Source organism: Erythrolamprus reginae, chromosome 3, assembly GCF_031021105.1.
Source record: "Erythrolamprus reginae isolate rEryReg1 chromosome 3, rEryReg1.hap1, whole genome shotgun sequence".
Classification (NCBI taxonomy): domain Eukaryota; kingdom Metazoa; phylum Chordata; class Lepidosauria; order Squamata; family Dipsadidae; genus Erythrolamprus; species Erythrolamprus reginae.
The window spans coordinates 63,177,006-63,240,653 of record NC_091952.1 but is presented as its reverse complement, the minus strand read 5'-3'; the positions used below and the strand labels follow the sequence as shown (position 1 = coordinate 63,240,653).

The 63,648-nt window shown below is 38.7% G+C and overlaps 1 protein-coding gene across 1 annotated transcript; it reads right to left on the bottom strand.

The window, feature by feature from the left end:
* Positions 1-6,360: 6,360 nt before the first annotated feature.
* C3H6orf132 (chromosome 3 C6orf132 homolog) lies at positions 6,361-58,986 on the bottom strand. The gene is made up of 5 exons (XM_070745604.1): positions 58,494-58,986; positions 39,373-39,488; positions 21,341-21,416; positions 11,357-14,204; positions 6,361-9,328 (listed from the first exon to the last, which is right to left on the bottom strand). The coding sequence occupies exons 1-5, from the start codon at positions 58,639-58,641 to the stop codon at positions 9,229-9,231; spliced, it is 3,288 nt and encodes a 1,095-aa protein (XP_070601705.1). The 5' UTR covers positions 58,642-58,986; the 3' UTR covers positions 6,361-9,228.
* Between the last annotated feature and the right edge of the window lie 4,662 nt (positions 58,987-63,648).

Genomic DNA, 63,648 nt, shown 5'->3' with positions numbered 1-63,648 from the left:
GTTTAGAAACCTTCAGGAGGCTTTCCTGAAGGCTATGGATGGCGAAAAACAGCTCAATAGGCCTACCAGAAGTTCATTCTGGCAGTCCTTTGTGGTCCAATTTTCACCATACACAGGTTCTGGAGGCCTTCCCCAAATCCAGGGAGGGCAAAAACAGCCTCCCCAGCTTTCCTGAAGGTCCAAAATCAGCTACCCAGCACACTGAAACTGACATAGAATAACACCTTGCGTGCCCTCAAGTGGCACAGGTGGCATAGGTTCGCCATCACAGCGCTATGGCAAGCAGAAGACTAACCTCGTCAAGGGTTAAATGAAAACAATTTAAATATATGGCATCTAACAAAGATTAATGTGCAGGGACACAGAACGAAGCCTGAAGAATTCTCATAGTAATTGCTCCAGTAGAATTGATTTTATTCTGCCTTCTTTTTACTATTTGCCTTGTATTTCTAATGCCTTTGCCACTATTTTAAAAGAAGTGCTGTAAAAGTGTAAAGCTGTGTGCATAACATTACTGTTTTTATGGGATCAAGAATATCTGTGGCTTGTTTCAAGCTTCTCAAAGTTTTGCTTTGATTGCAGAGGAGGATTAATGTATTTGCTATTTCAAAAGGCACTCTGGTTAGGGCTTGCTGAAAGGAGTTGCACAGGTTGCTTATAAAGTATGTATTCTACCTATGGTATGACTCAGTAAAAGTAGTAAAGCAAGATTCCCTGCCCTTATTGCTCCATCAGCTGTGCCTCTCTATTTCAGATGATTCCCTTGGTATTGATAGGAAAGACAACAAGGGAGGTAAAACTAATTAAAAATGGAGCATTTCCTTGAAAAATCTAAAACTTGGTCTCTTGTCTGTGGTGTGAATAAAAGTTAAGACCAATGTGTTAAAAACTGCTCCAAAAAATAAAGGGAACACTTAAACAACACAATATAACTCCAAGTAAATCAAACTTCTGTGAAATCAAACTCTCCACTTAGGAAGCAACACTGATTGACAATAACTTTCACATGTTGTCAGCACATTCAACTTTATACAGAACAAAGTATTCAATGAGAATATTTCATTCATTGAGATCTAAGATATGTTCTTTAAGTGTTCCCTTTATTTTTTTGATCAGTGTATATAAGCAGTATAAGTTTGCTGCATTAAATGGATTTGTATTTCTTTTGAAATTAGCATATATTTTCTGCTACTTTGCTAGAACCAAGCTCAAATGCCCACTTTCTCCATTGCTTTTTGTTGTTTGTGTGGAATGCTTGGCCTATGCTATTAGACAACATAAGATGATTTACAAACTGTCATCAGCACTTGAATGTTGAGTCTGTCATCGGCAACTTTTAAACTATCTGGTTCGGTTCTGCAACCCAACAGGACAGAAACATAGTTCAGAGGATAATTAGAACTGCAGGAAAAAAACCTATTGCTACCAACCTGCCTTCCTTTGAGGATCTGAATACTGCATGAGTCAAAAAGAGGGCTGTGAAAATATTTACAGACACCTCACATCCTGGACATAAATTGTTTCAACTCCTACCCTCAAAATGATGCTATAGAGCACTGCACACCAGAATAACTAGACATAAGAACAGTTTTTTCTTGAATGCCATCACTCTGCTAAACAAATAATTCCCTCAACAGTGTCAAACTATTTACTAATGCACTACTATTAATTGTCTCATTGTTCCCATCATCCATCTCCTCCCACTAATGATTGTATGACTGTAACTTAGTTGCTTGTATCCTTACAATTTATATTGAATGGTTCCTAATAAGATTTGATTGCTTATTTGTACCTGAACTATCATTGTTGTACCTTTTGAATCTTGATGAACATATCTTTTCTTTTATGTATACTGAGAGCGTATGCACCAAGACAAGTTCCTTGTGTGTCCAATCGCGCTTGGCCAATTAAAAATTTTGTTCTGTTCTGTTCTATAGAGTAGTGCACAACTTTGGTTTTATCTGCAGATCGTATTCTTTATTTCTAAACTTCATGCTACTATTCCACTGTTGATGCAAATAATAGATAGCTTTAATAAAATAGCAAGTTGTTGTTAATAGAGAAGTTGTGTCCGATCCATTGTGCCCCCCCCCAAGATGCTGATATGGAAAAAGTGAATAAAAGCATGAATAATGACTTTTGATCAATTTATAGATGATGTGGATAAAAAATACACAGTACAAAGCATATGGCAAAACAAGGAATTCCATTACCTTCCTACTGAAATGGTATCTATTTATCTACTTGCATTTATATGTTTTCAAACTGCTATGTTGGCAGGAGCTGGGGCTAGTGCTGGGAGTTCATTCCATTGTGCAATGGTGAGACTCGAACTGCAGGAGCATAGACCTTCTTTGGCATCTTTTAAGCCACTGAGCCACCGTGCCTCTTTTGTATGGATAAATGCAAGGGAAAAGGGGAACAATTTATACAAATTACAATGGGCTGAAAAACATGATAATCATACAGACAGGTGCACACACTTTCATGTCTGAATTTGATAATACTATATAGCATTGTAACTTAATTGCTCTAAGAACATATGCTCTGTACATTATTTTTTTCAATTGCATTTTTAAAATTTATTTTACAAGCACTTGTGCATTTTTTGATAATGTATTTTTTGTGCTTTGCTTTTTTCTTTTGCTCTTATTATTTTATAAGCAATAAAATGTATTTAAAAATTATAGCAATATTTTATATTAGAATTTGAACTTGCCTTCAAACCACCTCATAGGATACTTTAAATTACTTAAAATAAAGCAAAACAAAACCAGACAAAAACAAGCAGACAATTGTATACAAATTCATGAGGACAAATACGCAGACTGCCTTTATTGGGGGTGAGAAAAATTAGAAACTTCTGGTTCTTCTAGAAAGGAAAGGGGAAAGTCAGTTTGTTAGTTAACTAAATATTGGAAGCCCTGAATTAGTACACTTAGCAGAAAACCAGTTTGTGATAGAAGGATCCCCTCATTGACTGACATTCTATGCAGTCAGATATTGAACAGTTTAGAATAAGCAATTATTAGCTGAATGATCACACTGAACTTCAAACTAACCAGGTTACAAAAGATTATGCAGAAATCCCAAAGATGTTTTTCCAAGAGGCAAATGGACTTTCTGGTTTAATCTTTGAAGACGTTTCTGAAGAAGCTTTTTGGATGAGAAGTGAAATGTCTTTAAAGAAAAACCAGTTACCCCTGAAAAAGTGCCTTTGAGATAACCATGACCTGGATGACTGAGAATCTCTATAGACATCATACAGAAATCATTTGAGAATGCCAGGTTTTTAAAAACTGCGGAAATGAAGATTGGCTTTAAAATTACACAAATGCCTGACCGGCGGCTTAAACCGCCAGCCGAAATTGCCCCCGGAGCAGGGGGATGCTGCGAGTGGCTCTATGGAGCCCAGAACTTCCGAGTTCCGAGAAACCCGGAAGTTTGGCTTTTGGCAGTGCGCCAGGTCGGTGCGCTGCCTGCTGGGAGTCAGGAGAGGTCCTGGATCGCTCTATTTAAGGGCGATCCAAACAGGACCTCCTCCTTCTTTGCTGCTGTGGGAAGCGAACACCCGCCCACCCTCCGCTATTAACAGTGTGTCCTAAGGAGGTCGCCTCGGTGCCGAATAGGAATTTTTTGCGGCCTCCCCTTTAGAGGCGGCCGTTTTTTTGCCTATTCCACACTGACGGTGCGGACTGGATTGGTTAAGGGGTGCGGCGCACTTAGATGTCAGTATAGGCCTCCCTTTGGTCACTGGGGTTTGGCAGGTTAGGGGCGGAAATGGGCAATTAGAAGCGACTGCGCATCCTTTAAAGGGTGATGGACCACCTCTCTCCAGGAACTAGAGGTTGGAGCAACGTCGGGGATTGGAGAGAGGATGTCCATGGGAATCACCAGATCCAATTTCCCACGGCGATTGGAGGGTGAACTCCTCCCACACGACGAAGGGGCGTGGCTTGGATCCAGGTGAAGGTGGCTACCTTCACCTGGTTCAGCAAGGAGTTTTTGCCCAATGTTGCCAAGGAAGTTTCTGGTAGGAATTTCCACCCCGTTAGTTTTGGCCTCTGCAGGTCCTTAGTTAGGTTGAATTTAAATATTTAAATTTACGTATTTAAAGTTACGTTATTTAAATTTATGTTAATTTAATAAAATGACCCTTACTTAATTCACAATATGTCTCAGCGTCTTTACTCTGCTTCCGGGGCAATGAATGTTTAGCCAGTTGGCTGATGTTGTGGCATATCTCAATGATTGTTTACAAACATGCAGTCCGAAATGAGTTTCAGAACTTTGAAAACATGCTGAGGATACAAAACTGTTGTTTATTGTTTTTCTAAATGGCTTTTATGTCTTCTACCAAAATACGCTTTGGTCAAGCAAAATTATTATTTTTTTAAACCAGAGTTTGGTCAAAACTAATCATAAGAATGATCAATATAGGTAAAATCTAAGACAATTTCATGTAACATTTATGCTGAATTACTGAAAATACTTCATTAATTGCAAACTGCGAAATATCCAATGTCTCCATTTTAAATCATAATGCGTGTATGGGGAGTTTCCTGAACAGAATCTCTCACTATGGGACATGCAGGCAGACTCCTGCTTCTGAGCTTTGGTGGTGCAATGGTTAGAGTGCAGTACTGCAAGCTACTTCTGTTGATCACTGGCTGCCAGCAGTGGCAGATTGAAGTAGGCTCAAGGTTGACTCATCCTTCCAAGGTTGATAAAATGAGGACCCAGATTGTTGGAGGCTATAGGCTTACTCTCTGTAAACCGCTTAGAGAGGGTGGTAAAGCAATGTGAAAGGGGTATATAAGTTTAAATGCTATTGCTATTGCTTCTACTGAAGGTCAGAAGCCTCTTAGATCTTATAGAAAAGAGTGTTAGGACATTTCTCATGCCCTCATCACCTCGAGGTTCGATTAGTGCAACGCTCTCTACATGGGGCTACCTTTGAAAAGTGTTCCGAAACTTCAGATCGTGCAGAATGCGGCCGCGAGAGCCATCGTGGGGCTTCCTAGATTCGCCCATGTTTCTGCAACACTCCACGGCCTGCACTGGCTGCCGATCGGTTTCCGGTCACAATTCAAAGTGTTGGCAATGACCTTTAAAGCCCTACATGGCATTGGGCCAGAATACATCCAGAACTGCCTTCTACCGCACGAATCCCAGCGGCCGATAAGGTCCCACAGAGTTGGCCTTCTCCGGGTCCCATCGACCAAACAATGTCATTTGGCGGGCCCCAGGGGAAGAGCCTTCTCTGTGGTGGCCCCGGCCCTCTGGAACCAACTCCCCCCAGAGATTAGAACGGCCCCCACCCTCCTTGTCTTTCGCAAATTACTTAAGACCCACCTTTGTCGCCAGGCACGGGGGAGTTAAGTTATCCTTTCCCCCTAGGCTATTACAAGTTATGCATGGTATGTTTGTGGGTATGTTTGGTTTTTTATAATAAGGGTTTTTTAGTTGTTTTTATTAATTGGATTGTTCATGTTGTTTTACCACTGTTGTTAGCCACCCCAAGTCTGCAGAGAGGGGCGGCATACAAATCCAATAAATAATAAAAATAATAATAATAATTTCCCTCCTCCCAATCAGTTTATCTTAGTATCAAAGGTTATAATCAGGGCTAGTCCAAATTGTTCCCTTGCCTGAAGCAGAGCAACTAATAAATACTTAATCATGACAGGGTAGTTCCCCTTACACATGAGGCAGAAAAATCACGGAAGTATGTCTTGCTATCCTGGCAGTAAAAATACAGGGGGGGGGGAGGAAAAACCCCCCAAATGAAATAACTAACAATTTACTTCCTTTCCTTTTACTTACTTTCATCCCAGCCATATTCTGTTCAAAATAGATTCATATTATACATATATATATACACATTTACACATACATACACTGCTCAAAAAAATAACGGGAACACTTAAAAAACAGAATATAATTTCAAGTAAATCAAACCTCTGTAAAATCAAACTGTCCACATAGGAAGCAACACTGATTGACCGTCAACTTCACATGCTGTTGTGCAAATGGAATAGTTGTGCAAATGAAATATTCAGTGAGAATATTTCATTCATTCGGATCTAGGATGTGTTTCTTGAGTGTTCCCTTTTCGCCTTAGCACAAGGACATAAGCACCAGCCTGAAGATGACGAGTGTGACCTCGTTGAAACATCGCCAGAAATCTCTGAAACTTTCACAGGAAGAAACCCGAATATGCCAAGACCTCACATATGTGTGTGTGTGTGTGTGTGTTTGTGTAACATATTTTTGCTGATAATGAATATATATAAAATTGTCATAAAAATGTGAATTCCAGATATATTTATAAATGAAGAGGCAACAGCCATCGCGATCTTCAGAATGTTTAAAATTTATTTAAAACTACTAAAATTGCCTAGCTTAGAATCCCCATTGAATACATAGTTGATCTTATATAATGCTGCTCAATTTGCTCATTGCCCACATTATAGGTGTGGGCCTATATATACACACTTACATACATACATACATACATACATACATACATACATACATACATACATACATACAAGCAAGAAATAAAGTAATATGTAAATAGAATGAATAAATACAATATAGAAGATGGTTTGCAAACTATACCTATTTAAGCCATTTTTGACCTAAATGTTTGGAAACATTTGATTGTTTTAAATGGGAAACATCCCTCCTTAGATTTAACCTGAAGTCAAATTACACCATGCCAAAATAATATTTTTTCTAATAATGAATGTGCTGCAAGGCAAACTCAGCATGATTGTACAGTACATGCTTTATAATATCATCATCATCATCATCATCATCATCATCATCATCATCATCATTTATAGCTATTGTCTATCCACTGCATGACGAAGGCCTCTTCTGCCTGTTTCCAACCAATACTGTCCTCAGCTTTATTTTGCCAACTGGGTCCGCAATGTTACTTTGCTGACGTTCTTGATCCATCTTGTGTTAGGTCTCTTTTGTGGACGCTCTATAACTTGAAGTTATCTATTAAATATATCAAAATAATGACTATACTCTTCTTCCTTTGTAATATTTACAGAAATACATTGAGAAGGCCATTTTCCCACTCAGTTCTAAAAATTAGCACTAAATTCATAGACAATTGGACTACAGGTAACTCATTAAGTACAATCACAACTGGAAGCAGAATTTGTATTGTTAAATAAGGCAGCTGTTAAATGAGCTGTGTCCAATTTTATGATCTTCTTGCCCATGTTGTTGAAGTTGAAGTTGTTGTTGAATCACGTGACCATTAAGCCAATCAGCTTTTCCCATTGATTTGCTTGTCATCTGGAGAAATCCCAGATGTCAATAACATGAGCCCGAGATGCTGCAACCAACATAAACACATGCCACGGTCAAGCAGGTGAATTTTGACCACATGACCACAGGGATGCTGCAACAGTCAAAACATGAGGACCATTTGTAATTCACTTTTCCAGTGCTGTAATTTTTAACAATTGCTCAACAAATGGTTGTAATTCAAAGACTACCTGTAACTCTCATGTATAACTAGTACAAGGTAAAATGGATTACAGCTGTTTTCCTCTACGTAGGCAGTAAATCCCATTGAATAAGATTTACCTCCAAACATATTTGACATTTTCAAGGTGACCTTTAAGCATGCGTTGCTTTCCCCTTCAATTACAGAGATATAATTGGGTTTAATTTGTATAGATGCTGGCACCTGTTCTACTAAATACCTCTCATATTCATTAAATATTTTTAAGTTCTAAACCAAAATAAGAAACCACAGAAAAACAAGGTTGCAGGCAGAAGGATTGCATTTTTAAAAACTAAAACAATGCAGCAACAAATAGTCAGGTTATCAATATGTTGTTTGGTTCATTGAAATCTTGTAGTTTTTAATTACAAATGGCTCCCAAATTAATTCAGCTGTGTGTTTTTAAAGGGGACTGTAATAATTACATTTGTGTCTTTAGAATGGCTATCATTTTTATTACTACATGTAGAAAATGCAAAACTTAAATGACTGTCTAAAAATGATTTTGAAGAAGTTCAGCATCATATACTTTGCAAGATCTAAGACTATTTGATAAGGGCCCCTGGGTTTCTCATTTTTTTTTCCTATTTAGGATTCTAACAATGATGTGATAAAAAGAATTAGTAGATACAATTTAGAGTTGCATTGCTCAGAAAAGCTCCTGTCACCCCAAAAGTAATTTTTCTAGGATGAGAAACATTTTTTTAAAAAAACAAAAACAAAACCCAGACAGTCCAGTTGCTTCTTGGGATAACCGTAGCCTGGATGAATGAGAATCTCCATAGACAAAAGCTCCTATCAATATTCTTTGGTGCCTGCACTATTGAAACTGCAAGTATCACAAAATCCTTCTCCCTTGCTCATCCTTTATTCCTCTGAACTCTTTCTTTCTTTGCCCACAGCTGTGCCATTTTCTCCTAGCTAACAGCTGGCTTTCTAAGCCATGCATGGCTGATCTAGAGTAGCCACGAGTGAGTTGTTGAACTACATTCTTCATCATGGATCTTGGATTCTCTGCTTCACCTTTCTGTTACATTCTTCCTCTTTTGCTTGCTTTTCCTGAATGGCCAATGCATGTTTGTAAAGCTGGTGGCAGTAAGGTAAAATTTACTCCATGCCCATCCTTTCAAAGCAAACACTTATTAGTCAAATGTGCCCTAGAACAGTGTTTTTCAACCAGTGTGCCATGAGACATGGTCAGGTGTGCCGTGGGAAAATTAAACATGGGTCCCCAAACTACCATTCCTGCCAGAATATCCCTTTTGTGTTCATTGACACAGGCCCAGGTTTCACACTAAGTGAGTATAAATACATTTAGAAACTATATTATTAACTATATGTATAATATGTACTGCATTAGGGTGTCATTTTGTGTCATTTTAGTTGGCGGTGTGCCCCAGGATTTTGTAAATGTAAAAAATGTGTCGCGGCCCAAAAAAGGTTGAAAATGATGACACTTACATACTCTAGCTATTTTTACATTATGCAAAGAAGCTTGTTACAAAGATAGCTTCATTAATCTTCATAACATTGTCTGAATAACTTAAAACTAATATGTTTACAAAAAAATACAGGCCTTGTATAGAGCTATACAAAGGCAATTTATAATACACAACGAAGAATGAGGTCCAGGTTGAGTAGTAACAAGCTTGGCCCAAATTATGAGCAGATGCAGAACTTCTGACAGAAAGGTCTTAATGAAGGCCTTGGTAGGAATAAGAAATGGGTTGTCTTGTTCCAGGCCTGACAGTAAATGTGTTTAGAGTTCCAAATTGTGGATTAACATGGAAAGGCCTAAACAGAAGAAATATAAAAAATATCATTAGTTCAATAGAAAAAATATCATTAGTTCAATAGAAATTCTTAGCAATAAATAAAAGCCTGTGATTAAATTAAAAGGTATATTTCATTCTAAGTACAAAGTAAAAATGTTGAAGTTTTCAAATCAATGTTACCATATTTGAGATTTTGTTAGTGAGATAGCCTTTGATTACCAGAAGCACGAACAGTGAATATACAGATTTTTTGGGGGGATATAATGGCTTTCTCAGCTAAATTCTAATACAGTTATTTTGCCAATTTAAATAATAATCTGGATGTTTTGAATATTTTTGCTTCTCTTTCAAAAATTCAAAGTGTTGGTCATCACCTATAAAGCCCTTCATGGCACCGGACCAGGGTATCTACGAGACTGCCTTCTGCCGCACGAATCCCAGCGACCGGTTCGGTCCCACAGAGTGGGCCTTCTCCGGGTCCCGTCGACTAAACAATGTCGTCTGGCGGGACCCAGGGGAAGAGCCTTCTCTGTGGCGGCTCTGATCCTCTGGAACCAGCTCCCCCCTGAGATTAGGATTGCCCCCATCCTCCTTGCCTTTCGCAAACTCCTTAAAACCCACCTCTGCCGTCAGGCATGGGGGAACTGAAACATCTCCCCCTTACCCATGTTGTTCTGGTGTTAGATTGATTGTGTGCTTGTTTTTTAATATTCTGGGGTTGTTTTTTATGAATTTTTTAGCTTAACATTGTAATTGGATTGGTGGGTATTGAATTTGTTATTATGTATTGTTTTTACCTTGTTGTGAGCCACCCCGAGTTTGCGGAGAGGGCATATAAATCCAATAAATCTAATCTAATCTAATCTAATTCTGTTGAATTACATAAGTTTATTGTTACCCATGTCTTCTCTATGAATATTATTATTACTACTACTACTACTACTACTACTACTACTACTACTACTACTACTATTTAGACTTGTATGCCGCCCTGTGCAGCTGAAATGAACAGCTGCACAGATCAAACAGCCACCTACTAGCAATATAGTATTTTCCTCTCAGCTGAACTCTTGGTGATTTTGACAGTGATCTTAGATGTAGGAACAAATGTGGAGGAAGCAGGCGTTTGGCTGAAGCGGTAATCATTGGGTCACCTGACTGAATAATAATTTGATTTTTAATGGAAAATACTCTACCTAGAGCAGTGATGGTGAACCTTTTTTTCCTCGGGTGCCAAAAGTGTGTGTATCGTGCATGCATGAGTGCCCACACCCATAATTCAATGCCTAGGGATGGCGAAAATGGGCTCTCCTGTCCCCCTCCCCCGGAGACCCTCTGGAGGCCTGAAACAGCCCATTTGTCAAACGCTGGTGGGCCTGGTAGGCTCATTCTTCACCCTCCCCAGGCTCCAGAAGCAAAAATGCCCTCCCCCAGGAGACTCCCCGGAAGCTGAAAATGCCTCCCAGAGCCTTCAGGCAAGCCGAAAATCAGCTGGCCAGCACACACATGCACATTGGAGCTGAGCTAGGGCAACAGCTCACGTGCCAGCAGATATGGCTCTGCATGCCACTTATGGCACCCGTGCCATAGGTTCGCCATTACTGACATAGAGCATTGTAACTCTAAAAAGGAGTGGGGGAACAGAAGAGAAGCCGGGGTGGCGCAGCAGGTAGAATGCTGTACTGCAGGCCACTGAAGCTGACTGTAGATCTGAAGGTCAGCGGTTCAAATCTCATCACCGGCTCAAGGTTGACTCAGCCTTCCATCCTTCGGAGGTGGGTAAAATGAGGACCCGGATTGTGGGGACAATATGCTGGTTCTGTTCACAAGTGCTATTGCTAACATGTTGTAAGCCGCCCTGAGTCTAAGGAGAAGGGCGGCATAAAAGTTGAATAAATAAATAAATAAATAAATAAATAAATAAATAAATTATAGTGGACAAAAGTAACTGTATAATGTCAACCTGCATGCTGATATCTGGCCATAATATTTCCATGTAGCCTCTACTTACATTACAACTCTTCTATTTATGACAAATGAAACATACCTGCCAGACGCATTGTTGGAATAGTTTCCATTTTGGCTTTTATACTGGACATCATTGACAGAAGTATTGTAAGTTATAATTTTTCCAGGTAGTTCCAAGGATACCCGTCGACTCTGTGTACCATTGGAGACATTTCTGTGAGAAAAATTTGCTCGATGAATCCCTTCCACAGCTGAAGAGTTGTAGCCATAGGAGCTAGGTGTGCTCATACTGCGAGCAGACATAGCTGCCCTACTATATAAGTCATCCGTCTCTGATACATAAAGGCGTTTTTTAATCAGGGGGCGGCTATTGGAATAGCTACTAAGGTAATTGGAGGTAGAGCTGCCACCTGGATAATGGTGACTATAGTCACTTGGCCTTTGGACTGCTGATGTCAGAGAGTAACTGTTGCCATTGTTATAGCTTGGGTTGTTGAAGTTAAGTTGCATATCTGAGATCTGAGTATCTGTAGGAAACCTTTGGATTTCAGAGGTATCATTGCTGAATTGTGGCGGTGGAGGAATTATTTCATAATTGAATCCTTCTTCCACCTGATCATTCTTAACTGTATGGTTTTGAGGTGGAGGGAAAAAATGAAAAGGACTTTCGGATGTGCTCAGTGGACCTTGCTGCCTCGAGTGACTGAAATTTGAGTTTTGAGGCAAAACAGAAGAACCATTTGATGAAGGACTCTGAGACTCATTTATCTCCCTGAATTTTACTGTACTCCTGCATTGTTCAGTAGCACTGGAGAACATTTGTGGCATATATTCACTTTGTCCTGACAAACGCCTAATATTGTTGTTGGATGCACTTGATCCATTACACGGCTTACTTTCAGAGTCCTTGTGTGGGGACTTTGGGATAACTTTGATAGTGTTAGGTTTTGAATTGCTGTAATAAATGCTGGATAACCCATTCTCTGATTGGCTGCTATTGCTCAACTTGAGTTGAGGCTTCTCCAATAAAGAACTATTACTTGGAGAGACAGGAGTGGAACTCTTGACTCTACTGGCCCGCAGTTGTGCAGCCAGGAGAAGAGCCATTGGAGAGCCTTTCTCTACTTTTTCTCCTGTAACAGGATGAAACAGAATATCACTGCTCAATTGCTCTGCGTTCCTAGATAATCTGGATGTTGTTGAGGGCATGTTTCCAGTAGAATCTCTTTGATTTTCATTATTAGTTGGGCTGTCAGGTCCATCATGTGTAGCTTGGGAAGAAATTGCAGAGACAAGACTGTCAAGAGGGACTAATCTCGACCTAGGAGTGTTATATTGTACAGAGGGATCCTTGATAGGAGAAGCGGTTTGTGTGACTAAGGTAGTCTCAGAATTAAAAGGGGAAGATGCAACTGGAGCAAAATGTTCACTTTTAGGTTTTAAAGATGAAACTGGTGACTTGCATGCGTGGACGGAAGCACTATGCATTGTTGGTTCTTTCTCTGTATCTTCCAGTTTTGCTGATGAAAGTTTTAACTCACCATTATTGACCTTATTGCTGGGAAACTGAAGAGTAACTTGTTTTCTTGTTTCTGGATTATGTTTCAGGTTTGCAACTGCCAAAGGTGGGCCTCCTTCCTTGACTGGAGACAATAAAGCTTCCAACTCCTCTTTCAGTTTCATAGCACAATTTGCTTGAGTGGTGGAAAATTTGTCTGTAGTTGAGAAAGCATCTTTGGTGAAAGGTTTGGCTGGAGAATTATTGGCACATTTCTTTTCTTTCTTCTCATTCTCCGCTCCTTGTGATAAGCGTGTTTTTTTCACATCATGCTTAACTAGTTTTAATTCATCTGTAGTAACATTATTGCTATTAATATCTGTGCCTTTAGCTTTAGAAACTGTAATTCTTTCAGTTGGTCGGTCTTCCTTTCTGCAAGTTGAGGACAGTAGGGTTGACAGTTCATTCTTCAACTTATCTAAATTGCAATGTTCTTTCCAAACATCCTCATCAGATGATGCATGATCTGGAGAGGAAAATTCTGTTCTTTCTTCAGTGGACCAAGATAAGCTCTGTTTTTTCTTCTGTGCGCAACATTTGGATTCTGATGTTTCAGATTCTGTGATTAAAGTAGAATGCTTTTCCATAGTAGTTTTGGCTCTAGCTTCTGCCTCTGAATAAACTATGGTACCAGATTGTACAGTAGGTAACAGAGGATTTTGACTGCCAGGTGCCACTCTAGGAAAATATTCTTTGGGACTGGAGTCTTTTTCTCCTGAAGAAATAGATGATGTTCTCATGGGAGTTGGAGGGGGTACTTTTAATGATTTAGGGAAAGTAAGATGAGGCTCTGGACTGGATTGCGGTAACTGTGTCTCCTTGTAAATAGGTATTGCTGGAGAATTGAGAGAAGTCTCTGATTTCCATTTGGACCTACCATTTGAGAAGAGTTGTGTATGAACTGGTAATAAAACTGGAGGAATAGAACATACTGCAGTATCCATAAATTCTGGAGGAGGAAGAGGAGGAGGAGGGGGAGGAATGAAGTCCGGTGGAGATGGAGTACTGGGAGAAGACACATCGGAATATGAGAATGAAGGTGGAACCATAGCTGAAAGACATGGAGCTGGCAATGCTGGTGGAGGTGGAGGTGGAGGAGTCATTGGTGGTGGAGGTGGAGGAGTCATTGGTGGTGGAGGTGGAGGAGTCATTGGTGGTGGAGGTGGAGCTACCATGGAAGATGGAGGTGGAACTACTACAGAAGGTGAAACTGGTGTTAAATCAACTGAAAGTGGTGGTGGTGGTAAAGGAGGAGGAATTGAAGGTGGTGGCGGAATGTAGTTATCATCCAAATAATCATCACCAAATGGTTTTGTCCTCAAATCAATTACTGAATTGTACTTTCTATAACTGCCATTGATTTGTGAACCTAGGAAGAAAACACATGCATATATAAATATATTGAATTGCTCTCATTTTACGTTGGAAAAAGTACATTTATCTAAATGAATATTTTCTGTTGGACCATATCGAGAAATACATTCAAAAGGTTTTTGAAGGGAATAAGAGAAAATAGTTCCCTACCTCAGTCACAAAAACTCCAGAAAAACAACAAGTACAAATCCATTTATAATGCTTTCAATTTTTGGTTTTCAATTTATTTTCTTTAAGATGCTGCAGTAAGTTAACTGATGGAAATGGAAATTTCAGTCAACAATGCTTTTTTAAAAATTTAACAAGTGGGAAGTTGTTTAGAGGAAGTTCATTTGGTCTCCAAGATGCAAATTATGAAAGGACATAATCACTACTGCAGCAACCACATCAAATATTTCTATCATACTTAAGAGAGCAGTGTGTGCTCCCATGGTGACTGGAATCTCTATTAAACAATAAAAAATGTCTATTCCTGTAATAGGAGACATCTATAATTTGCAATTGAATCTGTTCCTTTTGATAACCCAGCTGCTGTGGCCTAGAGGTGTAGCTCTTGCCTCACAGTCAGGAAGTTGTGAGTTCGATCCTAGGTATAGGCAGATGTAGGATCACCTCAGTGAAGAGCTACCAAAATTTTACTACCACACTGTGGGCGTGGCTTATGCATTTTCTTTCAACATCTTTTAGTGCAAATTGGGTGCTCTGCAGTGGGACTCCATTTTTGCTACCTCACTGCGTCCCCATCCCCCCCCCCGTCCGGGCAGCAGACCACCCCTGGGTCTCCTGCTTGGGTGGGAGGTTCCAACTCTGTTAATCTGTTGATGCAGGAGAGTAGATTTCTGTAACCTGTCTTCCCACAAATGAATGAAGATTGCAAAATGTAGAAGGCAAAATGCCAACATGACCAGAGGACATTCTGGGTAGTGAACTTTGAGCTGCATCCCTAAACTTCTGTAGAAACTTATGCTGGGGAAGCTGCCATTACATAAGAGCCAAGCTAAAAGCAAAGATGTTCTGCTCCAGGGGAAGCAATACTTTGTGATTACAGATAAGAAGCCCATCAGATGACACAATTTATTTTGGATAGCAGCAAGAAGGAAAGTTTAAGTTTCTCCCCTGCTTCTGATGGCTTAGTAATTATGTTTTTTCCTACTAGATTATTTTTATTAAATACCCCAAAATATCTATACAGTGTTCCCTCGATTTCAGCAGGGGATGTGTTCCGAGACTGCCCGCGGAAGTCGAATTTCCGCAAAGTAGAGATGCGGAAGTAAATACACCATTTTTGGCTATGGACAGTATCACAAGCCATCCCTTAACACTTTAAACCCCTAAATTACCATTTCCCATTCCCTTAATAACCATTTATTCACCATTATTACTGGTACTCACCATTGAATAAGACACTTAGTGATATTTATAAACATAATTATTTATTAACAATTATTTTTGTTGTTATTTATTTGCAAAAATTATTAGTTTTGCGATGACATATGACGTCATTGGGTGGGAAAAACCGTGGTATAGGAAAAAAACCGTGAAGTATTTTTTAATTAATATTTTTTGAAAAACCGTGGTATAGGCTATTCGCGAAGTTCAAACCCACGAAAATCAAGGGAACACTGTATATTATTTATATACTGTACATATACATGAAATTTAACACCATGTTCAACTTTGCTCCAAAGCAGTGATGGTGAACCTTTTTTTCCTCAGGTACCAAAAGAGCATGGATGCTCACTATTGCACATGCATAAGTGTCCACACCATAATGCAATGCCTGGGGAGGGAAAAAACAGCTTCCCCCACCCCCTAGGGGCTCTCTGGAGGTCGGAAATGGCCTGTTTCCCAACTTCTGGTGGGCCCAGTAGGCTCGTGTTTCACTCTCCCCAGGCTCCAAAGGTTTCCTAGGAGCCGGGGGAGGGTAAAAACGCCTCCTGGAGGATCTCTGGAAGCCAAAAATGCACTTCCAGAGCCTCTATGTGAGCCAAAAATCAGCTGTCCCCCACACACATGCATCTTGGAGCTGAGCTAGGGCAACGGCTCCTGTGCCAGCAGATATGACTCTGTGTGCCACCTCTGGCACCTGTGCCATAGGTTTGTCATCACTGCTTTAAAGGATACACCACAGACATTAATGCAACTCAATATAGTTATATAAAGCAGAGAGATGATATGGAAATGCATCTTTCCCTCTCAAAAATACTTCTCAGTTATTTTTCTATGGGAAAGGAATATAATTTTATTGGTAGAATTTCATAATGACAGGGACAATAGTATGGGCCAGAGAAATGTTCAGTTTCCCCATCTGCTGAACTGTGTTTTAATAGCCTATAATGATTAAGTATTAGAAGACTCACTCAAAGCGTGGTAATAGAAGACATCTACCCGCTTTATATTCTGCTAGGAAAAAGTACTAAAAGGGGAGACATTGAGGCCTGGAGTTAGAAGGCTGGGTCTGAGGAGAGCTTGGAATCTCCATATCTAGATCATTGCAATGTGTTCTACATGCAGCTGACCTTAAAACCATCTCAAAGAATAGAATAGAATAGAATAGAATAACAGAGTTGGAAGGGACCTTTTAGGTCTTCTAGTCTAACCCCCTGCTTAGGCAGGAAATCATACACCTATCGTTGTGGTTGACTTTGGGCTCAACTCCTGCTGTGGGGGTTGATGTGGGAGAATCCTCACATTATCAGAGGCCAGTTTTACTGCCAACAGCTTCCGACAGCTTGGACTCTTGAAGGGGTGGTGGTGACTGTGATGTCTTGACAGCTGCTTTTTATCTGTTTTGCTTTTGTTTTATGTTTTTCACAGCATTCATGGCTTGTTGTGTGTGGGAGAGCACTTTGGCTGATTAAAAGTGCATTTTGGACAGTATTTTCCTTTTCATAAACCAACTTTGTTTACTTTACAAACGTGTGTGTTTGAATTTCTCCTTTGGACTTAATTGGGGGCTTGTAACGTGAAGCCCGGCATAACACCTATTAGTACAAGCTATTCGTACAAACTGCAACAGTGAAAGCAATAATATCAGCCTTTCAGCATGTTGTTTGCTGCCAGGTGGCTTCTGGGTGCAATTCAAAATATTGGTTATTACTTTTAAAGTCATTTATGACATAGGATATGGATAAAAGATCCCTCTATCTCCAATTATTTCTGCCTACCTGATATGTTCCAGCAGCGTGAGTATGTTCCTGGTCCCTTTTGTTAAATATTGTCCTCTTATGGAGCTGAGGATGTTTCTCTGAACTGGTCCCTATCCTCTGGAACAGCATCCCACCAGAGAGACAAGCAGCACTCTCTTTATGGGATTGTATGTTTTTTATTACTAATATCTGAATCTGTCAGAGTGTGTGAGTCTGTATCCATAGTGCCAAAGATTAACAGCCTACAAAAGTTATGCTATTAAGAGAACCTTGTTTAATTAAAATTAGTTCAATTTCTTGCTGTAATATTAAATTCCAAATAAAAATAAGTGTTAACAATGTGCAATCTTCTATATCTTCTGTACCTTTCAAGTCAAAGGGAGGAGGGAAAGAGAGAGGGAGAGGGAGGGAGGAAAAGGGAGGGAGGGATGGAGGGAGAGAGAGAGACAGAGAGAGTCAGAGAGACAGCACAAAATAATGTACTAATGATGAAAAGATTTGGTCCCATCTAGAGATCTTACGGGCTAATATCATTAGTTTTGAGGAGAGAAAAAAATAAGAAAAGGATCCCCCCCCACACACACACAACAGAAAAGGTATACAACACAACCCCAAATCAATTCAGATCAGTTCAATTCAATGGCAAACCAAGTCAGATATATTAGTCTACCAACGTAAACGGGACAGATAATGCTGCTTGAATTATCTACAAAAAATATTTAAAAGGCACGGCATAATTAATTTTAGTAGCTGTTCTATGAAACTACATACAGCACTCCACTTATTTGGTATCCAGGAAATGTTCCTTCTAGAGATGGTACAGATAATAGAACTTTAGAGGCTGGAAAGCCTATAAGGAGTTGCTACAAAGAAGAACAAACAAAATACATTTTTTTTCTGATTCTCAGCAAACAGAAACTATGGCAAAGTAGATCTGCTCATTAACAAGGAAGTAACTGTATATGTTTTTAAAAGTTTGCTAATTGCCATGGCTACCTGACTGCAGAAACTAGCTGAACTTGCTTTTAAGAGGCTCATTTAAGTTAATGATAGCTCCCCTCAACTCTGTGCCAAGTCTTCCTGCTAGCAATGCTAAATATTTTCCATTTGTAGTAAATGTTTTGAAAGGTATCAGAATAGGAAAGCCAGAAAAATAAAACTGAGTTCATAATCTTAAAGATAAATAGTAAGTGTTTATTTAAAAGTAAAATGAAAGAATGCGGGGGTATTGAAACGTTATCAGGTAGCACATTAAAACTCTTGGTTGTCTTTAAAGTGATCTTCCTTAGTGATGTGTTGAGCAAAACTCAGGTCCCAAATGCATGGATAATGGCTCTGCACTAAAGACCCTAGTTAAAAAAACATGTGACCAAAGAATTTTATGTTAATTAAGAGTTGACACTGATTTTATGACATGTAATCAATCAATCAGACAAACATTACATGTGACCAGGGGTGGGCTACTGCCCAGATGTGGGGGAACACAGTGGGGTAGTGAAAATGGAGCTCCGACCCAGAACACCCAATTTGCACTGAAAGATGTTGAAAGAAAATGCAGGGCGTCCTGCATAAGCCACGCCCACAGTGTGGTAGTAAAAAATTTGGTAGCCCGTCACTGTATATGACAGAGAAGCAGTTTTGTAAGTTTGATGCAATTCTAAATTCTGGCTAGAGGAAGATTGTACTTAGCTTTAAAGGGGATGGTGATGGTTAAAGACATTTCTTTAAATTACTGGGATCCTGTGCAATAGGTATGCCAAACGTAACTGAGCATTGTTATGCTGCATATTGGTCACTAAATTTAAATTCAGATTTTTAAAAATAAGAAATCTAGTAAGATATTAGCTATTATCAGTTACGGAATATAGGTAGTAATAGGATTCTTCTTGACTGATTATCCTAGCCAAAAGCTAGGATATAAATTGAAATACTGATATTCGGATCCTTCTTGGCTCAAACCCAATCAGTTCTTTTTTAAAGCAGATAATGTCACGTAGTAATTAAATATACAGATTATTTATTTATGTAGGGGAATTGCTATACCACATGGAGACTGTTACAGTAAGAACAATCCCAACGATCCCACAAGCATATCTTCAAAAAAATATAAGGGTCTAACATCTGATAATTTGGGACAGCACCTCCGAAGGGCAAGAAATTCCCAAAATGATAACTACTTTCCCTCTTCCCCTGCCTGGTGCTATAACCTGAACCCAGCTGAACATTTCAGAAAGGGGAACTCCCCCCTTAAGGCCTCAGGCAGGTTTTGGTAACACTTGCCAGGTTGTCCTGATAAGATCACAACTAAGGAAGCTTTATTATTACTCAATCTGGTATTAAGCAGCAACAGTAAAAAAATCTGTAGGTGTGCTGACCAGGCCTCGGCTGGAACTCAGATAGCTAGAACCCATCATCAGTACTAAACACGAGGAGGGCCTTCCCAACAAGTGGACCTCCCTCTGTCTCCCATCAAAAAATTCCACGCTGTCACTATCAATAAACTAATGAATTGACCTTCTCTACACTTCCCTCCCAGCTCCAGACTCCCGGCTCTCCTAGCTGAAAATCCTTCCATCTGCTCCTCCACGTAAGACATCCCACTTCCATCCATGGTCCCACCCTAGGGCAAAGGGAGCAATGGAGCCACTTCTTCAACATACTACAGCATACTACTATATAGACCAGCAATGGCTATCCTTTTCTGAACTAAGTGCCCAAAGCGCATGCACACACCTGCACCCCAAAAATGCAATGCACGTGTGGCCTCGTGCATGCACCCTGCCCCCACATATGCATGATTTCCATGCATGTACCCCCACCCTCATGCATGCATGCATGGGCCCCTGCACATCTCCTGCTCATGCCTGGCATAGACACAAAGACCAGCTGGCCGACAGAGATGTACTGGGGTGACACTGGCATGCCCATAGAGAGGCATTGGATGCCTCCTCTGGCACACGTGCCATAGGTTCACCATCATGGATATAGACTATAAAAGAACAATTTGAAATATCCATGTAAGATCTAGTGGCAAACTTCTGCAAAGCTTCAGATATCACTCTCATTTTGGTGGCTTGCAGATTCAGTAGTGTGCTGGAGCCAGCTTGCAAACCTCTTAAAATTTTTGGAATTTTGCAATCCAAATGAGAGTGCAGATAAGCCACATGTCCAGCACACTGTTCTGTGGGTACCTGGACAGAGGTGGCAATGGAGCCAGGTCTTCAATGTTCTCCTGCATAAGCTATAAAATATTGATGTAAAACATCCATGGTAGCATCTAAAACTACAACAAGACAGCATAAATTACAGCAATATAATTACAGCAATATGCATGGAACTCACTACCAGCCTCTGTAATATCATCACCTGACCCCCAAAATTTTACCCTGACTATGCACTGTTGAGCTCTCCCGATTCCTAAGAGGTCAATAAGGGGTGTGCATACGTGCACCAGAGTGTCTTCCGTCCCATTTCCTAATGTTTCTCTTTTACTAGTATCAACAAACAAATAAAAGCAGTAACAAATCAAAAATAACAGTAAGCTGAAAACAATTACTTTTAAAAAAAATGCTTTTTCAAGGTCATACTTAAACGTAATCAGAGTTGCCATAATGTCTATAGCCACCACATGGCTGACTTACCTTCAGAGAAATAATAGACCCTGAAATAAGAAATGATCTTTCTGTTCTCCTGATAGATGGTTTCCCTACTTATGCCACCTAAAGACTATTTCCATAAAATATGGTCAACATATAAATACATGTTGCCTTTTGTTTCAGTCCTAAATGTGAATGATACAGTTATACAGTTTGACAAAAGTTCAGGAACCCCACAAAAACAGCAACATTGTGCTAATGTTGCAAGATTATATACTGATGCCAAAGCAAAATTTATGATTTCACTGTGAAATAAGATAATGAACGATAGCTAATAATATGCAGATAACAGATACGGTGAGCATCCATCTCAATTATAATTTTACCTGCAGTTAGCTTGTCCTCAAAGCTGTCTGGAACAGAAGGTGTTGGTACAGCTACCCCATGTGCTTCTTGAGCATCCTGAAAAGATTTAGAGATGGACTTTAACATTATATAAAAAGTGATAAACATTAGACAAATCTAATAAATACACACATGTGTAAATGCGAACATGCACCCCCATATATACAAACACACACACAAACTATTATTTATTCTGTTTTTAAAATATTTTTCCAAATATTCCAAAATATTTTCCCTGCAATATTGATAAATTGCTTATATCATTGTTCAAGAACCAGATAAATATTATTTAAAATGAAAATGCAAAATTCAGTTGATAAATCTACTCTGCTTCATTTCTAACTCACATTAATGGAATCCACCAAGTACAATGTTTTAACTCTCCTCAACTTTTATAACTAGGTAGACTTCAGGAAGCTTCCACACAAATAATTATTGAACCAATATAGAAAATGCAGAAAAAATATGTTTGCATTTCATCTTGACTTGAAATCCTCAAATACAAAGTCTGCCTGGTAATGCTGTCTCATAGCCATTCAAATATGATGGTTAAGGATATTTATTCATCCATTCATTAATCCAATTATCACCCATCTCATAGAAAGTGAAACTGGATACTGTACAACAATATTTTGGACAGAATTCAAGAAATAATGCAATTATTTCTATTGATTCAACAGACTCTAGACTAGCATTTTCAGTTACCATTCCCTGGTGTCACATATTAAACAGTTTTTGAAATCTGAACATTTCAACAATGTATGTCATGGTTTGGATATACAAATCAAGGGAAAGAGATCATTCAGTTTAAGGATATCCAAGCCTTTGAATCCATTTGAAGTTTGCCCTTCTTTTGTCCTGGTCCATCATATTCTTAAGCAAATGGTATTCAAAGGAACAATGGTGTGGACTGTGTCGTTGACAGCCTGGCTTTCAATATAATAATACTGTATAACATTTTGCATTATGCAAAACGTTATACAGTATTATTGTATTGAAAGCCAGATTGAAAGACAAGCACCACTGACAACATTTTTCTTTAAAGTATTGCAAAATTCAAGCACACCTTGCAAATAGTTGGGATTTAAACTTTCCCATCTTTTAAAGCCAGCAAACTATAATTTTTATTTATTATCACAGCAATAATGAGAAGCATCTGGCACATAACACTCCATGCTTAACATATTAACAATTGTTGAGAAGAAAGACATAAAGTCTGGATAGTACTACCACGAATAGAAGCTTTGCATACAATTCCAAAATATCTAGAATACCATTACACTAACAAAAATTGCCATCAGTCAATTGCAAAAGGCAGCTTTGTTTGGAACACCTTACATCCTGTGATGATATTTTTAGCACCATTAAACCACAATCTGCCTATCCTAGGTCCTTGGAGAGGAGTGCCAGTCTAAACATTTGTCTGACTGTGTAGCCAACTATAATAATACTAATATGAAGGAAGGTTGAAATGAGTTTAGGGTATTTTGCCAGGATAAGAATTAACAAAGAGGAAATAGGTGAGGCAGACAGATTACAGAGATAATGGGCAAATGGGCTTGAGGCTGAATTATCATTTTTAAGTTTACACTGTACTTCTAGTTATAGTTAACATTAGTAGCAGGTTTACAGTTCATACTGTGACTCTAAGCCTGAAGATATAGATTCAATGGCTATGAAATGGCAGCTTGGGAGCATTTTAGATGCTCACTGCTGCATGTTTTAAACTTCAGCTAATATTACTGACAGTTGAAATGTCTCTTAATAACTTAGAATGGTGAAACAGGCTTCTGCCACAACCTAGCCTCAGAACAAAAGTCTATTTGTCCCTCCCCAACGTGGAACTTACTCTTGAAATTATCCCACAAAATATCAGTTGGTGCTTCTGCTGTTCTTTCAACATCTAAATTAGAGCTGAGTCAACCTTACATTTTTAATGTCCCTAAGTAAACTCAGAGTTATTTACAGTAGCACCACTATATTTCAGCTTCACCCAAATCCAACTGACCTACATCAGAGACCAACCCTCTCTGACTCTAATGCTTATATTATGTCTCAATTCCCACCTAACCATGAAACAAAATGGCCCATATATTTTGGTAAATCCAAATGATCAACATGAGTATTCACTTAGCTATTTACAAAATTATACCCAGGGGTGGGCTACGAGCCGGAAGGCTAAACTGTGCTCGCTGCCGCGGCTTGTAAGTTCTTGAGGGACCAGTGCGATTTTGCAGCTGCACCCATGGAGGTGAGGGTTTTTTTTTGCTTCCGTGCATGCCGAAACAAGGGTGCCTCTGTGACTCCATGCGCAATTTTGCTACCTTCACAGGTGCAGCAGCAAAATCGCGCTGGCCCCACAAGCACTTACGAGCCGCGGCAGCGAGCGCAATTTAGTGTTCCAGCTCATAGCCCACCGCTGATTATATCAAATGGCAGCATCAATTCAACATTGGTTGATTCCCAAAAGTTATGTTTGATTTGGAACAGTAAAAACTAAAGTAAGAGAGTCCATAAGAAAATCCTAGAACTACAGGCTTTCTTCCAAAGTTGTGGGGTTTTTTAAAGGAAGAGAAGGAGACAGTGAAATTCACTTGCATGTATTTATTAGGAGTCAAAACTGATTTAAGAGAGTCTTCACTTTTTCCTATTTCTTTTTAAAGTTATCTAGGAAAATAAAGAATATGATCCTCCACCATACAGGAACAGAAGTCTAAAAATGGAGCACTCACACTCATTTATAATTAGTTTTATTCTGCCTCATTAACCTGCCATCTATTAACTATTGTGGCTAGATGTTGTCTATTGCTAAGCTCTACTAGAAGTGAAAACGTCTTCTCATAACTGTATTTAAGGTTTTATTGAGTGGTAAGAAAAGGTTTCATTTTGTTTTTTTATAATGGTTGTATTCAACCTTAGAGTTAACATATTAAAATCTAATGCAAATTATTAAAAAATTGAAAGTGCTAAAGAGGAGGAAATCAGTAATATAGAAAGAAAAATAGAAAATAAAATAAAACTATAGCAAAGAAAAAGAAAGGAAATGTAAAGAAATAATGCTTTATCCACCCCCTCCCCCTTGTAGAAATAGATATAGAAAAGCCTTTAATATGACAGACACAAATTATAAAATAAGGCTCACATTCACTATTATGATAATACTGATGATGACGTTTAGATTTTTATCCCATCTTTTTAATATATATCCAACTCAGTGCAGCAAACCTACTGAATATTCCTGCCTCCTATTTTCCTTATAAGAACAGAGAGGCTCAAAGTCACCCAGCCTTCTTTCATGTATAAGGAAAGGCAAACATTCGCAGTCTCCTGCTTTCTAGGTAAGCATTCAAAAACTACTATTATACATATTACTACTGTACTACTACACCAAATGGGATCGCTGCTAAATTGGTATTGTTATCCTAGTGTTATTCTAGTACTAGATTCCTTAGAACTCTAGATTCCTACTTTTGGAGTGAAACAATGTAATTCGCTAGGAACCTTCAACTTTAGCCATAGTTCATAAGAAAGGATTAAAGCGATGTGATCTACTCCTTTGTTCATATCTTGACTATTGTTAATCTGAATTGATTCAGAAAATCCATGAAGTGCATTAACAACATCGTGGGCTTCCCAGATTTGCCCACATCTTGGCAACACTCCATGACCTGCACTGGTTGCCGATCAGTTTCTGGTCACAATTCAAAGTGTTGGTAATGACCTATAAAGCCCTACATTGCACAGGGCCAGAATACCTTCGGGACCATCTTCTGCCGCACGAATCCCAGCATCCGATAAGGTCCCACAGAGTCGGCCTTCTCTGGGTCTTGTCGATTAAGCAATGTCATCTGGTGGGACCCAGGGGAAGAGCCTTCTCTGTGGCAGCCCCAGCCCTCTGGAGTCAACTCCCCCCAGAGATTAGAACCACCCCCACTGACCTTGCCTTTCATAAGCTACTCAAAACCCACCTATGTTGCCAGGCATGGGATAACTGAGTTGCCCCTAGGCTATGCTAAGGCTATGGTAGAATTGTGTATGGTTTGTCTGAGTTGTATGGTTTTAATAATGGGTTTTTAATGTGTTTTTTAAATATATTGGATTTGTGACATTGTATTCTGTTGTGAGCTGCTCCGAGTCCTTGGAGAGGGGCTGCATACAAATCTAATAAATAATAATAATAACAATAATTTTAAAACATTCTACTGTCACCTACAGGTGCCGGAAAGGGACCAATAAGCTGCAGATATGCTGCGACGAAAAAGGTTGACAATTGCTTTAAGGAGTAACTAGGAAATGAAACATCTTACTGGAATTTGGTGGTTTTTTCTGGCTGAACATTTACTACACTGTTCTGAATACAAGGTTGGATAATGATTAAACAAAACCTGGGCTTTTTAATGAGTATTTGCTATCTAAAACGAAAGGCCAAAGTCTTCTGAACTTAGCACAACATGAAAACACTCAACTCAAAATGATGAAGGGCAAATAGTTAAAAATGTGGAGGGGGAAATCAATAAATTGATTACAATAAACATCTAGGGGAAGTGTGAAGAACCTTTTACGGTAGTTATATTACAAAAAAAAAATTCCACCTTTCCCAAAATTCCATTATATTGTTTTCATTGTTGATTTGTATTCATTTTGTTGTTTGGATTTTTTAGGGAAGGCATGTAAGTTAAGATTACACTAAAAGGAGCAATGGCAAAACATTTAGGACTCTTCTGCTCTAGTCTATATCAGAATTAAGTGCAAAAATAAAAGAGGCTTTGAGCTTGAGGCACAAAAAGTTTGTGAATGCTCCAAAAGACTTGATAAATTTCACAGGTTGTTACCAAATTATATTTTTAACAAGACACAAGTATTAGCCTTCAGTGGAGGGTGAGGCGGTTTAAACATTTAAGATGGTAACATCAGTTCCACAGTCACGGTTGCTATTTTGATGTTTTTTATACCTACCACCTCTAGGTGAGAAAAGAGAAAAGTACTCTATTTAAGAGTGGAGAGTACTAACCATATTGTAGAGAGTTTGACAGACAGAGGGAAGATCCATTGCAAAGGCAATGATCAGATGAATGTGGTCTAAGCCCACACAAAGAAACAATTTTAGAGAAAATCTCAAACAGGCACTTTCTCCCAGTTAACATGAAAATAAAAGAAGGAGGAAGGGAAGCATATTTGGATTTGCAAGATTGTGTTAATACAACCACTATAATAAAAGTAGCATTTAGGCCTATGCGGTGTCTACTCTGTGATGTGTAGGGCAGATACATATTTTATTTTAATTACCATGTTTTTCACTCTATAAGATGCACTCCCCCCCCAACCCCACCCCCCCAGATGTGGCTGGAAATGTCTGTGCATCTTATAGAATGGGGAGGAAGGAGGTTGATGCAACGGGAGTGTTTGCTGCAGCTGCCTGGCAAAAAATATCCAACATTTATTGATAATGCTACCTCCCTTGCCAGCACCATCCCATTCAGCCACTGAACAGCTGATTGGTGCACCAATCTTGATGCTTCAGTTCAGCTCGTAAATTTTCAGAAAATGTAATAATCAACTCTTGTGAGTGACTAGGAGATCGCTCCAGCTTTTAACAGCTTCTAACTTATACACAGTAGTTGCAGCAGGTACAGCCCAATATGGCATCCTGGTAGGAAAAAATGAAATTGCGTATACAATTCCACACCCCCGATGCATGCGTGCCTGCGCCCGCATGAGATTTGGCTTCTGCACATGCACAGGAAACCAAATCTTGTGCGAGGATGCTCAGATGAGATTTTGCCAATTTTCGTCATTTTTTGCTTCCTCGAAACAACCCCCCCCCAAAAAAATAGGTGAAATCTCTTATGAGAGAACATCCTCACATGAGAGTTAGTTTCTTGCACATGCACAGAAGCCAAATCTCAATGTTCATGCACACACGCATATGTCAAGGACATGGAGCTGCACATGGAACTGTTCCAGTAGTGGTAGTGACAGGGAACCTTTGCCTGCCTATATAGTATTTATCCATTGAAGAATTTCTATGCTCATTTGTGGGTTTAGAAAGCTGGATAATAATCTTGTCATACAGATGCAGCCTTGGAAAACAGCAAACCATAGCTCTCATAACTCACACTTTTCTTCTATGCTAATTGTACTTGGTAAGTTCAGCCCCACTTTTTGCAAATTGCAGATAGTTTTTAATAAATTATCTCAGGGACCGCCTTCTGCTGCACAAATCCCAGTGACCAGTTAGGTCCCACAGAGTGGGCCTTCTCTGGGTCCCGTCAACTAAACAATGTCATTTGGCGGGACCCAGGGGAAGAGCCTTCTCTGTGGCGGCCCCGGCCCTTTGGAACCAACTCCCCCCAGAAATTAGAATTGCCCCCACCCTCCTTGCCTTTCGTAAACTTCTTAAAACCCACCTCTGCCATCAGGCCTGGGGGAACTGAGATATTCTTTCCCCCTAGGCCTTTACAATTTATGCATGGTATGTCTGTCTGTATGTTTGGTTTTTATAATTAGGTTTTTTTAAGTTATTTTAGTATTGGATTGGATTGTTACATGCTGTTTTTTATTGTTGTTGTTAGCCGCCCCGAGACTGCGGAGAGGGGCGGCATACAAATCTAATAAATAAATAAATAAATAGATAGATAGATAGATAGATAGATAGATAGATAGATAGATAAATAAATAAATAAATAAACAAACACATAAACACATAAATAAATAAATAAATAAATAAATGTTCCTATTTTCAGCACAAATCTGATACAACTATTACATAGTGATTAGGGTACCTTTGTTAAGAGCAGCAGTGGGTTTTAAAACCCTTTATTACTGGTTTGCAGACATGCTTGCACGCTTGTGTGACATTTCTGCATATATTCTGGTACATGGGTCTAATAAACTTGGGTTCATTTCTGCTGTCTTTGTCTCTATACAGTATCGTATATTTGTACAAAGTAGACTATATATGGTCCTTTTCAGAGGTGGGTTGCTTCTGGTTTGGACTGATAGCAGGAATTTTCCCCAGTCACCAAACTGGGAGAGATTGCTGGTTGGCCATGCTCCCAAATTGGTTCTAATGGTGATGCCATAGGTGCCGCAGTCTTGATTTGACTTCTGCACACATGCAGCAGCTCTTTTTTACTTTTGCGATGTGCAAAAACTTGGTTTTCAGCACCGCGCATGTGTGGGAGGAAGTGAATTGGCAGTGAGGTAAGTTAGAATCCATCCCTGGTAGTCTTTGGGTCATATGCCAAGATACAGATTGTTTAATTTTGAAAGTATTACAAGCTACTGTCCAATTGCCTCTCCCAGAGGATGATTTAGGGCAGTGTTTCCCAACCTTGGCAACTTGAAGATATTTGGACTTCAACTCCCAGAATTCCCAATTCTGGGAATTGAAGTCCAAATATCTTCAAGTTGCCAAGGTTGGGAAACACTGATTTAGGGGGGCGGCGAAATTCTCTACCATTCCTTGATTTAATCCAACCTACTTTGGAACTCTATCTTTCTTTAGCTGGCCTCTCCTGCTGCATTATATTTCATCCTTCTTTGTTCTATCATCCTACTGATGACAAAAGATGGGCAGGCAGACAGATCATAATTTATTTCCAACACTCTGTCAGGTTGGAAAAAATAAAAAAGGTCAGCAAAACCAGTATTTCAGGTTTGTGGAATCTAAATCAGCCATTTGAATGTATCAGTCATCTTTTCATAATGCTAGTGTTGGAGGTTGGATTTGTATCCCTGATAATATAGGACATTCATCATTGCATTTGATGAGGCTCTGAAAGGATATGAGGGAAAGGGCCTTTTTTGGCAAGCTCCAACATCATGATTTCATCCTGTTTATCCTAAAGGAGATCACTCTGGCTACATTGATGCTCATGTAATAATTGATAGTTATGACATTTGATTTGTACTAATGGTTTTGAAGCTATGGCTTTAGCTGCTAGATTGTTAACTGGGGCGGGGGCTGTAAGTAATAGCACACATGAAAAAACTTATTATATAAATAATACATTTTTTTCATAATTACTTTGAACTTTTCTCTTTTTTTAGAGAAAAAAGAAAGAAGCCCACAGCTAGAAGTAAAAATACTTTTTTTTTTGGTAAAGCACAAAGCCATGTCTTTAAACCAGGGTTTAATCAATTATAATGGTCTAATTTGAACACAAAGCTAAACAATAATAAATGCTTCCAAATTTATAATAGGTTTCTTAGATTATAAACTGTGAGCCAGTAAGGCAGATGCCAAGTTTGGCCCAGGGTGGGGCCAGAAAGCTTCATTCTTATTGGGTATTATCAGAGTACTGTACAATCATATAAATGGGCTTTAGTCCAATGTTGGGTGTACACAAGTCCTTTGAAATTTCAAATATTGACTCACTCCTACATTCAAGGTCAAACCTTCATTCCTTTCTGGGGTAGAACTGTACATGGGTTAAGGCCTGCATAAGGAAAAAGTCTCAAGACCAGTCATTTCCAAGAAAAACATGGGCTGAGACTTATGTTCTTCATAGTAATGGAGTAAATTAAATTTACTCATCATTTAAGAGCTTATCTTTGTGTTGGGTAAGAATATATATTATGAAGCCATACTGATCTCTTCTCCTTGGATTTTTCTTTTGGGGGGAGTAGTTGGGAGGGACCAGATTCTGATGAATTGGGGGGCACAAAAGTGCATTGTACAGGATAGAGGAAGTGTCAATCTCTTTTCTTATCAGCTCTTTTCCTGTTCTTGGTGTACTTCTAATGAAAAAGTAATTGCGCAGGAAAGCCCAAAGAAAATAGATCAAGCACATTAACCTTCAGGGAGTTTTGCTTTAAACACACACACACACACACACACACACACACAGAGAGAGAGAGAGAGAGAGAGAGAGAGAGAGAGAGAGAGAGAGAGAGAGAGAGAGAGAGAGAGACTAAACTTTTTAAATTACAAAACAATTGTTGGAGATATGTCAGTCTATTTACATGTAGCATTTAATAAGTCTGAAAATCTAAATCTGAATATGATCATGAATTGTATTTTGCAAATTGTATTTGCAAGGCCCTAAAACTCACCTTTGCCGGCAGGCATGGTGAGCTGTGAGTGTTAAGAACTAACTTTGGTCACCAATGGTTAAATTGAGTTGGATGATTGTGTTTTTAAGAAAATGGGGTTTTAGAATTTTTTAGATTTTTAATAGATTGATCTGAGAGAAAATGACTGGGCCAAAGTCATCCAACCAGCTTTAATACCTAGGGGAGGATTAGATCTCTGTGTCCTAGTTTCCTGTAAGGGGCGAGTACAAGTGCACTAGAGTGCCTTCCGTCCCCTGTCCTATTGCTCTCCTATATCTCCTATTCCTTTCTTCTATTTCTATATCTCTTCTTCTATTCTTTCATTGATATGTTCTATTACTATATCTTCTTTTCTATTCTTTCATAGATATATTTTACTATGAGTATCTCCTCTATAACCTTCATCATGTATTTTACTGTGTGTGTGTGTGTGTGTGTGTGTGTGTATACCCACTAAAACTCTCATTGTGTATTGGACAAAATAAATAAATAAATAAAAATTATTAAATAAATGGAAAATAGAAGTGAAAGTCTTAACACATGTAAACATGCCAACTAAACACATAAATTACAGTTCTACCCAATGTGACCTCTTTTCTCTGTGATGATGTCAAGTTGGGTAGAGCTGTGATTTTTGGGTTTTCTTACCAAAGAACATTTCAAAGGCATCTCCTGTCTGCTGAGACATACTAATTTCCCCTAGATAATTCCTTGTTTTAGTAAGCAAATTCCTGTCATAGCTTCCTTTGCAGTTTCTTTGCTTAGTTAAGTGATGTATATTTGGGTATAAAATTAAAAATATACAAAAAAAACACCTGGTTGGAGAATTCTGGGAATTGAAATCCACACGTCTTAAAGCTGCCAAGATTGAAAAACATTTTTGCAGAGAAAAAAAATTGGAAACCAACAAACATATTTTAAGAAGAGACTTTACATATGGAACCACAATGCATGAAACTTTGCTCCTTTGCATATATAAAGCCCAGGAAAAACCTTCAATAGCCAATAATAACTTTGAATAAAATAATAACTTTGAATAAAACTATTCAAAGTTTTAAAAGGCAAGTTATGACTCTGAACTATGACTAGAAAATAATTGGCAGCTGGTGCAAGTTTGTTTATTTATTTTTAATAGTTTAATATTATTCCTGCTGTGTTCTAAACAAAATCTTGGAACAGACTTCAAAGGATACCCCATGTATAGCAAACTGAATTAATATAAGCTTTATGTAAAGAAGAAATAGACACTGAGAAGAGAAAATAACTAATTTGTTGTTGACTCATTCAAATCTGTATTTTTTAATTTCCATTGACTAATAATAAAGGTAAAGCCAAAACTAACGCCCAGTCAGACCTGTTTAAAATAAGAGGGTAGTCCCAGATACATCCACACCTCAGTCTAGAAAGCTGCTCATGTGCTATGCATACGACATACAAAGCAAATGCATAAGGAAAGAGATAAGAATATTTTCATATTTTCTAAGCAACATCACAAAGAAAACACTGTACACTTCCTCTTGTAGAATTACATGAATCAAGAGGTAAATATGTGTAGTGCCAATTTTTTAAACATAAAAGTAAGCAAATATTTTTGAGTAGAAGAAACAGCAGAGAAGAATGCAAAAATACAAAGAGCCTTCTCTGTGGTGGCCCCGGCCCTCTGGAACGAACGCCCTCCGGAAATATGTACTGCCCCCTCCCTCCTGGTCTTTTGTAAAGCTTTAAAAACCTACCTTTCCTGGCAGGAATGGGGGCCGTGAGAGATGAGACTGTCTCTGGCCGATACGAGAAATGATTGGATTGCATGAATGTGTGTGAGTGTACATGGAGTCTTTTAAAATGTTTTAGTAAATTTTCATATTTTTATAGTTCTTAGATTTATTATATATTGTTATATTTAATGTTGTATGCTGCTCTGAGTCGCCTCGAGAAGGGAGGCAGGGAAATCTAATTAATAAATTAATTAATTAATAAAAAGTATTTATTATGAGCCATTTCCTCTTCATAATCCTGCTCTTAGTTGCATTTATTGCAAGACACCAATTCAGGGAGCATCTGTTGTGTATATGTTGTGTAATCTGAAGTTAGTTGGGGGAAAGATCAAAGGCAACATGAGAAAATATTATTTTACTGAAAGAGTAGTAGATCCTTGGAACAAACTTCCAGCAGACGTGGTTGGTAAATCCACAGTAACTGAATCTAAACATGCCTGGGATAAACATATATCCATTGTAAGATAAAATACAGGAAATAATATAAGGGCAGACTAGATGGACCATGAGGTCTTTTTCTGCCGTCAGTCTTCTATGTTTCTATGTTTCTATATGTATATGTGTAAAAGCAGTCAAAATAATAGCTATGACCCCATAGCTGAAAGCTTGCAACAACAATAAAAAGTAGGCAGGACTTTGATCATGTATTTACAGCTATCATTTTGACTTTTTTGATTCACTCTACACATATCCATGGGTAGTTCTGAAGCATGCACACATTTTCAGATGGAAAAGCAATTCTCTGAAAAATTAGTAATTAAAAAAGGGGAAAAAATTTTTCCTGCTATTCCTGAACCCCAAGAAAGAAGCTCCTGCAAATATTCCAAATGCTGTTTCTCTGTTAGTAACATTTGATTGTAAATTTCACTGGATAAGGGGCACAGAAATTAGAGCAGAAAAGAATAGACACCATGAACCAGAAGCTACAAGTAAGGCAAGCAAGTATCTCCTCTCTTATTTAATGCCTAATTGTCCAGTAAACATTTGAGAAGAAAGGAAAGAAGCTGTGTGACTAAAGTTCAGAGCCTGTAAAATCTGAGAGTAGGTAAATTCAGGAGTTTATTGGTGTCAACAATTAGAGCAAGGTGTCAATTCCTAGACAACATATAGATAAATATTTTATAGGAGAATCTGTCCCCAGCATTGTCCTTCAGGTCTTTTATGTTGCTTTCATTATGCTCCCTTAACTAATTGAGCCCATCTATTCCACCCACTTGTTGGCCTGCACAGCCCTTTTTATAGGGCTGGCAGGCTCCGCCCCCGACGATGTCATCGGCTATGGCCGATGCTCCCAAAATGGCTGAGATCTCGCGAAATCTCACGAGATCTCGGCCCCCAAGACGGCGGCTACGCCGAAGGGCCGTGTCTCCCTGACCCTGCGGCAAATCCGGGCCAGGCATTCTTTTTTCCTTGCACATTTCTCAGCATTATGGAATTCTGCAGACAGCTAAGACTTTGTATAATGTGTGTGAAGTATGATAATTGGAGCCTGATCATTTGTAGAATATAAAGTCACACAGATATTGTAACTTCATCATTCAAATGCAAATTCTATAATTTGCCTCACTAACATAATTTGCATCATTTGTGCACATACCTCGCATTCCCTTAAGTACCTCCATCCTTATGGTTAATGAGGACCAGTCACTTCCAATCTGCATATCTGTATTTTGCAAACCAGACCACCATGCTAAGCAATAATATACGGTAATTGATTTGTTTGGACACAATGTGTTATGTGAACATTGCAAAATTTTCAAGCTGTTCTGGACATAGGGTTAGGCACAAAAGTATAGTCTGTGTATGAAAGTCCGTAAAGTCTGAAACCTGCAATTAAGCTTTTTCTCTGTTGCTGGCAATATTTATCCTTGAGTTGGCAGAAAATGATATTGACATGTAATCCATTGTTCATATTGCTGATTCCTCTCTTCCTGATCAACAACTGTCATCTCATTTTCTCCCACATAATAATTGACAAAGCCCAACAGATTTATAGTGTCTTGAGGCTTCTCTTGGATGATGAATAAAGAAGAACACATTGCTTTAGGTAGAGCAAAGGATGGTTCAAGTCTATAATTTACAAGCAATGCAAAAAGGGGGTGGTGGTAATATCATGCAGTCATAGTAGAAAAATTGATATTGCCAGAACAAGTTTTTAGTGTGGTTATGTACAAACCAGGAAATGTTGTTGATTAAATTAATTATGTATGTGAACCAGGTCATTTCTTTTAACTCAATGTACAGGTGATCTGTATCACTACCTTCCACTAGATTTTCTTTCTAGATAGCGTTGTTCCTAGAATACCCAGGGGTGAGCTGCTGCCTGGATGGGGGCGGACACAATGGGGTAGCAAAAATGGAGCTGCACTCCAGAGTACCCAATTTGCACTGAAAGATGAAAAAAATGCAGGGTATCCTGCATAAGCCACACCCAAAGTGTGGTAGTAAAAATTTTGGTAGCCCTTCACTGAGAATAACGATATTCTGATAGTTATATCTATCATTATTAGTATTATACAACAGTATAAAATACAAACAATAAAAAGAAGTCAAATATGAAAATAAATTATAAAACCATTAGTTAAAAACCTTAATGAACATGATAAACAAACCCAACATGCATACTAAACATTCATACAATTTGGCCATAGTGTTGTTGGTTCATGGCCCCCAGATCTGTCAGCAAAGCCAGGTTTTCGTGGCCTTACGGAAAGCCAATAGGGTGGGAACAGTACGGACATCAAGGGGGAATTGATTCCATATAGCTGGGGCGGCAACAGAGAAGGCCCTCCCCCATGGTCCCACCAGCCTGCATTGCTTGGCTGACAGGACCTGGAGGAGGCCAACTCTGTGTGCTATTATAGGTCTCTGGGAGGTATATGGCAAGAGATGGTCCTGAAAATAATCTGGTCCTGAGCCATATAGGGTATTATAGTTAATAACCAACACCTTGAATTATGTCCAGAGACTAATAGGAAGCCAGTGCAGCTCGCAGAGCGTAGGTATTATATGGGGGTACCGAGGTACACCCATGACAGCTTGTGCATCTGCATTCTGGACAATTTGGAGTCTCCAAACACTTTAAGGATAGCCCCATGTAGAGCGTATTGCAATAATCAAGACGGGAAGTGATGAGGGCCTGAGCGACTGTGCATAGAGCCTCCTGGTCCAAGTAGGGCCGCAACTGGTAAACCAGATGAACCTGGGTAAAGGTGCCCCTGCCCACAGCTGAGAGGTGGTGATCAAAGCTCAGCTGTGGATCCAGGAGAACACCCAAATTGCGGACCCTATCTGAGGGGGGTCAATGTTTCTCCCTCCAGCACAATGGACGGACAGATCAAATAGTCCTTAGGAGGAAATGCCCACAGCCACTTGATCTTGTCTGGGTTGAACTTGAGCCTGTCGGCTCGCATCCAGACCCTTACAGCTTCCAGGCACCGGCACATCACATCCACTGCTTCACTAAATTGGCATGGGGTGGAGATGTATAACTGGGTATCATCAGCGTACTGATGATTCCCCACCCCCTGCCAGCGGATGATTTCACCCAGGGGCTTCATGTAGATTTTAAATAGCAAGAGGGAGAGGACAGATCCCTGCGGCACCCACAAAGGAGAGGCTGAGGGGTAGACCTCTGCCCCCCCACTAACACCAACTGCGAACGACAGGAGGAATAGGAGGAGAACCACTCCCAATCCCTCCAGTCGTTGCAGAAGGATACCATGGGTGATGGTCAAGGAGCACCAGGATAGAGGAATGTCCCCTATCCAGGGCCCGCCAGAGATCATCCATCATCCAATAATGATGTTACATCTGTCATGCCTTGAATCCTTCAGCTGGGAATAAAGTATGGTTGCAAACTTTGCACTACTTTCAATTTTGACTCATATTTTGCTTCAGTAATGAATCAAGGGAGGATGCAGTCCTTATAGTTTTAATATGGAAAAAAATTAAAGAAAGCAACTAGTGGATTCTCCTGCTCCTGTTTAGTTTTCCAACAAATCTCATCAGCTGGAGGTGAGGGTGGGCATTCACCAATCATTTTCTTTGACATGGATTGTATCTAGTGTTGGGTGAACCGAACCCACACAATTTGGGTCCGTACTGAATTTTGTGGTGTTTGGCATGCTGGACCCGAACGCGAATTTTTTAAAAAATTCATGCTTCGGTTCGGCATTCATAGCAAACACCTTGAAAGCCACCGCCCGGCTGTCATCTGCTGAAAAGAGGAGAAGAAGCCAGGCGCCGGTGGCAGCAGAGGAAGGCGAACACCGGGGAGCTATCGGCCGGTCGGGAGGCTGGGAGGGAGGCACAAAAGGAGCTGGGGAATCCCACGAAGAAATTCTGGGGACGGAGCTTTGACATCACATATACAGGCAGGTTGCTAAGGATGCCAAGGTGATCACTTCCTGGATTCCATAGAATCCAGGAAGTGATCTCCTTGGCGTCCTTAGCAACCTGCTGGTATACGTGATGTCAAAGCTCCGTCCACGGAATCTCTTCATGGGAGGGATTCCCCAGCTCCTTCAAAGGGAGGTCTTTTCACATAAAAATATTATTTTTTATTTTTACGTGAAAGGACCTCCCTTTGCTTGCGGCGCCACTGCGGTGTCCTTTTTCATAAAATAAATAAATAAAAATAAAAAATCAGTTAAAAGAAAAAACGATGGGATTCTGGGGGTTGAGCTTTGGTGCCACAGACCGTTCGGGTTTGGGTTCAGGTTCAGCCAAACTTTGTGTGAAATTTGTCCGAACTTGCCGAACCAGAACACCATTGGGTTCGCTCATCACTAATTGTATCTGAACAGAAAATGAGCTTTGACAGGTGTTTAGACTTGTTAAGGCTTGCTCTGGTTTTACTTAAGTGTTTTGTACAGGTGTGCAGCTGATACTCAGGCTCCTTTTAGACAAAGATCAAATTGACTTGTGAATAGCTTTATTTTGAAATAGCACTACATCTTTCTCCAAAAGGATAAGCCTAAATGTTATAGGGAGAGAGGTGGAAGTTATGAGGGCAAGTGGAACTCTTCCCCTCACCCTTTGCAACTCTCCCTTGTCAACTGCTTTACCAGGGTGCCCAACCCATCCTGCAGATCTGGGGTTGTAGCTATAGTGGGAAGGGGCTTTCCCACTTCAGGGAGAGAGACTGCATAACTTGGGTCTAAAACAGTCTGATGGGTGCAATGCAAACCATGTAATGAAACAGGATCTTCCATTTCATGGTAGCCCAACAGTGCTATTCAGCTGCATGCAGCAAACTCTTTCACCACCAGACTGCCATGCCATCAGATGTCTATTGATGGAAAATATCAGTTCCCCTTCTCTCCTGCTTCCCACTCTATATGCTACTCTATCTGCAGGACTGCCTGGAGGAGTGAGGAGAGATAGCTTTTGAGTCCAGAGAAAATGGAGCAGACCCTCTTGCTACCAAAATCAAAATGGTCCTGCAAAAAATTGTCCAAGGAATGGACAGCAGGCATAGAGTACATCCAATAGCCTAAATTAGCCAATGAAAGGTAGACAAATTTGATTATAACATTGAGCAATATTGTCAATGAAGGAACCAGAAGGATCAACCTCTATCATGTGCAGGAATATCAAATAAACCAGCCATGGAAGAAAACTGTCCAGCCTTTTCTTAAAAACCAACAACCTTCACAGATACATTTTTCTTAGTAAGTTTTTCTTTACATTTAAATAATATCTTGAAGTTTCCCTTTATGGTTCTGAACATGGCTATCTTGTCTTTCCTTATCTTTTTTGTCTCCATATTGAACATCCCAAGTTCCCTTAGACAATCCACCAAGGCCAAATTCGCTCATACTACAAGGCTTATTATCAGGAAAAGAAGAACACTACCTTAACATCCAAAGAACTATGATGAAGATAAGTCACTTCAATGGTTAGTAGGAAGTGAAATGAAGGACAGATACTGTATGTTCTTTAAGAATAGTAACTGAGGGATATTTGTGACAAGGTTAATAGGGTGTTTATTACATAGATACATAGATCTGTCACAAAATGGAGATCAGATACTGTGCCAGTCTAATTTGAAAAGGGAAATCTGTCAAAAATCTCTCTTGGGGAAAAATATATTTTTTTAAAAACTCTATAAATATATGCACCCTTAACATTCACAGTATCAGAACATGTCTGCTTCATCTCTGCTTGTTTCCAAATTTAAATGTGTTGGTCCAAGTTGTTTCGAGGCTTATCTACCTAATAGTAATTGTTTTCCAGCAAAACTAAATATGCTGAAAGCAATGCAACTCAAAATCACTTGATTATCTCCCTAGAGTCAGAGTTTTTTTCTTTCCATAGCTTTCATCATTTATCTGATTTATTTTGAAAACTAGATTATCAAGTAGTGATGTATCTAATAACGATCCCTTCAACATTCCTATGAACCATATGTTCTGCAATAATTTTCATGATATTTGCAAAAAAGATGCTAGTCCAGTCATGCAAACTCATAGCTATATAATTGATGCTCAAAATAGTTGTTTTCATGCATTCCGGTTTGAAAAATCTTCTTGCAATCCAAAGAGGTTGCAACATCTACTAAAGTCATACCCAAAGATCTTTCTAATACTTTAAAGGCAAGCCAAACTGAGAAATTAATTGCATGAATACATAGAATAAGCACAATACTACCCTGAGCAGAATAAAAACCTCAGGAAATAGGCTGTGTCCCCTTTAGTCTTGATGAAAAGTGTCTCACCCCAACTACTGTTGGAAAAAGAAATAATTTTCCAACTCTCTTTATTAATGATATACCTGTTCTGGTTCTAAATCAATATATTTCCATGCTGTATGCAAAAAATATTTCCATTTGAAGTTGCGATTTTCAGCATGTATGTAATATGAGACCTGAAGCCTTTTTCAGTTTTCATAACATCAACTTACATTTAATGATGATTGTGATTATTCCCTTCATTCACATAAATCAGTATATACAATCTCACTTATAAACATCTGTTTGATATATGAAAGCTTTGGAATTTTCTCACTTCCTTCTTCTCCTCCTATAAAATCCTCATTTTATTTTCAAAGCAGCTATATTAAGCTGAAAGTTTTAAACTGAAACAAATAAATTTGAACTCTATCTTCCTTTGCAAGAACAATAAGATTGTAAAAATGGATGGATACCATCCAACAGCATGTAATGTGTAGCAAATACTCACCAGAGGCAAGAAAGTGAGCAGAGGGCGGACTCTTGGACGTGGTTTAAGCGTGGCTGTTCCGGAATCTGTCACTGACCCAAAGCGATTACCACCAAAATAAATGCCATCCACTTCACCTAAAACAATACAAAGGAGATAATAAATAAGCAAAGGAATGAAGACCAAATGTTGTTTCTGAGATGTTGTGGTTAGCTCTGGCCCAGCTCCTGCCCCAAGGAATGTGCAGGTAGATGTGGGGGAGATATCCACATGCCGCAGGCCTGTTTTTCTCCCAGTGGAATCTGCCGACAAAGTCTCCTCTGACCAAGGAAGCGTGAGTGACAGGGAAGAGGGGAGTTTGGCAGACAGCCCAGGAGGAGATCTGTATCATCCCTGGATTCTGAACAAGAATTAATGACACATCCACGCATACGTAGAGTGATGCATAGGAGACAACAACTGAAGGATTATTACAAGAGAAAATGAGGCCACCTGTGGTTGGGTGGGGCTGCTGTAATTAGTGCTACAGATAAAAGTGCAGCCTGGTGTTTTAGCCTCATGGCAGTTTATCTGATTCATTGTTTCGTCAAGATCCTGGTTTTTGCTGTTCAGGATTGCCTGTGTGGACTCTCTGGACTTTAGAATTGGACTCAATTTCCCAGTTATTGGGTGAGCAATTGGACTGCATTTAACCTGTGCCTTGTGTGTACCAGAAAATCCCTTTGACATTTAAAAAGGGAGCTGTTTCTGTTTTTCTGTTTATAAAAACTTTTGAGTTTTCCTTTTATCGTGTGGTGTGTGTCTTCCTGGACTAATTGCCCTGTAATTACGGGCAGTTGAGACATGCCGGCAGAACATGAGATGAACTTTATAAACTTCATAAATTATTGTACTCTGTATTTTTTCATCTAGCAAACCAAACCTACCACCTCTGTTAGTTTGTAATAATATTTATCCATGAGATATATCAGATTCATTTGACAGCAGCCTTAACTAACAGGTATTAAAAATAGAAGCACATTAGAGGTCAACTTGGTTTCACAAACACTTGGAAACCACTCAGATTATTTTATGCATAGAATCTAAAAACCATTAGAATCCTTCTAAAGATGCAACCTAAGCTTGCCATCAAATATAACCTCAACATGTACTCGGAAGCTTCTCCATGATTATAACAATATGATAAAAGATGAACCAGCAAATATGTCAATCTTTTTACTCTCAGCCTTGCTTCCTTCCGTGGGAATTAAAAGATGACTTGGTTAACTATGAGCTCAACTCCTGATCCAAAGAAAAGACTGTAAAGACTTACTCTTGGACTATGGTGTGGAACAATGCACAAAGCATTTTGTGCATGCGCAGAGGGTAAAATAACCCAAATGGTGGTGTCCAGGTGGGTGGGCAGAGCCTCACTCTCCTTTCACGACTGGCTCTCCCATGACTGATAGACATAAGTGAACCAAGAGCATTTCATCCCTGCTTATTCTGATACTCAGCCCTTTCTTAAAGATCAAACCATATTATTTACAAACTAATCCTTGTGAGAGAAAATATAATCAAAGTTGGTTACTTCCTTAAAAGCACCAATAAAGATTTGTGAGTTAAAAAAGATGCAAATCAATATATCCCTATCAAAATAACACACCCTTATTTACAATTTTACCTAGCTAGCTGGCTGGCTGAGAATATGAGCATTTGCAATTGTATCCCAATCAGAAGCATCAGACACTGCATTACAATTTCAAAGTATCCAATGTTTCGGGAAAACCATTGTAAGTCTTGTTGGTTTATGAGAAAAAAGCCCAAATGTTGCTGGAGGATATATCGAATATGATTAATAGAAATAGCAAGAACATATGCAAATTTGAGTTTTTCAGAGTGTCCTAGCAGGAAAGAGGATATAAAAACAGAGGTACAGAATAAGCAAAAAGGTTGAAAAAATGAAAATAGATGTTTTTAGCTATAAGACTTTCAGTTTAAGGCCATTTGCAGTACAGAGTGCAAATGAATCCCTAGTGGCAACAGAAAAAAGAATGAAATCAAGAAAGCTTTTTCAAGTGTGGTGAAAACATGCTTTTCTATTCTTATCAGATTTCCATCTAAAGTGGATACTTTGATAACTCAGACTCTTTTTACCCATGACCTTATCTGACAAATTTTGACAGATCAACCAATCAAACTGGGGTGTCAAAGAAAAAATAACAACATGCTATTGACTACATTCCTCAAACCCAAGCTTCAGCGTTTTCTTTATGTCCTTCCATTGGTAGTGCAGAATCCCAAAGACAAGGACTCTGTTCTCATACCCAAGTGCTTTAGCTGCTTTTATCACCTCAATAGAACTTTAATTATGCTCAGAGCACTAAGGGACAAAGCATTGATGTTCAGTTTTGCAAGTTTACAACCTGCATCCACCATAGTGCTTTTTGTCTAGTGTCTTTGAAAGAAACATCAAGCAAGATCATAGATATGGATTCAGTGCATTCAAAGGATGAGATTTCACTGAAAGAGACCTGGTCTTTATCTTGATGTTTCATTTTTTACTAAGTAAGGCATTGGGGAACAATAAAAATTAGAAGGCAATCTTTCATAGTCACAGCAACAATACATATACATTTCTGGAAATGCTCACTCTTTAGTTGGATAAAATAAATGCATTATCCCAATAATAATAATATCCCATGAAGACCAATTTGAACATGAACTGGGCAAATAGATGAAATGGTTTCTATTTCTTGGGAATAAGAAGCAACTTGTTGGGAAGCACCCAGCCTGTGGAGAGGAGGGATCAAGCAAGGAATTAGCCTGGAATCCCTGCATAACCAGAAAAGGGCTAGGACCAGTCAGCCTATCCCCCTTAGGTTCCATCAAATTCCTCCACTGAGGAGATTCTTGTATAATAGGCAGAATTTAATAAATACTTAGCTGAATTCTGCATGTACGGGTCTAGTTGTTCATGCCTAACACAACTAGACAACCTGTGACCCCTTGGATCATTATTTCAGACATATTTCCTGACCAAATTTCTCAATGCCTTCAACAATGGCACAGCTTCTAATGGACCTAAAAGGTTCTTAAAATATAAGAGAGATATTCCGAGATGCATCTGCCTTGAAAGTAGCCCAAGTTGAACTGGATAGCACAGTCAACTAACAGGGGTTAACCAGCGGAAATGTTTTATGACACTTATATTATGTCACAAAATGCTTTACGATATTTTTATGTCATTATATGCTTTACAAAAAATTGCCAAATTTCAATTACCGAAGAGTTATGGATCCTAGATTTTGGATGTATTGTATAAGTTAGTTCATTTAGGTACCTTAATTGAAAAGGTTTTGCCATATGAAGCACTATTTCACCCAACTAAAGGTTAGATATACAAAACATTTAGCAGTATAGCAAGCAACTCAGTGGGTGCAGACCAGAGATAGTCATGTTTTGGTACTAGGACGGAGACTATTCACAATCATAAAAACATAACAGCATATCAAAGAATAGACTTGTCTTTAATATTCTGCCGAAACATTTAGCCATTAGTTCCTTGGTTTTCATTTTAAAGGGTCTTCTCCTCCTGAATTATTGATTTAAAAAACAATAATTACATCTATTGTAGTATCTCATCTTAAAGTTCTCAACTGGAGTTCAGAATTGGCTGGCTATTTGACAGAATAAATAGAGATTTAAATTTCTTAAATTACTCAAGGAACTTTAACTAGAGGAACTATAATTTTATGTAAGTCTACAAGTAGGCATCAGGCTTTATTCCCAAGAAAATCTATAAAGATTTATAGCCTTAATATATGTGATTTAGCCTTTTAATAGATTAATTCAGTTACATGTTTCTATATTTGCAAACGAGTAAATCAAGCCTATTTCTGAATAGTTAAGGTTCTGTGTACTTTAATATATGCATTTTTTTTCAAATGATCCTAACACATAAATAGTAGTAGGTACTACTTTAGAAGACAAATTCATTTGTCTGCAAAACCAACAAGGAAATGAATTTTTTAAAGTTAGGTTTGCCACCTACTATTTTACTAGAAGTTCTATTAATGCATTTTTAAAATTGGGATACCTTAATTAATTATTTGGCTACAATTTTACATGTGCGTAATTAGGACTTTCATTGAAGTAAATAATACTTTCAAATTAATATGTATTAAATTGCATAGCTTATAATGAATTAACATAATCTGTTTTTCCAATAGCCCCATAAAAAGACACTGAAATCATATACATGTTTAATTAGAAACATAATTATCATTTAAATTAAATTATATATTAAATGCTGATTGAAATAAAACTTTTACAATCTGGTACCTCTGAAGACGAAGTGGGTTGGAATTATGGCTTCTAGAATGCCACATAAGCATAGTCTTTGATCATATTGGGTTGGATTTCTAGATCAAAGTTTTTAAACTTCAGCAATTTTAAGACAGACACTTCGACTGCCCAGAATTCCCTAGCCATCATCTTAAACTTGCTGAGGTTAAGAAAATTAGGCTAGATGATGGAGGTTTAGTATATCTGGATAGCAACTACTTGATCCAGTTTGTTTAGCCTATCAAATATCATCAACCAAAATTTTAGTATCTCTCCTTTTGTTTTACACTTTGTTCCATATCCAAACTAATAGTGCTAATTGGATAATATAAATATATTGAAGATTTGGAGAAGCCATCCTTATTCATTATCTTTCTGCATACCTTCCTAGAACAATCATTGGAAAATATAAATGAATTTAAATCTGACCTCAGGAAAGATATAAGCAAGCCATTAAAAAGGATCTTGGAAAGACCAGAGAGAGACAGAAGTGTGAAACTCAAAATAACCCCGTCTTACTCTTGTTTAGAATAAGATGAGACAGAGAGAATCTTGGACAAGATTCTGTTATTTATACACAGCAACAATAAAATAACATTCCTGGAAACTTTGTTGTGTCTGTGTTTTGACCCAGCCCACTTTGAAGACATGATATGAATCTGAGATTTGTAGAAATCTCTATCACCTGATAAATATTCAGAAAAACTGCCCTTGGGGTGGCATCCCAAAATAGCTCAGTAGGGAATGACATGCCCCTGGAATGGGGCACGCTCATGATTCTTGAGGGAGAAGGGAAGGAAATCACAAGGGAGAGCTTAGCAGAATGGAAGAAAGATTGTAGAAACCAGAATATTCCATTATTCTTTCCTTTTTTAAAACTCTCAAATTTATCTATTTTTCTCTAGCCAAAATATCCATGGAGGAAAATAAAATTACATAGAGCAACAAAGAATGGGGATCGGTGAAATGGGAATTAAGAAAATGTGATGGATTATAGTAAGTTGGACTCCCAGGAGAGGTGCAGTGTATTTCAGAAGAGTAGGGGAGGAGTAAGGGATAACTCAGTTCAGATATCATGTGAGAAAGAGGATGAAGCCTTCCTAACAATTCACAAAGTATATTGTAGATAAGAACATAAGAGCATAAGAAGGGCCATGATGAATCGGGCCAAAGCCCATCAAGTCCAGCATTCTGTGTCACATAGTGGCCCACCAATTGTACATGGGGATCTTGAGCAGAACAAGAAGGCAAAACCCTCCCTTGACCCCCAACAAATGGTACTCAAGGGAATCCTGTCTGCCTCAACCAACATAGACATTGGACATCTGTTTCAATAACCAACAGGGGAAGATAGCAGAGTCCTTTATCTGGCAAGGTTTTGTCTGCAGTGTTAAACAAGAAAGAACTAAGCTTTGAAGAATGGCCATGTTATTCCTGGGTTTGGGCCTAACAGATAAGGACGAATGGCGTAGACTGTCCTGAACCAACGTAACGCCAAAGACAAACTTCTTGTATTTTACCAGTTTCCTGAAAGACAGGCCCTTTTGCTCTTTCTCTTTTACTACCTGTCCGCAGACTTATAGTTTATTGAAGCATACTTCAATTTAGTATACACAGCTGTGTGATATGAATTATTGTTTCATAGAAAGGGAATGTTTGGGGAACATTATCACCTTGTTGCTAGCATCATCATGAACATTGAAAATTACTGAAAAAACCATATTCAGAAAGACAACAATAGAGATTAGACCAGGGGTCTCCAACCTTGGCAACTTTTAAGCTTTGCTGACTGAGGAATTCTGGGAGTTGATATCCACAAGTCTTAAAGTTGCCAAGGCTGGAGACCACTGGATTAGACCATATTTATTCCCCAGACCTCACATTTTTTTCAGATGTTTTTTGCAATGACAATTAGGATCTAAACACAACTAAAGGCCTATTGAAACAGCAGGAAAGAAATTTTGGCCATGTTGAAAATTCTCGAATCAGAACCCCTGGACATCTTAGCTTCCAGCCTCACATTCTTGCCACATAATCTCTGAGCTGTATTTTCTAATAGTTAATATAGCCCATAATTTAATTTAACAACCTTCTCAGGTGAACAGCATGAATTAACAAGTATGATCAGCAGACACACTCAAAATCTATAAGCCCCACCTCAGTTGGAAAGCTCTGCAGGAAGTTGCTGCAAAGAAAGTAAATATTAAAGCACATTAAAAGAAGGGAGACATATAGATTATGCATGATCAGCAGTAAAAGAAAACCATTGCCCACTGCCATTCCATTACTGATTCAAAGTCAAAAATAGACAAGGAATTAAATATAATTTCATTACATAAAGGGCTTCTGCATAGGTGTGCTTTCTCTTCTTCTCCACCCACCAGCAAATCTGTTTGCTCTTATTTTTGCCAGAGAAAATTAAATCACTACTGCACCATTTTAAGCTCTGCCCATTTTAGGCATCTGGGTCATGTTATAAATTGGAAAAGTTATGATTTGGACACACTTTTACACACATACAAAAGAGGCTGAAACAAATAGTTGTCTCTACCATATGTGGTGGGGGGGTTGTTTAGCAGATGTAGTTCATTAATTCCCTTTCTAATTAGGAAAGAGCTGAAAGAAATGTATTGCTTATTGGAATACATATCTGAGTATTTCTTTTATAACATACCTGCTGGTGGTCTTCATCCCCTGGCGCGTTTTGCAGGAGGGCCGGGGGACATGGCTACCGGCGTAGCCGCCATCTTGGAAAGGGGCCGAGATCTCACGAGGCTTCGCGAGATCTCGGCCGAAATTTCGGGTGGCTTTGGCCTACCCGATGACGAGTCCAGGGAGGAGCCTGCCAGCCCTATAAAAGGGCTGGCAGGCTCGAAATCTGTCTTTCACTCCGGACTCGTCAGAAAGCAAACACCCACCCGCCCTCCCTATCTTGCCATGTGCCACTGAGGGTCGCCCTATGGGTCCGAATAGGAATTTTTGGCGGTCTTGGCATTTGCTAAGATCATTTTTTCGCCTATTCCACACTGTGGAGACGGATAAGCGGTTAGGGGATGCTTTGCCCCTGTTTAGGTTAATTGGCTTACCTTTGGTCATTTGGGTAGGCAGTTAGGGGCGGAAAACTGGGTGGTGGTTTAGCAACTGCGTGTTCTCCGTTGGGCATCTTTGGGGATGATTGACAGGTTCTCTCCAAAGGCTTGTGGTGTGAGCGACCTGAGCAATTGGGGGGAACCTGTCTTTGGGTCCCGCCCATTTAATTCCCCTTGTAGGGGTTAGCCGGCGGGACCTCCCACATGCAAGTGCATGGCAATGTCTCAGGTGAGGGAGTGGTCCCTCACCTGGATTAGCATGGAGCTACACCCATAAGTTGCCCTGGAAGTTTTTCTGACGTCATTTTCCTCCCCTGAAGCAATTGTTCGACCCTGCGGGTCCTTGTTAGGGTTATAGTTAATTGTGCTAATTATGCTAATTTATTTAAATAAATTAAGCAAATTTAATTAATAAAAATGACCCAGTTTTAAATCCAGCTCTTGTGTCCGTGTCGTTACTCCGCCTCTCCTGCAAATGAGTATACATCTGAATTCTTCAAACACCTGTTCTTCTGGATTGTCTTGTCAATAAAGATCATACACACTAGATTCATCTCTCCTTTTAACTTATGAATTCTTGAACCAATTTTCCATCTAGAAAGCCAAAATAAGATTTGAAAACCAGCAAGCAATTTGTAGCACAATTGACACAGTATTTCTTGTGTAAATATTATTCTTTTCCAATGAGTAATATATATTTTAATTTCATTTAACTGATATCTTAACTTCGACTGTTCCAGTGTTTTCTTACAATCCAAAACTAAGTTTAGTATTTCATAGGAAGGACAAGCTACCAGAATAGACTCAAAAGAGCAGAAATGCAAAGTATTTAAGATTTTTTCCAATCAAAATAAATACCAATTTCTAAGAATAATAAGGAATAATGAAATGGTAGGAAGAGGGTAGGAAATATAGATACTGTAATGGTAAGAGAAAAAGAGTGAAGTGTCAGTTGTTCTAACAGGCTATTGATACCTGATAATCATCTATATACTACTAAAATTCTTCTGTCTGCAAAATTTAACAGAGGGAAATGGTGTATCATAGGGTGATTCCCATGGAATTGAAATTTATAAGATTATCAGAAAACATTTTATGGCATAAGATTATTGTAAAACATTTCATGACATAAAATTATCATGAAGCTTTTAATGACATAACACAAAATGTCATAAAACATTTCCTGTGGACAACTCCTGATATTTGACTACACTGGACTATTTTTATTTTTATTTATTTATTTGTTTGTTTGTTTGTTTGTATTAATAGTATACATAGATATACATATACATATGTATTAATAATATACATAGATATAACACTGTTTTTATATATGAAATGGGTACTAATAAGAGGGAAACATTAGGACAGGGATGGTAGGCAGGCTGGTGCAGATACATCTCTGACTATTTCCCGGAATATTTAGTAGCTTTCCAAGACCAAAAGAAACTACAGTAATGCCTTGCCATTATTGAAGGCATTGAGAAATGTGGTCAGGAAATATGTCTGAAATAAAGACCCAAGGGGTCCCAAGTTGTCCAATTGTGTCAGGCGTGAACAACCAGACCCATACATGCAGAATTAAAATAAGTATTTTATTAAGTTCAGCCTATTATGCAAATATCTCCTCAGTGTAGAAGATTGATGGAATCTAAGAGGGATTTATTTATTTATCTAATTTATATGCCGCCCAACTCCCAAAGGACTCCGGGCAGCTGGGGTGGGTTGGTCCTAGCCTTATTTATCTCTGAAACAATGATCCAAAGGGTCACAAATTGTCTAATATTTTCTAAAGGTGAATTCTCAGGGTGGCTATTCTATACAGGGAATTCTGGGATTGCTATTTTTCAACTTGCACCTAATATCAGGAAATATTGGGATTTAAGTAGTTATTGATATGGATCAGACAATCAGTGCTAGATGAAAAATTGAGAAGGCTTCAGTGGCACGAAAAATAACACAAGACGTTTGAGAAAGAATATTTGTTTGTACATTTATATTTATTTATATGCTGCCCTTCTCAACTGACTCAGGGTGGTTGAAAATAGAAACGTTTTCAAAATAGTTGTCCAAAACGACTGCATTCTAAAAATTCAGTCAACCCAAACTGACATGGAATGAGTTGGTTTTATGATACTTTCAACACATTCTGAAATTGCAGTTCATCACATCCTTTATTTATTTTTGGAAATTTTCTAAAACCACAGCAAGTTTTCATTTGGATATCTACCGTATTTCTCATAGCTTACAACCAAGGTGTGCCTAATAAATCATATGTAGTTGCTGGCTTGTCTAAATTAGCAGCGCTAATTTTACCGGTCCAGAAAATAAATCCTAGAATGAGTCTTTATGATTCTCTAGGGTTAAAAAAAACACAGCAGTAAGAACAGTGTAAGAGGGAAACTGTACTGAAGGAAATGCATGTAATCTTCAACTTACGTCAGTTCATTTAGTGAAGTTCAAAGTTACAACAACATTGAAAAAAATGACTTATGATCTTTGTTCCTGCTTACAACCAGTGAAGGGCTACCAAAAATTTTACTACCACAATGTGCGCGTGGCTTATGCAGGACACCCTGAATTTTCTTTCAACCTCTTTCAGCGCAAATTGGGTGCTCTGGGGTGGAGCTCCATTTTTGCTACCCCACTGCATTCCTTCCCATCCAGGCAATAGCCCACCCCTGCTTATGACCCTTGTAGCATCCCCAGTCAGGTAATCAAAATTCAGATGCCTGGCATATTTATGATGGTTGCTGTGTCCGGGGGTCCTGTGATCACCTTTAGCGACCTTCTGATGAACAAAATAAGTGGGGAGGCCAGATTCACTTAAACAACTATGTTACTAACTTAATAGTAAGGAAGGGGCAAAACACACATAATGGGGCAAAACACACTTAATGATTGTCTCATTTATCAATAGAAATTTTGGGCCCAGTTGTGGTCGTACTTTGAGGATTCTTCAGGGTTATCTCATCACCTCGAGGTTCGACTACTGCAACGCTCTCTACATGGGGCTACCTTTGAAGAGTATTCGGAAACTCCAGAACGTGCAAAATGCGGCCGCGAGAGCTATCGTGGGGCTACCCAGATTTGCCCACATCTCTCCAACACTCCCCAGCCTGCACTGGCTGCCAATTAGTTTCCGGTTACAATTCAAAGTGTTGGTAATGACCTATAAAGCCCTACGTGGCATCGGACCAGAATACCTCTGGAACCGTCTTCCGCCACACAAATCCCAGCAACCGATAAGGTCTCACACAGTTGGCCTTCTCCGGGTCCCATCGGCCCCAGGGGAAGAGCCTTCTCTATGGCGGCCCCAGCCCTTTGGAATCAACTCCCCCCAGAGATTAGAATTGCTCCCACCCTCCTTGCCTTTTATAAGTTACTAAAGACCCATCTTTGTTGCCAGGCATGGGGGAACTAAGATAGCCCCAGGTTTATATAGTTTACGCATGGTATGATTGTGTTGTATGGTTTTAATGTTGGGTTTTTGAGATGTTTTTAATATTAGATTTGTTATACTGTTATTATTTTGTTGTGAGCCGCTCCGAGTCTACAGAGAGGGGTGGCATACAAATCTAATAAATTATTATTAATTATTGTTACCTGTATCATATTATTAAGGCTTGTGATGAGGTTTCTTGATAAGCAAACAAGCATAGGATTGCCCTGTAAGGTGGGACCACCATCAATAGCCATTACATTTGAAGAAGGGAGAACTGAATGTGAAGGAAATGGACTTGCCTGTAACAATGCAATATATGTATTGTCCAGCCTACATCTAAGACTAGAGTCAAACTCAGTTTACTAAGTGCATTAAGTTTACTATGTACATGGAATACACTACAAGGCATTCCTTATCTTTTCCTTGCATAATCAAAAGGTTTCCCTGATGTAACAATCCACACCCCATGAGAGCTGACTTTTTCCTCACTTCACCTATCGCTCAATCTTCCCTTTCCACATAGATTCTAGTCAGATAACTTCTATATTGCTTCTCTATTGCAACTTATTAACCACCACTAGCTTTATAGTGCTTGAGGAAGCCAGGCACAAATTATATTTACCAATCTGTTCTCATCTCTGTTTAACTGGTCTTAAAGTAACCAGCTGTTGAATGCAGGTTTGTTCCTTTACTGGAAGACAGCTTCTATGCAAATTGTGCAATTTTTTTTTAAAAGGGTTAACTCTGAGTACATATGATCTTGAAAATTGCAATGCTTTCACAAATTATGGGGGCAGTGGGAGAACCAAAGGATGCCAGATCAATATATAAAGAATGTAACGTGATTGTATTTAATGAACAGGCAATTAAACAAACATGTGGAATATGTATGTATGTAACATATTTTTGCTGATAATGAAAAGGAATGGAGACTACTATAGATCTATTTCGGGCTAGATATATATTTTGACAATATATATGTGTAGATCTTGGCATATTCTGGTCTTTTTCTGTGTAAAGTTGATAGAATCCTGGCAATGTTTTGACAAGGTCCCTCTCGTCATCTTCAGGCTGGTACTTCTGGCTTTACGCTCAAGTGAACAAATATATATACATATATTTATAAACAAGGTTGCCAAAGATATAATACAATGATACATATAATGATTCTTAATATCTGGTTTTACTCTCTCTGAGAGGAATGCTAGAACCCACAGGGACTAGAACACACAGGGTCGCCCTTCTCCAGGTCCTGTTGGTTAAACAGTGCCAATTGGCGGGGCCACGTGGGAGGGCCTTCTCTGTGGTGGTCCCGGCTTTATGGAACCAACTACCCTCAGAGACTCGTACTGCCCCCACCATCCTGGGCTTCCGAAAGGCTGTGAAAACATGGTTCTGCCGGCAGGCCTGTGGGCCGCTCAACAACTAGTCCAACCCAAGAGATATGAATATTTCTTGAATGAATGTTGTATTTTGGGGTCCTTTTTAAATGTTTTACATTATTACTGCTTTATTATGTTGTTTATGGTTTTTATCTTGTACTATATTATTTATGGCTGTACGCCGCCCAGAGTTTGCAAAGAGTTGGGCGGCTTAAAAGTTAAATTAAATTAAATTAAATTCTGAATAGAAAAACTTTGGAAAGAGAGCAACCCTAATGCTTTCTCTATCTATGGCTTTTTCATTCTAGGAATGCAAATAAAACCTGGCAAATATAAAGGTGATTTGAAATGGGAATTTGGAATTAGAGGTTGAAGAAAGAAAAATAAAAGGAATGAAATTTCCCACACATAAAGATATAAGTCATTCTCAATCTGGTATCTTAGAGGTGAACTGGACAACAACTTCTATTGAACCAAGATACAGTAGTTGTGCATGTTGATTACAAAACACATTTGCAAGTCACCAGGTTGAGGAAGGCTGATTTGCTCCTATGATTTGCTAAACTAAACATATCCCCTTGTTATAATAATTTAAATAAGAATGTCAGGGAGATCTCTTCCTTATCAAGTAGCAAAGAATAATAAGGCCAAAAATCTGAGAGATTGGATTAAAATGCTCCAGTAAAACAAGGATTATGATGTGTACAGAATTTGACAGCAATATTGGCATGGCAAAATTCCACATTGTTAGTCAGTTGATTATTCAAATGAAATAACATGAGATATGTCAAGTTATTTATTTTTTGGTTTTGGACATTATGTACACCTTAGAGGTTGTAGATAGTCTGTAAATCTCTCACCCAAAGTGGTATCTTTAACATTAATAAGCACATGAAGCTATTAGGTGATTAATGTACCAGGAATGTGACAGCACAATTAATCCAAGTCAATTAATATTTATTTAAAGCAAGGATTCACAGCCTTTTGAAGAGATTTTTAAGTCATCTTCTTGAGGTTGAGATGAAATATTGGAATGACAAAGATATGCCTCTTTCATATGAATTTAATCATATGGTAGACTATTCTCTTTACAATTTAGCCAGGAAACATTTAAGTCAAAGAACAAGAACCCCAAAGCTCTAATTAATAGTATTTATTATAAGGACTGCAAAAGATAATTTATTTAATATGTTATATAACAAAAGAATTCCAATAAATTCCAAGGAGATGCTCATTTATACGCAGTAAAATCTTTGTCCATCTGTTTATACTTTTTTTAAAGTTAAAAGGTGGAAATTGACCTCTTTGTGAAGGTGGAATAATCTGTATTTATGACCATCAGTTGGTAACTCTTCCTCTTATTACAAAAAATAATTATTGCACCAGACTCAGAAAAACGTTTAAAGGCAAAAATCTAATTTAAGACATTATTTGCTTATTTTTAGTCAACAATATTGAATTGCATCATCTCATTTCATACAAATGTATCAGAATGGACTAGTGCCTCTACTAACTCTTAGTATGATATAGTTTATATCAGGTTTTGCTAAAAGGTAAAACAAGGTATGTTGGAAACAAATGTAGGCAGCTCTCAGAATTCCTAGCCATGCTACACTTTGAGATCTGTCATTAATTAGGTAATCCTCTGGTTGTGATTGGCATTGAAAATGCTGTGCATGTGTTTTTTTAAATAAAAGTAAATAAATGAATATGCCTAGTGCTCTAGATTAATTGATAGCAGTATTTGTTTGGGAAACAATCTTGAATTCTTATGTTTGTATCCCATAGGTTATCAACATCTTCCAAAGAACTCTCTAATTGTAACCTCCAACTCTAAGCATTATGAAGAATGAAAGCAGTAAATAAGGAATCAATAACTCCCACAAGTGAAGATGAGTATTAGGAGATAGATGTACCCTGCATATAAATTCAAAGCTGTCTAAATGGCTCGTTTCAGGGTTCATTTGACTTGGAATACAAAAGGAAAGTAGAATTCTGTAGTTAAGAGGATTTCTCAGTTATTCTTACAATATTTATTCAAGTCATTTCAAAACATTCTGGATTATTATACTACTGAAGTTAAACTGTAAAATGAAAACCCAATTTTCCCCTCAGTGTGCTGTCAAGGTTAAAAATTAAACACTAAATTAGTGTTTCTCAAACTTGACATCTTTAAGAAGTTTGTCAACTTTTAAAATTTCCCAGTAAGCATGCTGGCAGAATTCTAGAAACTGAAGTCCAAACATGTCAAAGTTGACTACTTGAGACACATTGTACCAATCAACAGAATGTTTTATATCCCAGAAACTTTTGTGGAAATAATTCATCCGTGATAAACTTGACTATATTTCAACTAGTTTCTTAGAGGTGAGACGGAAGAAAAGTTAAATCTGTTGAGAACTTGCAGGGAACTTTTTTTTACAAAATTGAACATTCTTGATGATTGGGTTGCATTTGCAAAAGTGACAACATCTTCCTAATCACTATATAATTAATTTGATAGGTAAGGGATATTTTTCAGTAGAACACTGTTGTGTCATTTTTCTGCATTACACATGAGAGGTGTAGCTGTATTTTATGCTGAGTACATCCATAGCTTTAAGGGAAGTATAGGAGAGAGGGAAGGGCCAGAGACTAGATCCAGAAATCTTTGAGTCAGTGACACCCACGAGTCCACACCTATTCCAAGTTGGGTAACTTATGTTTACTTTGCAATTCATTTATGCAAAACTAAGGTGAGGTTCAAGCTGAATTCAACTATTTTTTTAGTTCATGCAGCATAAAAATGTTGTAAACATTTCGTTCAAGGAGCTGTTTAACATATAGGCATAGAGCATCTGCTATGTTATGTTTAGCAATTCATTTACCTCAAATAGCTAGCTTTTTTAAAGAAAGCACCAAAGCTTTGGATGTGATTTTTCACAATACTCCATGCTAATCACTAGTATGGATTGACCACAGCAATGTTATATCTTACAGAGCAAATGTCTTCAGTGGTATATGAACTGGCTGAGGAAATGTGACAAATAAAGTATGCAGATTGGGAAAGGGGATCATATAAATATAGCAATAACATATTCTCTTTCAAAGGATGTGCAGTCCAATGTTAGCAGTAAAAGAATACAGAGACAATTATTGAAAAACAACCAACTGAATTTTATCTCTATATCACTACTATTATTATTATTATTATTATTATTATTATTATTATTATTATTATTATTATTATTTATTGGATTTGTATGCCGCCCCTCTCCACAGATTCGGGGCGGCTAACAACAGTGGTAAAACAACATGAACAATCCAATTAATAAAAACAAGTAAAAAACCCTTATTATAAAAAACCAAACATACACACAAACATACCATTCATAACTTGTAATAGCCTAGGGGGAAAGGATAACTTAACTCCTCCATGTCTGGTGACAAAGGTGTGTCTTAAGTAATTTGCGAAAGACAAGAAGGGTGGGGGCCATTCTAATCTCTGGGGGGAGTTGGTTCCAGAGGGCCAGGGCCGTCACAGAGAAGGCTCTTCCCCTGGGGCCTGCCAAATGACATTGTTTGGTCGACGGGACCCGGAGAAGGCCAACTCTGTGGGACCTTATCGGCCGCTGGGATTTGTGCAGTAGAAGGCGGTTCCGGATGTATTCTGGCCCAATGCCATGTAGGGCTTTAAAGATCATTACCAACACTATTGGACTAATATAGCTAAAGTAGCAGATCTGCTGAAGTCATACATGACAGTCTATGTATCGCATACATATCTGTAGATGACCATGACATACTCTGAGGCTGACAGGAGGGAAGTTCAAAATATTGTTAGAAAGTATTGCTCTCAGAAGGAATAGTGGAAACTTGGAACCAACTTCCAGCAGATGTAGTAGGTCATAAATAATTGAGTTTAAACATTCTTGGGATAAACATCATCTGACAAAATTTTAAAAAATAAATAAAAATAAAAACAATTGAAAACAACAAATAAGAAAACAAAACAAAAATTCTCCCCAAACCTAAAGGGCAAACTCTGACATCAATTTTCTATGAATGACTTTATAGGACTCAAAAGTAAAATTTATTCTCCCATCTAAGTATTATTGCCTCAGCTCCCTAAAGAGAAAGCTCAAGCTGCATGTTTTGTGCATTTTTGTATGTGATAGAGAGGAAGGAGACATTAAATTTGATTCCCTTTGTCAACTCCAACCTTGCTCAGTGCACATAGACTTGCTCAAAAAATATAAATAAAATAAAATGTTCACTTCTGTTTTAAGATCAACGCAGTCTTAGGTAAACAACTAGAAATCTTGTGAGCAAAAACTCTCTCATAAATATTTACACAAAAACCTAAAGTAAAATAATTCTTTTAGGACTCCCCTGTTTATTCCATCCCTTGATATGAACATAAAATCACATTAGCAATTTTGCTTACATTGAGCCACATCCTAGATACTTCCTTTTAAAATCTCATTTCCCTATGTCAGCTATAATTCCATTTTGTGAAAAACAGTGCATTGACATATGCATTGATAAGTTCATATCATTCTGCTCATCTCCCTTGCACAAGGAAGATTTGATATCGCGTAGCCTGAATTATCTTGACACAAGATAGAAATATGTTGTGTAGGGCAGTGTTTCCCAACCTTGGCAACTTGAAGATACCTGGACTTCAACTCCCAGAATTCCCCAGCCAGCATTCGCTGGCTGGGGAATTCTAAGAGTTGAAGTCCAAATATCTTCAAGTTGCCAAGGTTGGGAAACACTGGTGTAGGGGACAGATTGCTCAGCTTTGTGCATATTACGGAGCATGGAACCAGTTTTAGATATTTATATAGCCAAGAATGAAAACAAACATTGATCCACTCTTCCTCATTTCTTCTTGAGCTTATTTTGGAATGACACAGTAAAGTGGACCCTGGGCTAAAAATTAAGTGTAAGAAGGAAGCAGAGCCCTCTAAATATTTTTTCCAGGACAAATTCTATAATTAGGCTGCTGCATGGTAAGCCATTGGAAATCCTTCTTGGAAATTGTATTTCCTAGGCCAGTGATGGCGAACCTATGGCACGCAAAGCCATATCTGCTGGCACGCGAACGGTTGCCCTAGGTCAGCATCAACATGCATGTGTATTCTGGCCAGCTGATTTTTGGCTCACACAGAGCCTCTGGGAGGGCATTTTTGGCTTCCAGAGAGCCTCCTGGTGGGTGGGGGAGGGCATTTTACCCTCCCCTGGCTCCAGGGAAGCCTTTGGAACCTGGGGAGGACGAAACACGAGCCTACTGGGCCCATCAGAAGTTGGAAAACAGGACATTTCCAGCATCCAGAGGCCTCGGGGGGGGGGGGGGCTGGGAAGCTGTTTTCATTCTCCCCAGGCATTGAATTATGGGTGTGGGCACTCGCGCATGTTCGATAACACATGCCCATACTTTTTCGGCACCCAAGGGAAAAAAAGGTTTGCCAAAACTGGCCTACGCTGTTCAAATTTATAGGTTATGGTGAAGCCTCTCATGATTCAACTGTGTTTTCATTTTTACCGACATATTATCATATTTATACCTTACGACCGAGTGTTGAAAGTCTATAGGGACAGGAGTAAGAACTACCAATAGGGAATGTGAGAATGGTAACAAAGGTGTGCTTTGTAGATTTACTTCTTTGACTCTTCAGTCAAAATATGCACACCTATTCAAATCTTGACAGCTTACCAGCCCACCAGGATATCTGAATGTAATTGGGACATCTCAAAATATGTATGTATAATGGTCATACCTAGAATAGATCAAATGCCAACAGATACTATCTCAAACTGAAATAGTTTTAAGTGTTAAATTAGCAAGCTCTATTTTAGTTAATTAGGAACAAGTCTAAGGATAAAGTTTTCCATTTCTTTTAATTTCTTTCTCTCTTTTTTTTTTTGACAAAAATAAAAAAAATAGGATTCTGGGCTGCAAAAATCAGGAAAGTGGCAAAGAAGCCTCTAACTCTTTGCTGCCATCTGGTGATTGTCCAAATTTTTGCACCTCAGAACCAGAAGCCCTAAACAAGAAGCAACACTCCTCGATAGTTAAATACAGTATATATGCTATGGAAGCAAAACAGTTTATCTTTGCAGCTAACATATGGGCACAAGTTGTATAATTTGGTAACCTTTAAAGACACCACTTATGAAGAATTTTAATATGCAGTTTCCATTTATTCCATTTGCATTCAATTCACCTGGATAATCCCTAGTTGAAGCAAATAAGTGTTGCACCTTGGTGGAAGAGATCTTAAATTTGCCAGATTAATTCTATATTATGGACTCTGCATTCCAAGTAAATTCAGAGTTAGTACCCACCCATCTGAGCCTGAAGGCTATTGTACCACAATTACAGGCTACAAGAGAGAATTACCACCTACAGAACAAGTCTTTTTCTGTCATTACCAGAGGCCACTAGCACATATCCATCTAAAGGCCTCCTGATGGCTGCAATCAGAACAATTCTAATTCCATACCAAACGACAAACATTTTATTAAATTGACTCAGGAAATCAACTTCTGGTCCTGCTCTTTAAACAGGAGCTGCAATTGGAATCTGCTGTACTCATTTTTATGTTTAATTATTTGAGACGGGTGCAAGGATCCAGGCTGCTAGCTTGGTTTTACAGGTTACAACATGCTCCCATTTCATCCAGTCATTCTTAGCAAATACTTAGTGTAGATTTATAGCTGAATTGTTGCTTAATATAGATCTCTTGGAGTACAAATAAAACATGCGCACCGCTGCCACCCCGGTAAAAGCTCTGATGGCTGGATCAGTTCTACAGCACAGAGCCCGTTCAGGTGAAAGTCGGCAGGTAAAGTATAAATCAGTTCTCCTTTGCCTTCCCACCTTGCCTTGGAAACTCAAAGAAGCCATATACTGACCTGAGGTTTTCAGGCTGTCAGAGTTGATCTCTTGTGCGAAGATCCAAGGAGGGTTGGTGGCATAGAGGGAGCTGGTGGAATTGTTGGAGGCATGCTTTTTCCCAAAGAGCCGGCTAAAGGTCCCCTGAACCGAATTATGCTTCTTCATCCTTATTTCTGCTTTCCCTAATATTTCTCAGCTCCTCCGTTCAGCAAAACATACTTCCAGTTTGCTGGGTTACCACCTAGCACACAGAGCTCCAGCAGGTGTTAGTCTGAGGAACTCTCTTTTCAGCTGCTTTAAAACTAAATCACCTGAGCAGGTAGAGGGCTGGCTGCTGCTGCCTGGCCACACCCCACAGCACTCCTTCCGTCACATTCTTTCCTTGCTGCTACAATAAGTCATTGTTAAGCCCAAAACAGTTCTTTACCTCTGAGCAGATGAAGGTCTTCCCCAGGGCAGTGCCACGTCCCAAATATGACTATAAGCTTTACAGTGCTTCCCCAGAAAACTGCAAAAAGACAACCACACGGTCCAGATGTTCAGAGTAAAACCAAGTAAACATGTATATATTTGTTAGCAACAGATTCTCCAGTCTGCCAGGTCAATGTTTATTTAACTTTGTAACCTTGTCTGTTTGTTAATGGTTCAGAAGCAAAAATACAAATGTGCATTTTTAAAAGGGGAAATGGCTGTATTTTCTTTTTTAAGTATGCAGGAGAATTCAGCTCTAGCAGAATTTCAGAAGCAGAGGTCTTAAGATCTTCAGGAGCCTCTGAAAATCTGGAATGTGGCCATCCTGTGCCATCCAAAAGTTATCACCAAATTCATTGAAAGGAAAAGTGATAAATATAATATATGCTAGAGCTGCCAAAGCAGGTACTTCAGGGTACACAAGCATCTGTATTATTTGTAGGAGTGACCTAAAGCAAATATGTGATTTTGTGAGAGCAGGGTGCAGCTGCAGAAAATAATCACAGTCAAGGGGAGAGGAACAGTTGCTTCAAAGAGCTTTAGACAGGTGCTTACATGAGCACCTCCAAACATTCCAAAGCATCACATGGCATGAGAATAGAATAGAATAGAATAGAACAGAACAGAACAGAATCTATCATCTGCACCTCTATAACTGTCTGGTTTGATTCTACAACCCAACAAGATAGACAGAGACTTCAGAGGATAATTAGAACTGCAGAAAAAACAATTGCTACCCACCTGCCTTCCATTGAGGACCTGTGTAGTGCATGAGTCAAAAAGGGTGCTGTGAAAATATTTACTGACCCCTCGCATCCTGGGCATAAATCGTTTCAATTCCTACCCTCAAAACATCACTACAGAGCACTGTACATCAAGACAACTAGTCACAAGAACAGTTCCTCTCCCCCAACACCATCACTCTGCTAAACAAATAATTCCCTCAACACTTCAACAATGTCAAACTATTTACTAAGTCTGCACTACTACTGCCATATTTTTCAGAGTATAAGACCCACCTTAGTTTTGGGGTAGGAAAACAAGGGAACAAATTCTGCCTCTGCCTCCCAGCAATTTGCCTCCCAGCAAACAGCAAACAGTACAGATGATATACACTGTTTGCTGTGTATTTCTGTGCATGTGTGCCTGACCCGTAGAAATAGCAAATAATTGGAGAAATATACGTTATGGCAGTATATTAATGCCAAAAAGGTTTTCTTAAATGTAGTCACACTAACCCCTCCCAATTATTTAAATAGATCTATTCCAAACATGATTAAGTCAAGGTTTAACTCAGCTGCCTTATCTTAATACTAAACAGGACACTGTTACATTTCAATTTTACTTTTACAGATCTTTAAAATTGAGGTGGCTTGCTGGAAGTATAGTTATTCTCTGCTATTTAAAAGAAGATACCTGTTTGATACCTGTATAGGAATACCTGTTTGATTGCCTTGCAGTCCAAGGGACTGCAAGGCACCATAGTTCAAAGGCCTTGGTTCTTTGGCAATCAACCTTTCTTATGGTCCAACTTTCAGAGTCATACCTTGCAACTGGGAAAACCATGGCCTTGACTATAGGCAGTTTTGTTGGCAGGGTGATGCTTTTTAGCATGCTGTCTAGATTTGCCATAGCTTTCCTACTTTTTTGGTTGTGAGCCACCCAGAGTCCCTTGGGAGTTGGGTAGCATACAAATTCAGATATAGATAGATAGATAGATAGATAGATAGATAGATAGATAGATAGATAGATAGATAGAAAGATAGATAGATAGATAGATAGATAGATAGATAGATAGATAGATAGATAGATAGATAGATAGATATGTACGTACGTACGTATATACCTAGGAGCAAGCATCTTTTAATTTCTTGGCTGCACTCCCCATCTGTGTTGATCTTGGAGGCCCCCCGCCCCAAAAATCTGTCACTACCTCAATTTCTTCCATCTATTTGCTAGGAATTGAGAGGGATGGAGAAGATTTGGAATATTATAAAATTTGGAATGCTGTATACAGTATTTTATGAATGGTTAGAAATGAGGAAAATACAACATTAGAGTATAGTAACCAAATATAAAAGTATAGAAACTTATTTTGTTTAAAGAATAATTTTGTTTTAAAAATGGTATTTGATGGAATATAGAATTTGCATTAAATGGAATAATTGGGAAATAATAAGAGAAAGGCAATGAAAGTTGAACAATATTAGATATAATATAGATAACCAATATAATTAATATGTTGATAGAAATAGCCATAAGAATACCCTATGGGTAAAATGTAAATATTGATACATCAAGTAAGGGATGTATATTTTTTAAAAATTTTTATGTTTTTGTTCATTGTCGTTATGTATTTGTTGTGTTTATTTTTGTTTTTTTCCTTTGTATTATTTGTCTTTTAAATTTATAATTCAATAAAAAAATTTTTTTTTAAAAAAAGTAAAGGATGGATGTTATAGTTTTTAAAGAACAAAACATATTTATGCAGCGAGGTCAATTTCCTTCCACTTCACTTCATCAGCAGAAAGCACATCAATATAAAAGACATCTGTTAACTAAAATATGCTGTCATGCTGCATACTTTAGAAAATTAACAAGCTAAAGCATTAATTTCCTGAAACATTAAATATTTATGAAACATTACCTGCTGTTTAAGATGCAATGTTAAGAAATGTTTGATATGCTTACAACTTTTTCTTACAACCATAATTTTCCAGAACTACTTGAAAAACTTAGAATTTGGGGGGGTTTAAGCTCAATTTATATTCAACTGGACATTATTTCTTGGTAAACCTGACTGAACTGTTAATCAGAATGTAAATTTCATTTTAAGCATTGTTCCAACTGCAAGAATCATCTTGAAAGTATATTTAAGTTTGATGGACAAATATATTAACAAATCAGAGAAACAGGCTTGCCACGCCCCTGAACCTGCTGTCTTGGTGGCATCATAGGTGCTGCCATTTTGTTTTTAACACTGTGCATGGCCCTACACATGAGGAAGCAAACCAGAAGCGAGGTAAGCCAGAACCCGGTCCACACTAAGCAAGTGCTCCATTACCAAAGTAACTTAACCTTTCACAAGATAATCTGTGGAAGAACACTATTTACACCAGACCTGGGCAAGGGGCAGCCCATGGGCCGCATCCAGACCGCCTGTTGTCTCTGACCGGCCCGTCTGCTATCTGTGACCAGCCTGCGGAAGTTGGGGTCCGCTCCAATGCGAGGATGAAAGAGCTCACCACATCTGATGGTACTCCTCCAGTTCCTGATGAATCATGAGGAAAGCAGGAACCAGTGGAGTCCTGGCAGACGCAGTGAGCTCTTTCATCCTCGCGCTGGAGTGGACCCTGACCTACCGAGAATGGCCGAGCACAGAAACCACGCAAACACTTCAGCACAGTGACTGTGATGTACCGTGTTGCTGTCAAGCAAACAATAAGGGGTCTGTAGAGTGGGTCTGGGTGTTTAGGTCAGGCCAGGGTCTGAGTCTTTACAGTATTGGCTGGAAGTGAGTTAATTATATTAGTCCGGCCCTCTAAAACCATCCCAATTTCTCATGCAGCCCCATGGCAAAATTAATTGCCCACCCCTGATTTAGACAAATACAAAAGCCACTGCAGCAGCTGTGAAATTAAGAAAAGGAAAGAGATCATCTATACATCTTCCAGCAAAATGGTCCCAGACCTAATAATTACTGTATTTTTCAGAATATAAGATGCACCGGAGTATAAAACACATCTTAGTTTTTGGGGAAGAAAATAGGGGAAAGAATCTGCTTACCAGATATTTGTTTGGCTAGCATTCTTAGTCTGGTCAGCTTCAGCACATTATTTTATCCCCTGGTTAGGGCTTAAAAAAAACCTTATTCAGAGAGAGTAACAATGAAAGAGCTTGCAAGCCAGTAAGAGCTAGGATCATTAGCACCTGGAAAGAAATATTCAGAGCAAGTAGAGCAATGAAGAAAACCCTGAAAAGACTTGGGGCTTGGTAAACATTCTTCACAAAGAATAACAATGAAAGAGTTTGCAAGTCGGTAAGAGCTGGGAACATTGTTAGCACCTGGTTAGGGCTGGAAAGAAACATTCGGAGCAAGTAGAGCAATAAAAAAACCTATAAAGACAGAGTTTGGAAAACATTCTTGACAGAGAGTAAGAGTGAAAGAGCTTTCAAGCCGCTAAGAGCTGGGAACATTATTAGCACCTGGTTAGGTCTGGAAAGAAACATTAGGAGCAAGTTAGAGCAATGGGGGGGAAAAGCCCTGGAAACATTGTTTGCAAAGCATAATAATGAAAAAACTGCAAGGTAAGAGCTGAGAAGATTGTTAGCACCTAGTTAGGGCTGGGGGGGGGGAGCTTTGAAAAAAAAGCTATATTCAGAGTATAAAACACATCTGAATTTTCAACCTCTTTTAGGGAGGGAAAAGGTCTGAAAAATACAGATATACATGGATTTCTTCATTGTTCAGATTTGTGAATTTGGAAACAGATAATCAGTCTTTGAAAGTTGCTATTTCTGCAACTGGACCAATCTTCAGAAACTTCTTTGCATAGGGAATAACAGGTAATTTCAATGAATAATGTTTTATGAATTCACAGATCAAACTTAAGATCAAACAAACTTACATGTGTTTGTTTAGGGATTTGCAGGCTGCCTTACTCTATTACAACTGCTGGCAGTTTACAGAATAACTATAAT

What these genes read in the sequence shown, in the direction of transcription:
- C3H6orf132 (XM_070745604.1), bottom strand. Translation starts at nt 58,641, where the DNA reads ATGAAGAAGCATAATTCGGTTCAGGGGACCTTTAGCCGGCTCTTTGGG. An exon ending in TGCTCACTTTCTTGCCTCTG is followed by an intron (nt 21,417 to 39,372) that starts GTGAGTATTTGC and finishes AAATCTTTTCAG; the next exon opens with GATGCTCAAGAAGCACATGG. An exon ending in TCCAACAATGCGTCTGGCAG is followed by an intron (nt 9,329 to 11,356) that starts GTATGTTTCATT and finishes TCTTCTGTTTAG; the next exon opens with GCCTTTCCATGTTAATCCAC.